Source organism: Nerophis ophidion, linkage group LG27 (assembly GCF_033978795.1).
Source record: "Nerophis ophidion isolate RoL-2023_Sa linkage group LG27, RoL_Noph_v1.0, whole genome shotgun sequence".
Classification (NCBI taxonomy): Eukaryota; Metazoa; Chordata; class Actinopteri; order Syngnathiformes; family Syngnathidae; genus Nerophis; species Nerophis ophidion.
In genome coordinates, this window is record NC_084637.1 from 7,727,144 (window position 1) to 7,799,232 (window position 72,089).

Sequence of the window (72,089 nt, forward strand, 5' to 3'; positions counted from 1 at the left end):
ACAATAATGTTGCACGGATGCAGCCAGTCAAAGTATTAATGATGCCATGCACACTTCTCGTGTTATTCAGTGTTTGGTTCCATCTAGAGGTCATATTTTAGTATTTCAACCGGTACCTTTTAAACTGTTGCATGCATCGCTCATCACTTTGTCTCCACTTCCAGATACCTCTAGAAACATTCCGACGCCCGGGCCCGACGCGGATCCCCAAACCAAAGGGCTTCACTTCTCTGAAAGGGACGGGCACCAACTGGGCACCGCAGAACAGGAATGGGCCCCCGCACGGCCCGATCAGCGCAGTCAAAGACCAGGCCGGGCACAGCAACAACAATCCAAACCTCTCCAACCGCAGACTCTGAAGTGGCGGAGAAAGAACACAGATGTATCACGGCATGCATTATCTGATTTAGGTCATTTAGCCTCGGTAGAAATCAGAGTAATAGAAATGAAGCTACTTGCTGATAGGAAATTCTGAGAATTTGCGTTTATTTTTATCAGTTGCAAATATCTTGTTTCCAGACGAAACTTGAATTTTTTTTTATCAAGGTAAGTGGCAAGAATGTACATAAACGTGTCAAACGGATGAATGTAGCTGCCTCACACTGCTAACCTCTTCTTCTGGTTCAATAAAGACTTTTTATACCTTGAACACAGTGGCGGGTCGTGTGTTTCTCACCTCGGCCTTTAGTGATATCCTACTTAGTCCGACTTCACCTCTCAAACTACCGTCGTTTATGTCGACCATATGGCTTACTTGCCAACCTTGAGACTTCGGGAGGTGAATTCTAGCTATATATATATATATATATATATATATATATATATATATATATACATGTGTATATATATATATATATGTATGTATACATATATACATATATATATATATATATATATATACATATATATATGTATATATATATGTATACATATATATATATATACACACATATATATACATATATATATATATATATATATATGTATACATATATATATATACACACATATATATATATATATATATATATATATATATATATATATACACATATATATATATATATATATATATATATATATATATATATATATATATATATATATATATATATATATATAATTATATATATATATCCGCCTGTTGAGGATCACTGGTGTAAATAAATGAACACTGAAATTCAAGTATTTCTTATACACATATATATATGTATATATGTATATATATGTATATATATATATATATATATATATATATATATATATATATATATATATATATATATATATATATATATATATATATATAAATGTTTGGGGGGGGGATTATTTTAATCAATCCAACAAAACAATACATAATAATGCAATCAAATTCCAAAACCAAACCTGACCCATATATATATAAATTATAATTATTATAAAAAAATATAATAATTGTATTGATCTTTAAACTATCGCTAGCGCAAGTCAACGTTCTTTGTTGTTTTTAGTCAAATATCTCCACGTTTTGTTTACACTTCTCCGAGAGAGAGAGAAAAAGAGAGAGACGGAGTGAGAGCGAGAGAACGCCACTCTGATTGGCTGATTCCGGGGTATGAGTTGTCATCTCCATCACAATGAAGTGCTGATAGGCTGTTACCACCTGGGTCATACAGAGCTCATGCCACAGGCACAGTGCATGGAACCTTTCGCACCTGCCCAAAAGAACTGATCCTAGGTCAGATGTGCACCTGCCCTCAAGAACTGATCTCAGGTCAGTTGAGCAGCTGCCCACAATAACTGATCCCAGGTCAGCTGTTTTCCTGTCAACAAGAACTGATCCCAGGTCAGATGTGGACATGCCCATAATAACTGATCTCAGGTCAGTTGTGCACCTGCTCACAAGAACTGATCCCAGGTCAGATGTGGGCAGGTGCACATACCTGCCCACATCTGACCTGGGATCAGAACTGATCTCTGGTCATATGTGCACCTTCCACAAGAACTGATCTCAGGTCAGATGTGGACATGGCCATAAGAACTGATCCCAGGTCATTTGTGGGCCGGTTTGTTCACCTGCCCACAATAACTGATCCCAGGTCAGATGTGCACCTGCCCACAAGGACTGATCTTAGGTCAGATGTGGATATGGCCACAAGAACTGATCCCAGGTCAGCTGTTCTCCTGCCCACAAGAACTGATTCTAGGTCAGATGTGCACCTGCCCATAATAACTGATCCCAGGTCATAAGTGGACATGGGCCACAAGTAACTGATCCCAGGTCAGATGTGCACCTGCCCACAAGAACTGATCCCGATATGGGCACCTGCTCAAAAGAACTGATGTTAAGTCAGATTTGGACATGGCCACAAGAACTGATCCCAGGTCAGATATTCTCCTGCTCACAAGTACTGATCTCATATCAGATGTGCACCCGCCCATAAGAACTGACCCCAGGTCATATGTGGACATGAGCCACAATAACTGATCTCAGGTCAGATGTGCACCTGCCCACAAGAACTGATCTTAGGTCAGATGTGGACATCGCCACAAGAACTGATCCCAGGCCAGCTGTTCTCCTGCCCACAAGAACTGATCCCAGGTCAGATGTGGACATCGCCACAAGAACTGATCCCAGGTCAGCTGTGCATCTGCTCAAAATAACTGCTCCCAGGTCAGATGTGCACTTGCCCATAAGAACTGATCCCAGGTCAGATGTGCACCTGCTCACATGAACTGATCCCGGGACATATGTGCACCTGCTCAAAAGAACTGATCTTAGGTCTGATGTGGACATAGCCACAAGATCTGATCCCAGGTCAGATGTGCACCTGCCCATAATAACTGATCCCAGGTCATATGTGGACATGGGCCACAAGTACTGATCTCAGGTCAGATGTGCACCTGCCCACAAGAAGTGATCTTAGGTCAGATGTGGACATGGCCACAAGAACTGATCCCATGTCAGCTGTTCTCCTGCCCACAAGAACTGATTCCAGGTCAGATGTGCACCTGCCCATAATAACTGATCCCAGGTCATATGTGGACATGGGCCACAAGTATTGATCTCAGGTCAGATGTGCACCTGCCCATAAGAACTGATCCCAGGTCAGATGTGCACCTGCTCACAAGAACTGATCCCAGGTCAGATGTGCACCTGCCCACAAGAACTGATCCCAGGTCAGATGTGCACCTGCCCACAAGAACTGATCCCGATATGGGGCGGCATAGCTCGGTTGGTAGAGTGGCCGTGCCAGCAACTTGAGGGTTGCAGGTTCGATTCCCGCTTGTGCCATCCTAGTCACTGCCGTTGTATCCTTGAGCAAGACACTTTACCCACCTGCTGCCGGTGCGACCCACACTGGTTTAAACGTAACTTAGATATTGGGTTTCACTATGTAAAGCGCTTTGAGTCACTTCAGAAAAAGCGCTATATAAATATAATTCACTAATATGTGCACTTGCTCAAAAGAACTGATGTTAGGTCAGATGTGGACATGGCCACAAGAACTGATCTCAGGTCAGATTTGGACATGGCCACAAGAACTGATCCCAGGTCAGATGTTCTCCTGCTCACAAGTACTGATCTCATATTAGATGTGCACCCGCCCATAAGAACTGATCCCAGGTCATATGTGGACATGAGCCACAATAACTGATCTCAGGTCAGTTGTGCAGCTGCCCACAAGAACTGATCTCAGGTAAGATGTGGACATGGCCACGAGAACTGATCCCAGGTCAGATGTGCACCTGCCCATAAAAACTGATCTCAGGTCAGATGTGCAGCGGCCCACAAGAACTGATCTCAGGTCAGATGTGGACATGGCCACAAGTACTGATTTCAGGTCAGATTTGGACATGGCCACAAGAACTGATCCCAGATCAGATGTGCACCTGCCCATAATAACTGATCTCAGGTTAGGTGTGCACCTGCCCATAAGAACTGATCTCAGGTTAGATGTGCACCTGCCCATAAGAACTGATCCCAGGTCATATGTGGACTTGGGCCACGATAACTGATCCCAGGTCAGCTGTGGACATGGCCACAAGAACTGATCCCAGGTCAGCTGTTCTCCTGCTCATAAGTACTGATCTCAGGTCAGATGTGCACTTGCCCACAAGAACTGATCCCAAGTCAGATGTGGACATGGCCACAGTAACTGATCCCAGGTCAGATGTGAACATGGCCACATAACTGATCTCAGGTCATATGTGGACATGGGCCACAATAACTGATCCCAGGTCAGATGTGCACATGCCCACAAGAACTGTGTTCCAACAGGACAATGACCCCAAACACGTCAAAAGTGGTAAAGGAATGTCTAAATCAGGCTAGAAATTAAGGTTTCAGAATGGCCTTCACAAAGTCCTGACTTAAACGTGTGGACAATGCTGAAGAAACAAGTCCATGTCAGAAAACCAACACATTTAGCAGAATTGCACTAATCGTGTCAAGATGAGTGGTCAAAAACTCAACCAGAAGCTTGTGGATGGCTACCAATAGTGCCTTATTTCAGTGAAACTTCCCAAAGGACATGTAACCAAATATTAACATTGCTGTATGTATACTTTTGACCCAGCAGATTTGCTCACATTTTCAGTTGACCCATAATAAATTCATAAAACAACCACATTCCATGAAAGTTTTTTGTGACCAACAAGTATGTGCTACAATCACTCTATTGTGACGCTTTACTGGCATCATAGGTGTGGTTCAGTTTGAGTAGGACACAGCGTGAAGGTAAGAATGATGATTTATTTAACTATAAAAACGAGCTAAGAACCAAAACACTTGCACGAAGGCACTACAAACAAAACCAACAGAAAGCGCTATCATGAGCTAGGGACAAACAACAGAATAGCGTGGAAGCCAAAGTACACAAAAGTAATTACCACAATGCGGGAAGAGCGACGTCACCTGTTGCATGGAAGCAAATGAGAATCCGAGACCGAATGGCAAACAAAGGCAGGCTTAAATAAGGAGATAATCACAGAGCAGGTACGTGAGAAAAACAAACGGCAGGGGACACAAATACGTAACTATGGCAACGGAAACAAAACAGGAAAGTGCCACCAGGAACTAAGGAAGTCGAATACTAAACAGATGTAATACAAAACAGAACAAATCCGAATGGCGGATCATGACATCTATGACTAAAAAAATAAGATTTGTAGAAATTATTGGGAACTCAAACACAGCCGTGGCATTATGTCCTTTACAAGTGTACGTAAACTTTTGACCACGACTGTATATTGAAAACCATGTCAACGACCTTCGTCAGTTTCAGTCTGGAAGCGCGACAGTTCTCCCTGCTGCCGATCACGACATCGTCAGGGCTGTCTGCATGGTGCTTCTCAGCACACACAGGAAGTGCTCCATCTCCTCCCCGTGCTGAGTGGTGCACACCCACGACCGACAGGGACCCCTCCAGGACGAAGGCGTGGCTCACGTCTACACGGGGGAGTAATAAGCGGCTCAAAAAAAAAAAATAGAACAGAGGCATGATTGATTTTTTGTTGGAATACTTACAGCGTGAGTTTGAGATTTTCCTCACGGCGAGGCTGGCGAGCTCCACGGATGCCAGGAAGGTGTGTGTGCTCCTGTGCACCACGTGAACGGTGTGTGTTGCGTTTTCCTCCGTGTCAACACCAATGCATCGGTGAACAGGAAGAGGCCAATATCTGCCACATGCTCAAAGATCCTACAGCGTGTGGCCACACATTTCTTTTTAGGACGAAATACGACCTTTTGCAGCAATGCTCATATTCTACATGGCGATTGCATTGAATATGTACAGCAGGGGTGTCCAAAGTTTTTCCACTGATCGCAGTACACTGAAAAATCAGAGCAAGCTGGGGCCATTTATTTTAAAAACCAAAACAATATATGAATAAAAAATATACATTTAGGCCTCCACTCAGGCTTGATCCCGGGGATCCCAAAGGGTTTTGGTAAGAATAAAATGTTATTCAGTATTATTATTTTAACTATTCAAAGCGAAAGCCATTTATCAACAACATCCAGAAAAGCCGATCTGTAATTTGACCCCCTAAACATGCTTCAAAACTCACCAAATTTTACACACACATCAGGACTGGCGAAAATTGCCATCTAATAAAAAAACAAAACTCAAAAGTCAAAATTGCGCTCTAGCGCCCCCTAGGAAAAAACCCAGACAAAACTGCTAGTAACTTCTGTTAGGAATGTCGTAGAGACATGAAACGAAAACCTCTATGTAGGTCTGACTTAGACCAGGGCTTGGGCCGCATGGGCAGCAGCCAAAGGCGGACCCGACCAACGCTGCTTGCAGCTTTAATTTTTATTATTATTCAAGTTTTAAATCTCTAGATCAGAGGTCACTAACGCGGATGGGTCGCCCGCTGGCCTGTTCAAAAAATAGCTCAAATAGCAGCGCTTACCAGTGTGCTGCCTCTATTTTTTTCAATTTTATTTATTTACTAGCAAGCTGGTCTCGCTTTGCTCGACATTTTTAATTCTAAGAGAGACAAAACTCAAATAGAATTTGAAAATCCAAGAAAATATTTTAAAGATTTGGTCTTCACTTGTTTAAATAAATTCATTAATGTTTTTACTTTGCTTCTTATAACTTTCAAAAGACAATTTTAGAGAAAAACACAACTTTAAAAGTGATTTTAGGATTTTTAAACACAGATACCATCCATCCATCCATCCATTTTCTACCGCTTATTCCCTTTCGGGGTCGCGGGGGGCGCCGGCGCCTATCTCAGCTACAATCGGGCGGAAGGCAGGGTACACCCTGGACAAGTCGCCACCTCATCGCAGGGCCAACACAGATAGACAGACAACATTCATTCTCACATTCACACACTAGGGCCAATTTAGTGTTGCCAATCAACCTATCCCCAGGTGCATGTTTTTTACCTTTTAAATTCCTTCCTCTTCTTTCCTGACAATTTAAATCAATGTTGAAGTATTTTTATTTTTTTATTGTAAAGAATAATAAACACATTTTAATTTAATTCTTCATTTTAGCTTCTGTTTTTTCGACAAAGGATATTTGTGAAATATTTCTTCAAACTTATTATGATTAAAATTCAAAAAAAATATTCTGGCAAATCTAGAAAATCTGTAGAATCAAATTTAAATCTTATTTCTAAGTATTTTGAATTTATTTAAAAATGTTTGTCCCGGAAAATCTAGAAGAAATAATGATTTGTCTTTGTTAGAAATATAGCTTGGTCCAATTTGTTATATATTCTAACAAAGTGCAGAGTGGATTTTAACCTATTTAAAACATGTCATCAAAATTCTAAAATTATTCTTAATTCTTAAATGACTAATGATGTTCCATAAACTCTTTTTTAAAATTTGTTCGAGAATATTCGAATTAGCTAGTTTTTCTCTTCAGTTTTTCTGTTGAATTTTGAATTTTAAAGAGTCGATAAACTATGTTTCAAAATTCAATGTTCATTTTTTTCGTGTTTTCTCTTCTTTTAAACCGTTCAATTAAGTGTTTTTTTTCATCATTTATTCGCTACAAAAAATCTTCTGTAAAAGGAAAAAAAAATGTACGACGGAATGACGGACAGAAATACCCATTTTTTTTATATACATAGATTTCTTTGTTAAAGGTAAATTGAGCAAATTGACTATTTCTGGTAATTTATTTAAGTGTGTATCAAACTGGTGGCCCTTCGCATTTATCAGTACCCAAAAAGTAGCTCTTGGTTTAAAAAATGTTGGTGACGCCTGCTCTAGATCAACATTATGTCTATCTGTCAATATGACATTGTTAAAGATTTAAGTTGTATGCTCTTTTTGTCAAAGAAAACCATGTTTTTTTATGGAAAAAAAAAAAAAAAGCGATATTTTCACCCAATATTTTTTTAAGTAGAATGTTTGAGATTATATCATAATTGGAGCCGTAAAAAGGTCAACAACTCATAACACCATTGATTTTAATTCTCTATTATTTTTTGTGCAATGACACTTAAAAACAAAACACACTGATCCAAAAGGGAACTCAATAAAGTGTTAAAAAATATATATATATTTTTTTACTGTTTACTTTTAACACAATGGTCTCGAAATCAACATCAGATCTATTCGTCAATTATAAGCTTTTTTATAGTTTAAGTTTTTTTTGTTTGTTCGTGTAAGGCACTTCTTTGAAAATAAAAAAAAAACAGCTCAGTTTGTTATATGGCAAACACAAAATATGCAACATTTGCCCCCAAAATTATCTCCAAGTGGAATATGTAATAGGACAAAATTGGAGCCTTGAATTGGTCAATAATTCATAATTGATTTTGATTCACTATTTATTTTTTTTTAAGAAAGAAACAGCCTGCATGGCAGATTTGTGTTATTAGAGTAAACATTGCAACATTTTCTTGTTACATTTCACCTGTTTGCTCTTTTACACCACTTTTTATGTTCTGAATTTTTTCCCATAGTATTTTTAAAATGTGCCGTGAGGCCGTTAAAAAATGACCTGCGGGCCGCGCTTTTGACACCCCTGATGTACAGTATGGTTATCTTATATTGAATTTTTTCAGATTCTGCAAAAATGTATTAACCTCATCTGAGTGGCAGTGATTGAAAATAATACAAACAATTAAAAAAGTTCTAAAAAATCTGAAGTCACCACCTGAGAGACTCTGGTATGTCTTCACTGGGACTCTGGACCATAGCAGCATCCTGACTGGTTATCAGCTGTCGATTCCCCTCTCTGAGACTCTAATGCACACAATCATTAAAAAAAAAATGCCCACCGTATTTTTCGGATTATAAATCGCTCCGGAGTATACGTCGCACCGTCCGAAAATGCATAATAAAGAAGGAAAAAATATATATATACGTCGCACTGGACTATGAGTCGCATTTTTGGGGGAAATGTATTTGATAAAATCCAACAGCAAGAATATACATTTGAAAGGCAATTTAAAATAAATAAAGAATAGTGAACAACAGGCTGAATAAGTGTACGTTATATGAGGCATAAATAACACACTGAGAAGGTGCCTGCTATGTTAACCTAACATATTATGGTAAGAGTCATTCAAATAACTATAACATATAGAACATGATATATGTTTACCAAACAATCTGTCACTCCTAATTGCTAAATCCTATTAAATCTTCTTCCTAGAAGCATTTAAGTCTCACCTTAAAACTCATCTGTATACTCTAGCCTTTAAATAGACCTCTTTCTTAGACCAGTTGATCTGCCGCTTCTTTTCTTTCTCCTATGTCCCCCCCCTCGGTCCGGTCCGATGACCATGGATGAAGTACTGGCTGTCCAGAGTCGAGACCCAGGATGGACCGCTCGTCGGGACCCAGGATGGGCCGCTCGCCTGTATCGATTGGGGACATCTCTACGCTGCTGATCCGCCTCCGCTTGAGATGGTCTCCTGTGGACGGGACTCTCGCTGCTGTCTTGGATCCGCTTTGAACTGAACTCTCGCGGCTGTGTTGGAGCCACTATGGATTGAACTTTAGCAGCATCATGTTAGACCCGCTCGACATCCATTGCTTTCGGTCCCCTAGAGGGGGGGGGGGTTGCCCACATCTGAGGTCCTCTCCAAGGTTTCTCATAGTCAGCATTGTCACTGGCGTCCCACTGGATGTGAATTCTCCCTGCCCACTGGGTGTGAGTTTTCCTTGCCCTTTTGTGGGTTCTTCCGAGGATGTTGTAGTCGTAATGATTTGTGCAGTCCTTTGAGACATTTGTGATTTGGGGCTATATAAATAAACATTGATTGATTGATTGATTGATTGATGTCGCTTCTAAACAACTCTGCCAACTCCAAAGCTATGCACCGCTTCCTCTTGTCGTTTTCTGCTGCATATTTCACTACGTCCGGATTGTAATCCGCAGTACATGATTTACTTTTCGGTGCCATTTTTGTTCAGCGCTTCTCAGTTTTTCAAAGTTACCGCCAACAATGAAATGATCCATTTTAATAGCTACGGCACTAGCATATAGCATATAGCATCTAACATTCCATGACCCACAATGCACTTCCGCCATGACCCACCCCCGCCAAATTCTTATTGGTTGACGTGTATGTGACGATTGCTTACATTTTCTTCGTCTCTTCCGCGAATTAGATAAATAATATTAACTGATATTTTACGGGAATGTGGAATGCGGAGCTAGCACTGAGCGCCGGGACGGAGAGGCTTTGCGGTGTCTTGGCTGGGTGAGCAGGTGTCGGACACCTCAGTCTTCATGGACATATCTTCGCTCATCCATGCGGACTGGACACTGGCCGAGAGTTGGTTGGCGGCCGAGAGTGGAGTCGGCTGTCTTGGTTGCTTTGTTGGGTCTGCTCCTGTCTCTGGCCATGCTCCCTCCACCCCAGCGGACGATGGTGTGGAACACCGCAGAGGCCACCATAGTGTATATGTTTCTTTTAGTTTTTATTCATAGCTGTATGTAAGTCGAACACATTTCCAGTGAGGGTTGGACTCCGCCAAGGCTGTCCTTTGTCACCGATTCTGTTCATAACTTTTATGGACAGAATTTCTAGGCGCAGTCAAGGCGTTGAGGGGTTCCGGTTTGGTGACCACAGGATTAGGTCTCTGCTTTTTGCAGATGATGTGGTCCTGATGGCTTCATCTGACCGGGATCTTCAGCTCTCGCTGGATCGGTTCGCAGCCGAGTGTGAAGCGACCGGAATGAGCTGGAATGCCATCTCCGGGTTGGGGAGGAGACCCTGACCCAAGTGGAGGAGTTCAAGTACCTAGGAGTCTTGTTCACGAGTGAGGGAAGAGTGGATCGTGAGATCGACAGGCGAATCGGTGCGGCGTCTTCAGTAATGCGGACGTTGTACCGATCCGTTGTGGTGAAGAAGGAGCTGAGCCGGAAGGCAAAGCTCTCAATTTACCGGTCGATCTACGTTCCCATCCTCACCTATGGTCATGAGCTTTGGGTCATGACCGAAAGGATAAGATCACGGGTACAAGCGGCCGAAATGAGTTTCCTCCGCCGTGTGGCGGGGCTCTCCCTTAGAGATAGGGTGAGAAGCTCTGCCATCCGGGAGGAACTCAAAGTAAAGCCGCTGCTCCTTCACATCGAGAGGAGCCAGATGAGGTGGTTCGGGCATCTGGTCAGGATGCCACCCGAACGCCTCCCTAGGGAGGTGTTTAGGGCACGTCCAACCGGTAGGAGGCCACGGGGAAGACCCAGGACACGTTGGGAAGACTATGTCTCCCGGCTGGCCTGGGAATGCCTCGGGATCCCCCGGGAAGAGCTAGACGAAGTGGCTGGGGAGAGGGAAGTCTGGGTTTCCCTGCTTAGGCTGTTGCCCCCGCGACCCGACCTCGGATAAGCGGAAGATGATGGATGGATGGATGTTTTCTTTGATGTTTCCCTCTTACACACACGTGAGAGGGATGTGTACCATGGCTATGAGTTGTTGTTTTTTCCCTTGGCCTCAGTCTAGACCCCCTCTCCAGGACCCAGGCTTGGACCGATTTTTTAATTTTATTTCATTTTATTTAAATCTTCAATTTTTTTCTCCCATTCCCCCCTCTTTGTTTACCTGTATCTCATCTTTTTTGTAAGGGGCGCTGGAAGCCGGCAGACCCGTCAGCGATCCTGTTCTGTCTCCCTGTAATGTTTGTCTGATCTTGAATGGGATTGTGCTGAACATTTTAATTTTCCTGAAAGAACTCTCCTGAATGAATAAATAAAGTACTATCTGATCTAATCTATCTATTAATTTCACACATAAATTGCTCCGGAGTATAAGTCGCACCCCAGGCCAATCTATGGAAAAAAAACTGCGACTTATAGTCCGAAAAATACGGTACTTGCTTTATCAAATATCAACAATAGAAGGAGATGCAGTATTACCGGACAGCCTTGTATCATTTGTTGGGTTTCCTCCAAAAGGCAATCTTTTTCACGGTTGCGCTTTAGCTGAAAAAAGACAAAACATCCTGAGTTCAGGTTCCTCTAAGTCGGGGGTCAGCAACCGGCGGCTCTTTAGTGCCGCCCTAGTGGCTCCCTGGAGCTTTGTCAAGGATGTGTAAAAATGGCAAAAGGTGGAAAGAAAAACTCTTTTGTTTTACTATGGTTTCTGCCACAGGACAAACATGACACAAACCTTCTTAATAGTTAGAAATCCCACAGTTCATATTAAACACACTTCACTGATGAGAGTATTTGGCAAGCGCCGTTTTGTCCTACTAATTTCAGCGATCCTTGAACTCACCGCAGTTTGTTTAGTGTTCGATGCCACAGAAAGACGTGTTTTAAGCCACTCCTACTTTTTGTCATTTTGTCCACCAAACGTTTTATGCTGTGCGCGGACGCACAGAAGCGAGCTTGGTTGATTTTATTGATTGGAGTGCTTATCAGGCATATTTGGTCAATCCATGACTGCAAGCTAATCGATGCTAACATGCTATTTAGGCTAGCTGTATGTACATATTGCATCATTATGACTAATTTGTAGGTATATTTGAGCTCAATTAATTTCCTTTACTTGTGTCCTCTGTGTATTTAATTTATATTTGCATGTCTCCATCCATTCATTTTCTACCGCTTGTCCGTTTTGGTGTAGCGGGGGGTGCTGGAGCCTATCTCAGCTGCATTCGTTTCATAACACATTAACTGTATGAACTATAGGCTGCATTTCTGATAGTTGTTTGTGTGCCATGTTGTTCCAGACCACAGCAAACGTTACCCAGCTTGCAAAGATTGTAATAAATCCATTAGAAGAAGACAGCCTTTTGTTTCCTTAAACTTGGACACACACATCTATACCTTAGGCCAGGGGTGTCAAACTCAAATACAGAGTGGGCCAAAATTTTAAACGGAACAAAGCCGCGGGCCAAGGTTGAACACATTTACCTTTTAATAGGGACCCAAACAAGTTTTGCATTAAATATTGAACAAGCAAGGCTTATATAACTTTAGTGACATGCAAAATCCAGTTTCAAATTATAGTAATAATTAAAAAAATATCAATGGCATATCAAATAAAATTTAAATAAAAATATTATGCCTTTTTTTCGATTTGCAATCTTCTGAGGTAAATATCAATTTTTTTCCACAGGCTAATAATACATTGGAAAATAAAATAACAATAACGAATGAACCCAACATTCAAGTTTTGAAGTAGCAAGAGAAAATGCATGAAGAAAACGTTAATTTTTGGTCAGTTTGCTGGAAGTTTCCCGGAAGAGTTAGTGCTGCAAGGGGTTCTGGGTATTTGTTCTGTTGTGCTACGGTGCGGATGTTCACCCGAAATGTGTTTGTCATTCTTGTTTGGTGTGGGTTCACAGTGTGGCGCACATTTGTAACAGTGTTAAAGTTGTTTATACGGCCACCCTCAGTGTGACCTGTATGGCTGTTGACCAAGTATGCCTTGCATTCACTTCTGCGTGTGTAAAAGCCACACATATTATGTGACACGCTGTTAGTATGGAGGAAAAGCGGACGTGACGACAGGTTGTAGAGAACACTAAAGGCAGTGCCTTAAATGCACGCCCCCAATATAGTTGTCCAGGTGGAAATCGGTAGAAATTCGGGAGAATGGTTGCCCCGGGAGATTTTCGGGAGGGGCACTGAACTCCGGGAGTCTACCGGGAAAATTAGGAGGGTTGGCAAGTTTGAGTATTAGCGGTGAATGCGGTGTTATAGCGGCACCGACGCTGTATAACACCGGCGGGCCAGCTCTAATCTTAAATTGATATTGCCTCAAGGGCCAAATTAAATTACACGGCGGGCCAGATTTGGCCCGTGGGCCAGAGTTTGACAGCCATGCCTTAGGCCATTCTGAGCCAGTCATTTCCAGAAGTTATCTCATCCTGTGAGAAGCCTCCATTTTACTAATGATGTCTAATGTTGCAAATATGTGTAGAATCAAAATTAAAAAACATTTCTGTCAACAAAAATTTGCATTAGCCTTTGATAGTAGGCTAATATAGATAATATAAACACTTACATAATGTGTTGTTTTCATTATATCATTTATATTGGCTTTTATTTTTCTGCAGCTCCAGACAAATTACATTTTTTTTGTTTTTGGTCCAATATGGCTCTTTCAACATTTTGGGTTGCCGACCCCTGTTCAAATCCCAACTCTGTGTGCTTGTGTGTTGTTCTACCTCTTGGATGAACTGTGTGCATCGCTGCAACGTGTTGAGGGCGGACGAGAAGTGGGTGTTATCCCTCGTTTGTAGGTATATTTGAGCTCCTTTACTTATGTCCTTTGTGTATTTAATTTATATTTGCATGTCTCATGACACATGATCTGTATGAAATATAGGCTGCATTTCTGATAGTTGTTGGTGTGCCATGTTGTTCCAGACCACAGCAAACGTTGCCCAGCTTGCAAAGATGGTAATAAATCCATGACAAGAAGACAGCCTTCAGTTTCCTTAAACCTGGACACACACATCTATTCCTTGGGCCATTCTGAGTCAGTAATTTCCAGAAGTTATCTTATCCTGTGAGAAGCCTCCATTTTACTAATAATTTTTTAATGTTGCACACATATGTAGAATCAAAATTTAAAAACAACATTTCTGTCAACAAAAAAATTGTGTTAACCTTTGATAGTAGGCTAATATAGATAATATATTACATCCTGTGTTGCCTTCATTATAACACTTATATTGGCTTTTATTTTTCTGCAGCTCCAGAAAAATTTAATTGATTTTTTTTTGGTCCAATATGGCTCTTTCAACATTTTGGGTTGCTGACCCCTGTTCAAATCCCAACTCTGTGTGCTTGTGGGTTGTTCTACCTCTTGGATGAACTGTGTGCATCGCTGCAACGTGTTGAGGGCGGACGAGAGGTGTGTGTGGTCAGGGTGACCGCTGTGTGTGTGCACGGTGAGCGCTTGTAAGAGAGTTGTGTACTCCTGGATCCTCCACATCGGACACAGCAGCAGCTCCTGCACACTACACAAGCAAACACCCACACACATAAACCGAAGTACACACACACACACTCACACACGCACTAAAAGATTACAGTTGGTACAAAATGCGGCTGCTAGACTTTTGACAAGAACAAGAAAGTTTGATCATATTACGCCTGTACTGGCTCACCTGCACTGGCTTCCTGTGCACTTAAGATGTGACTTTAAGGTTTTACTACTTACGTATAAAATACTACACGGTCTAGCTCCAGCCTATCTTGCCGATTGTATTGTACCATATGTCCCGGCAAGAAATCTCCGGCTTATTAGTGATTCCTAGAGCTCAAAAAAAGTCTGCGGGCTATAGAGCGTTTTCTGTTCGGGCTCCAGTACTCTGGAATGCCCTCCCGGTAACAGTTCGAGATGCTACCTCAGTAGAAGCATTTAAGTCTCATCTTAAAACTCATCTGTATACTCTAGCCTTTAAATAGACCTCCTTTTTAGACCAGTTGATCTGCCGCTTCTTTTCTTTCTCCTATGTCCCCCCCTCCCTTGTGGAGGGGGTCCGGTCCGATGACCATGGATGAAGTACTGACTGTCCAGAGTCGAGACCCAGGATGGACCGCTCGTCGGGACCCAGGATGGACCGCTCGCCTGTATCGGTTGGGGACATCTCTACGCTGCTGATCCGCTTGAGATGGTTTCCTGTGGACGGGACTCTCGCTGCTGTCTTGGAGCCACTATGGATTGAACTTTCACAGTATCATGTTAGACCCGCTCGACATCCATTGCTTTCGGTCCCCTAGAGGGGGGGGGTTGCCCACATCTGAGGTCCTCTCCAAGGTTTCTCATAGTCAGCATTGTCACTGGCATCCCACTGGATGTGAATTCTCCCTGCCCACTGGGTGTGAGTTTTCCTTGCCCTTTTGTGGGTTCTTCCGAGGATGTTGTAGTCGTAATGATTTGTGCAGTCCTTTGAGACATTTGTGATTTGGGGCTATATAAATAAACATTGATTGATTGATTGATAGTGTGTCACCTCAACATGTGTGTTGTCAGAGTCCTGTCAGTTCTCTTCAAGAAAGCTCGAAACGCCGGTTTTGTTTCCCTACGCTGCGACACACAAACACACATACAAACATGTTAAGACATTCTAATGAACTTTCTTCTGTCTCTTCTTTTCAAAGTTGTGTCTTTTTTAGAGTTTTTAAAAGGAGGACTTGCTACTTGTTGAGTAGAGCAATACGTGCTTTCATGTCACGTCTCCAAAAGTGTCGCCGATAAGATAGATTTGTTTCGAGGTGTCTTTGAAAAAGTGTCTCTAGAGCAGATTAAGGTATTTGTAAAGGATTTATGTGGTCTTTAAATTAAGATAACATTTCATGGGATTTATCGATTAGGAGTGACAGATTGTTTGGTAAACATATAACATGTTCTATATGTTATAGTTATTTGAATGACTCTTACCATAATATGTTAGGTTAACATAGCAGGCACCTTCTCAGTTGGTTATTTATGCCTCATATAACGTACACTTATTCAGCCTGTTGTTCACTATTCTTTATTTATTTTAAATTGCCTTTCAAAGGTCTATTCTTGTTGTTGGGTTTTATCAAATACATTTCCCCAAAAAATGGGGTGAGGGGCAAGGGGCGTTGTTGGAGGCGTGGTTAAGAGGGAAGGAGTATATTTACAGCTATCCATCCATCCATTTCCTACCGCTTATTCCCTTTGGGGTTGCGGGGGGCGCTGGTGCCTATCTCAGCCAAGATCGGGCGGAAGGCAAGTCGCCACCTCATCGCAGTATGTGTAAGAATCTTTATTTATAATTGAATCACTTGTTTATTTTTCAACAAGTTTTTAGTTATTTTTATATCTCTTTTTCCAAATAGTTCAAGAAAGACCACTACAAATGAGCAATATTTTGCATTGTTATACAATTTAATGAATCAGAAACTGATGACATAGTGCTGTATTTTATTTCTTTATCGTTTTTTTCTTCAACCAAAAATGCTTTGCTCTGATTAGGGGGTACTTCAATTGAAAACATTTTCACAGGGGGTACATCTCTGAAAAAAAAGTTGAGAACCACTGCTCTAAAAGCCGTAGATGTTATTGTCACATATGCATGCACAGTAAATGGCAGTATTGTCCTGTTTAAGAGTGTCACAACATTGCTGTTTACGGCAGACGAACTGCTTTATGGTAGACGAAAACGTGACTGCCGTTGTTGTGTGTTGTTACCGCGGTAGGACGACGTAAATGAGACTGCCTAACAATAAACCCACATAAGAAACCAAGAACTCGCCCTTGATCATTCTACAGTTATAACGTCAGCGGACGTGAAAACAGGCTGTCGACACGTCACTCGGGTTCACATGGAGCTGGAGGGGGCGTGGCCTCCAGCTCCGCATGAATTCCGGGAGATTTTCGGGAGAAGATTTGTCCCGGGGTGTTTTCGGGAGAGGCGCTGAATTTCGGGAGTCTCCCGGATAATCCGGAAGGGTTGGCAAGTATGGCCAGACTGCAAGCTTCTGTACAGAGTAGTAACAATGGGCTGGATTCCGAGTTCTATTATCATGCATTTATGAACAGGTACCACCAAAGGTATTCGTGGCGGGATGCCGCAAATAAATGAATGTAGGCGAGACGATGCATTAATATAGCTGGGTGGTGTAAACGCCATCTCAATCAAATTTGCGGCTAACATTACCTTGTCGATGGTGCTGAGGGCAGTAGTGTAGTTGTTGAAGTAGTTTGTGTACACTCTGAGTTGTGTGCAGAGTTCCAGACACACATCACCAACACACTGCTCTGCACCCCACTTTTGCAGCCTGTTTTTTAAAGCTACCTGGAACCCCCTGCGACACACAGCCAGACATAACATCCACAGGGAACTAACGCAAAACAATCAGGCTGGGATTTTTTTTTCCCGTACGAGTACCTGTTGACGTCCAGAATGTGTGCGACGGGGCTCAGGACAACGTGCACATCAGCGGAACTGAGGATGGCTCTGTTGGAGTTGAGGGCTGCTGTGAGAGGCTCCTGGTATGCCTTTTGCACAGAAGGGACATTTAACCAAAGACAATGTGTTTTACAATATCCACATTTCAAAGCAGGGCGGGTTCAGTTCACCACAGTATGGTTTGGAAGCGTCAAGTAGTTGCAACAATTGTGTAATTATAGCGATAAGTCCCAGCAAAGCAAAAAAGTAGGCGTCTTTTACCACATGGCGCTTAAAATAACCAATCCAATCCACTTTATTTATATAGCACAATTAAACAACAATAATGTTTCCAATGTGCTGCACAGCCATGTTAAAAACAATTGTAAAAAATAAATAAATAAATAAAATAAAATAAAAAATAAATATATATATATATTATGCTCCACCAATGACTGGATAAAAACAAAAAATAAATAAATATAAAACCAATAAAAACAATATAAAAACAAATATGATTAAAAACTATTTTAAAGGGTAAAATCAATTAAAACAGTCAAATAGAAATCAAAGTGTATAAAAAACACAGAGGACAGAGGACCACACAACTCACGTAGTGTTAAAAGCCAAAGAATAAAAGTGGGTCTTAAGACGAGACTTAAAACACTCCACTGTGGAAGCAGTTTGAACATGGAGCGGCAGAGTGTTCCAGAGCTTAGGGCCGACCACAGAGAAGGCCCTGTCTCCCCTGGTCTTAAGTCTGGTCTTGGGCACCACGAGCTGGAACTGGCTCTCGGACCTCAGAGCGCGCGCAGGGATGTAAATTTGGATGAGGTCCGAGATATATTGAGGTGCCAGTCCATGTAAAGATTTAAAAACAAACAGTAATGTTTTAAAATCAATTCTAAAATGAACAGGGAGGCCAGTGCAAACTCTGAAGAATTGGGGTTATATGCTGGAGTTTCCTGGCCCCTGTTAAAAGTCCTGCTGGCGCGTTCTGGACTAACTGCAACCGGGAGAGAGCTTTTTGGCTAATGCCAGCATAAAGTGCATTGCAGTAGTCCAGGCCACTTGAAATAAAAGCATGCACGACTTGTTCAAAAAGGTTAAAAGATAAAAACGGTTTAACCTTTACTAAAAGACGAAGGTGATAAAAACACGATTTTAAAACGCCATTGACTTGTTTGTCTAGTTTAAAATGGCTGTCTATAGTGACGCCAAGGCTGGTGACTTTGGGACGCACATCATTTTGCAATGGTCCCAAGTCAGTGAGGGCCGGACCAAAAACTAAAATTTCCGTTTTTCCCCTCATTCATTATTAAAAAATTCTGGGCTAACCAAGCCTTGACGTCGCAAAGACAGTTAAGAAGGGGTGTCAGGGGTGGGACCCCAGTCAGAGGCTTGTGACGGTCGGACTCAATCTTGCAGTACGCCAAAGGAGCTTGATACATCCTTTTTATTCATAGCTGTATGTAGAAGTGTCTGGTTGTATCTGCTGCTTTAATGTCTTTAATGTGATCTGTGTTCTTTGATGTTTGATGTTTTCCTCTTACACACATGGAAGAGGGATGTGTACTATGGCTATGAGTTGTTGTTTTTTTTTTCCCTTGGCCTCAGTCTGCACCCCCACTCCAGGGCCCAGGCTAAGACCGATTTTTAAAATTGTATTTTAATCTTCTATTCTCTCCCCCCTTGTTTACCTGTTTGTCATCTTTTTTGTAAGGGGCGCTGGAAGCCGGCAGACCCTTCAGCGATCCTGTTCTGTCTCCCTGTAATGTTTGTCTGATCTTGAATGGGATTGTGCTGAAAATTGTAATTTTCCTGAAGGAACTCTCCTGACGGAATAAATAAAGTACTATCTAATCTAATCTAATCTACATGGGTCCCCAAAGTGGGCCTGAGTATTTACCCACATTTACATTCAAAACATGCATTTAGAATATAGTAAGTTCCCCAATTGAAGAGGGTCAGTACTGACCACATGTTTTTACTATACGAGGCATCACCATGGAGACACTCACTTACTGCACATTCATGTTATCATGCTCCTACATGTGGTGCTTTGCTATGTTTTCAAACAGGAGCAGGAGACATCTGCCATTTTTGTATGAGCATTTTAGAAGCAGCCGTGCAGTGTGCACCTACTTTGGCACCAATATATATATACTCTATATCAGGGGTAGGGAACTTATGGCTCTAGAGCCAGATGTGGCTCTTTTAATGAATGAATCTGGCTCTCAGATAAATCTTAGCTGACATTGCTTAACACAGAGCTGTCCAAAGTGCAGCCCGCGGGTCATTTTTTAACAGCCCCACGACACATTTTAAGAATACAATAAAAAAATAAAAAAAAAACATAAAAAGTGGTATAAAAGAGGAAACAGGTGAAATGTAACAAGAAATTGTTGCAATGCTTACTCTTATAACACAAAGCTGCCATGCAGATTGTTTCTTTTTTTTTTAATTAATAATGAATCAAAATCAATGTCATTTTGAATTATTGACCTATTCAAGGCTTCGATTACATCACATTAAATATTCCACTTTGAGATATTTTTTGGGGGAAAATGTTGCATATTTTGTGTTTTACCATCTAAAAAACTGAGCTGTTTTTTTGTTTTTTTTAAAGAAGGGCCTAAAACAAACAAACAAAACATAAACAACAAACTTAAAATTGACGGATATATCTGAAGTTGATCTCAAGATTATTGTGCTAAAAGTAAACTGTAAATAAAATGTATAATTTATTTTTTAACACTTTAATAAGTAGGACACTTTTGGATCCCTAATTATTTTGCTGTGATTTGTTTTTAAGTGGCATTGCTCAAAAAATAATAATGAATCAAAATCCAAAATTAAGGCTCCAATTATTATATAATCTCAAATATTCCACCTATTTGATGTTTCCCTCTTACACACATGGAAGAGGGATGTGTACTATGGCTATGAGTTGTTGTTTTTCCCTTGGCCTCAGTCTGCACCCCCTATCCAGGGCCCAGGCTAAGACCGATTTTTTAAATTTTATTTTAATCTTCTATTCCCCCCCTCCCCCCCTTGTTTACCTGTATGTCATCTTTTTTGTAAGGGGCGCTGGAAGCCGGCAGACCCGTCAGCGATCCTGTTCTGTCTCCCTGTAATGTTTGTCTGATCTTGAATGGGATTGTGCTGAAAATTATAATTTTCCTGAAGGAACTCTCCTGACGGAATAAATAAAGTACTATCTAATCTAATCTAATCTAATCTAAAAAGGTTTTGGGTGAAAATATTGCATATTTGGTGTTTTTTCCTTTTTTTTCTAATGTTGATCTAGAGATTTAAAACTTGCATAATAATAAAAAATTATAATACTGAATAATGACACATTTTTAATATTTTTTGGACCAAAACCCTTTGGGGTCCCCGGGATCATAACTGAGTGGAGGCCTGAATGTATATTTTTTATACATACATTGTATTGGTTTTTAAAATAAAAATTATGAGAATGGCCCCCGCTTGCTCTGATTTTTCAGTGTGCGGCCCTCAGTGGAAAAAGTTTAGACACCCCTGGCTTAACACGATAATTATGAATAATCCCGCTAGTAATCACAGTGCTAAAAAATACCGTTCAAAATATAAAACATTCTCATGCATTTTATCCATCCATCCGTTTTCTACCAGACTTGTTCAAGAAATCGCATTAATGGTAAGAAGTATTTGATTTATTATTGGTTAACTTCAGAATAAGAATGTTATTAAAAAGAATAGGAGATTTATTATACTCTAAACATGTTGGTCTTACTTAAAAATGCACACAGTTAGTTGTATTCAGTGTTAAAAAATATTAAATGGCTCTCATGGAAATACATTTTAAAATATTTGGCTTTCATGGCTCTCTCAGGCAAAAAGGTTCCCGACCCCTGCTCTATATATATTTTTACTTCTGAAGGCACATTGTAGGGAGGCTGCACTACTATGCTCAAAATGCAATAAATACAAACATCAATAACTTGTTATCAAATTAGTAATATATATACTATATGTGAAAAAAATATAAGGTCATTAAAAGGTATTAAATAACACCAAAACGCTATAATCGAATATGTTTTGTCCTTGAAGACACCCAGGAGCAATTTTCCGTCCAATTTTTCATATGTGTGAGCAAACGCCAAACCTCCTTGAGCATTCAGGAGTGACGGCAGACGTGCACACTGTTATGCGCTTATCTTTTTATTCGATTTTGTGCGCGGCCTAGATTTGCCGTGCGCAGAGGTCGCGTATGCAATTGCGCAGGCGCGTACCTGAGAGGGAACGTTGCCCAGGAGCTATGAAATCATAAAAGGATGTTGCTGAAATGATAATGTATCAATAGTTGTTATTTCTTGGGTTCCAAATATGGTGAAACGTACACAAAGGACAAATGAGTCTTTGTCCATGGTCTGCATTTGCAGTGTGAGCACTCCTCTCTCACATCTGTGTGTGGAACTGTTTGCATGTCTTTTTTAAGTGTGCAAAATAAAAATGCAAAATAGTGCTCCCAAAACGTTAATGACTGTTGATAAAAGTGAAGTGAAGTGAATTATATTTATATAGCGCTTTTCTCAAGTGACTCAAAGCGCTTTACATAGTGACACCAAATATCTAAGTTACATTTAAACCAGTGTGGGTGGCACTGGGAGCAGGTGGGTCAAGTGTCTTGCCCAAGGACACAACGGCAGTAACTAGGATGGCACAAGCGGGAATCGAACCTGCAACCCTCAAGTTGCTGGCACGGCCACTCTACCAACCGAGCTATGCAAAAAGCAAATATACAGCTCATTGCGTGAGCTGTATATTTGCTTTTTCTCCTCTCAGTACTGATATGTGGCTGTTTTGATGATCAGCATATATAAAATGGATAGCTCGCCTTATTCTGCAAACTTAAGAGACGCAATACACGTTGCACACTGTGGAGAGGCAAAGCCGACGGTTCGACGGCAGGGCGGGGCAGGCTGCAGCCCTGTACAAGATGGCGGCAAGGAGGCGGAGAATGCGGCTGAGCGGAGAGGCGGGGCGTGCCGGGAGCGACGCAGCAATATAATTCAGGTGCGTGGATGGCGCATCGGCAGACAATTAACATTTCTCCTTATGCTGCATAAATAAAGTACTATCTATCTATCTATCTATCTATCTATCTATCTATCTAAAAGGGGAGAAGGAGGAGAGATCGGGGCAGAAGGAGTTGCTCTCGCTCTTCACGTTCTGCTGCAGGCTCTCCAACTCCTTCTGCCCCGATATCTCCTCCTTCTCCCCTTTTATGCAGCGTAAGGAGAAATGTTCATTGTCTGCCGGTGCGCGATCCACGCACCTGAATTATATTGCGACGTCGCTCCCGGCACGCCCTGTTTCTCCGCTCAGCCGCATTGTCCGCCTCGTTGCCGCCATCTTGGGCAGGGCTGCAGCGTGCCCCGCTCCGCCATCGGAACACTGGCTCCGCCTCTCCACACACACGTTTAGAAGATCCACTTTACTTTTAACAGCTTAGCTTAGCTTTTAATTTTCCTGAAGGAATTTTTTAATTTTCCTGAAGGAACTCTCCTGAAGGAATCAATAAAGTACTATCTATCTATCTATTTACACGAGTTTGCACAAGTTTTAGTACACGCAAACCTTTAGTAAATCAGGCTATAAATGTATATGAGGGAGACTAAAGTGATACTTAATGAAGAGATTCTCAAGAGAAACACACCTTTACTAGAGCTTCCAGTCTGCTGATATACAGAAGCTCGCTGTGATGTAACTCTCGAGCGATAACACCTCTCCAGTCCATTTGCACCTGAAAGCAAGGTGATCCGGAGATGAAGACATGTCTGTTCTATTTTGGAGAAAAAAATACGGGATACTCACCTTGGGAGGTCCCAAATTCAGAGAGACATCATCTGTTCGGTTTGCCTCCGTGGCCCCGCTCGCACCCTTCCACCTTGTCAAAAAAGTGCCGAGAAACTCCAAAGGTTTCGTCTAAGGATGCAAAAACATGCACATGGGTTTTTACATTAGTCGTGGGTTTTTAAAGGCTTACTGAAACCCACTACTACCGACCACGCAGTCTGATAGTTTATATATCATTGATGAAATCTTAACATTGCAACACATGCCAATACGGCCGCTTTAGTTTACTAATTTGCAATTTTAAATTTCGCGGAAGTATCATGCTAAAACGTCGTGGTATGACGACGCGTGACGTCACGCATTGTAGAGGACATTTTGTTCCAGCATCATTCCCAGCTACAAGTCGACTGTTTTCATCGCATAATTTCACAGTATTATGGACATCTGTGTTGCTGAATCTTTTGCAATTTGTTCAATGAATAATGGAGACGTCAAAGAAGAAAGCTGTAGGTGGGAAGCGGTGTATTGCGGCCGCCTTTAGCAACACAAACACAGCCGGTGTTTCATTGTTTACATTCCCGAAAGATGACAGTCAAGCTTTACTATGGAACAGAGCGGTCAAGCGAACACGGTTGGATTGGACCACACACACAAAATCCAGTGTATTATGCAGCGATCATTTCGAAAGATCGTGTTTCGAAGAGGGTCCCTTGCGAAGGGCAGAGATGGGCATCGCCACCACCCGTCGACTGGTGCTGAAGAAAGGTGCGGGGCCGACTTTCAGGTTGTACAGGTACGACCATATAATCTCACTAAAACATTAGTAACACAATAAGCAGATAAGGGATTTTCCAGAATTATCCTAATAAATGTGTCTAATAACATCTGAATCGCTCCCACTGCCCTCGTCTTTTTTTTTTCTAGTCCTTCACTCTCACTTTCCTCATCAAAGAATCTTTCATCCTCAATCAAATTAATAGGGAAATCGTTGTTTTCTCGGTCTGAATCGCTCTCGCTGCTGGTGGCCATGATTGTAAACAATGTTCAGATGTGAGGAGCTCCACAACCCGTGACGTCACACGCACATCGTCTGCTATAGGCAAGGCTTTTTTATTAGCGACCAAAAGTTGCGAACTTTATCGTCGATGTTCTCTACTAAATCCTTTCAGCAAAAATATGGCAATACCGCGAAATGATTAAGTATGACACATAGAATGGACCTGCTATCCCCGTTTAAATAAGAAAATCTCATTTCAGTAGGCCTTTAAGGAAGAAGTAGTCCTACTCACATCTTTCTGTTTGCTGAGAGCAGTGAGTCCCTCAGTGAGCGCCTGGCTAAGGTCTTCAGACAAACACAGATCCTCAAGACAAACTCTCTCCCACAGGGAATGACCTGTAAAATCAATTGAGTTTAGAAGAAGCAGAGGATTCCAATAAGCCTGTGAACAGAAAAACATGCACCTAGAGCTCGACCCCGTGCTTGAAGGCTGGCCTGTTGCAGACAAGGCTCCAAAGACATTCTCAGCTCGCCCAATGCCGCCTCCAGCCACTGAGTTTGTCTACACCAGCTCTGTAAGACTTGTGCACTGACATAATGGAGCGCTGGACCTCCTAGTCGTTGGTTGGAGATCCCGCCAGCAGCAACGCTACCGTCAGACCACTCACTCAAGACTGAGGATCATTAAAAACATGTGTTGTGTTCAATTTTAATTGAATATTCTGTTATACTGCACACAGTATACAGTGTTAGACTTACTATTCTGAAAACTTCCAGTGGCGAGACCCATCGGCGCCCAAACCTTCAGACCCGTCAGAGTGGACAGAGTCTGCATGAGCGCCACTCCTGAGACTGGGTGACACAAGTGAGTTAGTTAGATGCAGAGTAGTGACCAGGGGCGTCGCCAGACATATTTCACTGGGGCACGTGCCCCACTGTTGATCTGCAGTGCCCCAGTAAAAATATCACCAATAAAAAAAAAACGCTTCAGAGTTTTAAGTCTACATAACATAGACAACAACGCACATACTACTTAGTATGGTAATTGATTGCTACTGTATTCACTCCACGTAACAGTGAGCACATGGCTAATTAATATGGTAATTTATTCACGTGTGGATCGAGACTTCGGTTGAGAGAGAGAGAGAGAGAGAGAGAGAGAGAAAGAGAAAGAGAGAGAGACAGAGAGAGAGAGGGGATTCGAATCACTGCGTGAGGTAGGTAACGTTAGCCAACAACAATTTGTTAATTACAATATTTTGATTTTGATTTGACTCAAACTGTAACTCCTAGATGGATTTAAGAAAGTTATTCGCCCGCAGCAGAGAAGAAGCAGCAAGGAATGAGAGATGTAAGTGAAGTCCTAGCTAGCTAGGCAACATCATTGTCTTAAGTTGATGCTAAGTTAGCTAACGTTATTCCTTGTATCAAGACAAACATATTCATTTGCTGTACGAGCTGTCGGGGGAATTTCCAATGAACATGAAACATAATGTTGGTTATTGTCTGCTGCTTCTTCATCAATGATGATTTGGAGTAAGCATGTGTGAGTTGAGTGCTTCTCAAATGGTTTTATCTTCAGGAAGAAAAACATTTTTCCATTTCATTAAGTCGTGAGTCAATTTTTAAATCATTCAAGTTTATTTCACAGAAAAATAGCACAGTAGACTTGTCTTGTTAATCGGTGTGACTTTGACTAAAATAATCTTGTTTTGTCACCAGAAAAATGGCTACAGCTAAAGCGTCTGGTTTTATTTCCAGAAAAAATAGTAACATTTCTGTATTAGTTTTCAGAAAGATGGCTGAAAATATCGGGTTTTGTTGCCCCATTTAGATTTTTTTAAAATATATTTCCATGTCTGTCCTGAGTCCTCCTCCAACTTGTTAGTAGGTTTGCCTTTTGCTAAAATACTCACTAATAGTCACTAGAAAAAAGGCTAAAAATATCTGGTTTTGTTGCCACAATTTGATTTTTTTCTCCCTAAACTTTTTTTTTTCATGCACACATTTGACTGCGACTCACTGAAAATGACACACAATCCACTTTTATGTCACGACCCAGCAGTTGGGAACCACTGGTCAACTGTATAACAGTTACTGTAATATTTCCATGTCTGTCCAGAGTGATTGACCACTTTGCAAAAATGAAAAGGAGACGTTACAGTTTACTACTCAGAAAATGATTCCCTGAACAGACACACAACAGTTGTTCATTTATTCTACTACTGTGGCTTTATTGTTTTGTGTATATTTTATAGTTTTGTGTATCTGAAATAGAATTCGCCACATTGCCATAAAGAAATTAAATAATATAAAAGAACCCAGAGATGTAGGGGTGCTTTATTTTTTGTTTTACTTTTGTAGATGTTAAATTTGCAGATGATTACTGCAATATATATTTCAAAAAGATTCATTGCTCTTCCTTTTTGCTTTTACCAGTAGCAGTTTAGAAGTCTGGAGTAAAAAAGTGCACAAGTAGGTCAAATGCATAAGTTAATTTCAGGTGGTTAATCAAAGATCCATACAACATAATCTGATATGATTTCATAGTTTAAAGCACTATTTATGTATTTTTTATGATAAATAAGTGCCAAAAATGTTTTTGCTTGCGCGCTTTGCACGCTCACATGAATTATTTGTGCCCCAGGTGTGCCCCAGTACAGTATTAGGTCTAGTGACGCCCCTAGTAGTGACAAAAAGCATAGTGACATTATCACCCACTTGATGCTGCAAGTGGCGAGAAGATGTCAATCCCACCGCCTTGGTCTGCAGAGGCAACAAAGACGCACAGTTTTTGCCAGAATTCTTGGTGCGCGGGAGTGAGCAGGGTTCTGTCTGATAGGCAGCTGCCTACAGGAAGCAAAGTGTGGACGTTTATGGAAAATGTCATCAATATATAATCAAAGTACAAACATTCTCACGGTTAAACAAGTGGATTTCCTCTGTTCCTCCTGGAGCTAACAGGCCAATCCTTTGAACCGTGCGCCCAGAAAAAGCCCTCTCCACCTGGGACAACAGCGCAGAAAAGGTCCCCATGTGGTCATAGAGAACCACATCCACTTCAGCTTTGGCACCACTCAGCACCAGCTATATTGCATGTGAAGAAAAACTAAAGTAACCATTTCAATATTTTTTATTCCACTTTGAGTCATGCTGAATCACCTCATAGGCAGGGATTCTATTGGAGACCAGCAGCATGCGAGTTGCAGAATGTGGTCGATGAGGTTGAAGCGATGCAGGTTTGGAGGTTAAGGTGGAGTGTGGGTCACTGGCTCTGCACCGATACACCAACTCAGATTAATAATACTTACAACATTGAGAAAGTATTCTATGTCACATCACAAAATAATTAAGAAACACAGGTGGTGGCAGTGAAAGAAACTCAAGACCTGGTCCAGACATTGCATCTACTCATAAGACCAATTCACGACCAATAATGTTCCACTAATGTAAGCTAGTCCCAAACAGCAAAATATAACAATTTATATAGCTATGAAGGTTCTCATTCATCCAGGTCTTTGTCATCTCAGGGCTAAACGTTTGGCCCAGGGGCCACAAAGCTTTTATAATTTTGCAGATATGCATTTCAAAGCATATCATATCTGTTGGAACTAAGAACAGGCTTCTCAAACATGGGCTATTTTAATCATAATACATCAATTTTTTAACAATTTCATATTAGAACATCAAAGAAATTTCAGAATGTTGCGTTAGATCCACGTCTGACCTGCTGAATGACATGGCTCGCTCTAAACTCAGTGCTCTGCTTGTGCTCAGTCTGACGCCCGGACGTTCGCAGGTCCTTGGAGACCAGGAAATTCTGGTTTGGATGCTACCACCTCCAGATTCCCCCAATTTTGTGCTGCTGCTCCAGGCTTTCCTGAAAGTCAGTGACATCCCTGCAGAAAACAACAATAAAAATATTGGCTGTTGTGTTCCATTAGTGATTTGGATTTGTTTTGGGACGGCGTGGCGCAGTGGGAGAGTGGCCGTGCGCAACCCGAGGGTCCCTGGTTCAAATCCCACCTTGTACCAACCTCGTCACGTCTGCTGTGTCCTGAGCAAGACACTTCACCCTTGCTCCTGATGGGTGCTGGTTGGCGCCTTGCATGGCAGCTCCCTCCATCAGTGTGTGAATGTGTGTGTGAATAGGTAAATGTGGAAGTAGTGTCAAAGCGCTTTGAGTACCTTGAAGGTAGAAAAGCGCTATACAAGTACAACCCATTTATCATTTATTTATTTATTTAAATTTACTCACTCTTCTCCTCTTCAATCTTCGCTCTGATACTCTGCCGGACCATCCTCTTTTGCAGCCTCTCCTCTAATTCCTCCGCTGGCTCGTCGCTGGGTTGGTTGAGGGTTCCGTACTGCTGTGCTGCCTCACGGGGGGTCAGCCGGTCCAGTGTGTTGACGCAGTAGACGTAGTAGTTCTTCCAGACACCAAACTCCTTTTCTCCAGGTGTGTAGGGAAGAAACCAGCCCTGTCGGATGCAGCGTCCCGCCCACAGACAGTCCTAGGAACAGGCAATTGATGAAACTACCAAAGATCCGCAGCATTAATTTTTTGACCTTTTTACCTGTTCAGACAATAATCTCCAGTGCCAGCTGACCTGGGCAGCGTAGCAGAGGTCCAGAGGGGACAGGAATGACATGATGTAAAGTGACAGGAAGCGAGGCAAAACCGCCGCCATATCCACTCGAGTCACCGGAAGAGTTTTGACCAGCAGATCTCTACAGGACCTGCTCGGGCCATTCAGATATGTGGTAAAAAAAACACACATGGTCTGTGTTCTGGTGTATGAATTTAAAAAGAAGGTTTTACCTGAGCTGGGGCTTGGTGCAGCGTGCGAGCACGGAATGCAGCATGTGTTTCCGTTGTCGGTCTGTCCACAGATCAAACCAGTGGAGTATCAGGTTGATCCTCTCCTCAAATAACTGGCAGCACAGATGATTCATGAACACATTTGGTACAAACACACAATATAATCTATTCCAACACAACAGCTGTATCAAATATTCTTTTTTTGAAACATAATACATTTAGTTTGAAGGGGCAAGCGGTAGAAAATGGATGGATAGGTCTCTACTGCACGTCATCATTTGTCTCCAGTTACCTTATTAAGAACTTAAGCTAAGAGGGTGGAACATGTTGGCATTGACACACAAAAAAAAAGGTTGTTTGTCCAGGATGGACCGCTCGCCTGTATCGGTTGGGGACATCTCTACGCTGCTGATCCGCTTGAGATGGTTTCCTGTGGACGGGACTCTCGCTGCTGTCTTGGATCCGCTTGAACTGAACTCTCGCGGCTGTGTTGAAGCCACTATGGATTGAACTTTACAGTATCATGTTAGACCCGCTCGACATCCATTGCTTTCGGTCCCCTAGAGGGGGGGGGGTTGCCCACATTTGAGGTCCTCTCCAAGGTTTCTCATAGTCAGCATTGTCACTGGCGTCCCACTGGATGTGAATTCTCCCTGCCCACTGGGTGTGAGTTTTCCTTGCCCTTTTGTGGGTTCTTCCGAGGATGTTGTAGTCGTAATGATTTGTGCAGTCCTTTGAGACATTTGTGATTTGGGGCTATATAAATAAACATTGATTGATTGATTGATAATTTGTGTTTTTGATATGTACCACAAAAAGGAGGACACATCGAATATCTTAAAGGGGAACATTATCATAATTTCAAAAGGGTTGAAACCAATAAAAATCAGTTTCCAGTGGCTTGTTGTATTTTTTGAAGTTTTTTTTAAAATTTTACCGGTCCCGGAATATCCCTAAATAAAGCTTTAAAGTGCCTTATTTTCGCTATCTTCGAAACCACTATCCATTTCCCTGTGACGTCATACAGGGCTGCCAATACAAACAACATGGCGGTTACCACAGCAAGATATAGCGACATTAGCTCGGATTCAGACTCGGATTTCAGCGGCTTAAGCGAATCAACAGATCACGCATGTATTGAAACAGATGGTCGGAGTATGGAGGCAGATAGCGGAAACGAAATTGAAGAAGAAATTGAAGCTATTGACGCTATTTGGCCATAGCGTGGGTGTACCAAACGAAGTGAACCATAGCATTGCTGCCTTATTAGCATCGCCGGTAAAATGCGCGGACCAAACGATCAGGACTTTCGCATCTTGTGACACTGGAGCAACTTAAATCCGTCGATTGGTAAGTGTTTGTTTCGCATTAAATGTGGGTATCTAGTTTGAAATGTACATACAGCTAGGGCAAATAGCATGTTAGCATCGATTAGCATAGCATGTTAGCATCGATTCGCTGGCAGTCATGCCATGACCAAATATGTCTGATTAGCACATAAGTCAACAACATCAACAAAACTCACCTTTGTGATTTCGTTGACTTAATCGTTGCAAATGCATCTGCAGGTTATCCATGCATCTCTGTGCCATGTCTGTCTTAGCATCGCTGGTAAAATGTGCAGACACTCTGGCAAATTCAATGGGGGTCTGGCGGCAGAATTCTTGCCAGTGGTGCAACTTGAATCCCTCCCTGTTAGTGTTGTTACACCCTCCGACAACACACCGACGAGGCATGATGTCTCCAAGGTTCCAAAAAAATAGTCGAAAAAACGGAAAATAACAGAGCTGAGACCCGGTGTTTGTAATGTGAAAATGAATATGGCGGGTGTGTTACCTCGGTGACGTCACGTTTTTACGTCATCGCTAGAAGACCGATAAACAGAAAGGTGTTTAATTTGCCAAAATTCACCCATTTAGAGTTCGGAAATCGGTTAAAAAAATGCATGGTCTTTTTTCTGCAACATCAAGGTATATATTGACGCTTACATAGGTTTGGTGATAATGTCCCCCTTTAAGGGTGTAATGTAATGCATTTATACCAATGACATTCGATGAAATGGTGAGTGGTTTTGTTGTTGTGATTCTTGGTGGACGTATTTTTCGGACTATAAGGTGCCTTTAAAATCCTTTTTTCCCCCTCAAAACTCGACAGTGCGCCTCATAACGCCTAATGTAAGGAATAAGTTTGGTTGAACTTACCCATCTCAAAACTCTTTTATTTGGTACATGGTGTAATGATAAGTGTGACCAGTAGATGGCAGTCAAACATAAGAGACAAGTGTAGGCTGCAGTGTGATGGGTGTGTTATGATCCGCTGCCCGGATCATATCATGTTAAGGTTTTGAGTCTGTTTTGTATTATGTTCTGCTAATGTTTGCCATAGTTCCTGGTTGCACTTCCTTGTTTGTGTCATGATCCACGTCTTGGATCATAACATATTCTGGTTTTGGTTCTGTTTATCACATTCTGTCTAGTATTTGTCTTCCTCAGTTCTTTGTGGCACTTCCTGGTTTTGTTTCCGTTGTCATAGTTACCCATTTAGTGTCACCTGTCTCTGCTTTGATCACGCGCACCTGCCCTTGATTATTTATCTCCCTATAAATGCCCGCCTCTGTTTGAAATTCAGTCTTGGACTCTTGCTTGCTACACGCAACAGCTGACGCCGCTCTTCCAACATTGTGGTAAATCTATTTTTGTATACTTGTTAGCTTATATGCTATTTTGTTTGTTTATGTCCCTAGCTTCCACGCTAGCGCCCTTTGTTCTTTCTAGCTCCCAAGCTAGTTCTGTTGGTTTTTGGTCAGTGCCTTTGTGCAAGTGTTTTTGTTCTTAGTTTGTTTTATTATATAAATACATTCTTATCCCTACCCTCACGCTGTATTCCATCTTCCGCTGCACCCACGAGAGAACAACTCGTCACCACAATGCCACCGAGACGTCACAGTTTGTTCCGTTACCATAGTAACGTATTATTTTCACCTGCCTCGGTTTCCAGACGCACACCTGTTTTTTGTTAATCACTGCCTTGATTTAAGCCTGCCTTCTTTGTTCACTCGTTCTTGCTTCCTAGTTTGTGTTTCACAACAGTGACGACTCCGATTCCTGATCTGTACTTGCTAGCTTCCGCGCTAAGCCTTTGCTCCTCTAGCTCAGATGCTAGTAGTTTTGTTTTGCCTTTTGTGCAAGTTTTTCTGTTCATAGTCTGTTTTTATTTTAAATAAATCAGTATTTCTTACCTTCACGCTGTGTCCGAGCCCGACTGCATCCACGAGAGAACGAACCCGCATCACGATGCCACGCAATCGTCATGTCAAGTAAACACCACCAACATTTTTTAAATGTTCCATTGAAAATATGGAACATTACAAACAGCGCTCCAAAATCCATCAAAATGTTTTAGAACGACTTTGGTAAGCTATGAAGCTGCACCGCTTGAAGGATTGTCGGTGCATTAAACGTATGAGTATTATTATGGTGTGTGTATAAGGTAAGACTCATTATATGGCATTGTTTTTCCCGCAATTTTGTGCAAAAGCAACTTTTCTTACCTACTGCTACCTGCTGATCTGTATTTGGGATCTGCATAAATCCTGAAAAATTGCGTCCGTAGTCAATAAACTTTTTTTTCTCTATCTTCTTGTTATGTGACATTTATCCTCCGCTGTTGCCATTTCTAATATAAAGTAGTGTAAAGTTCTTACTTATATCTGTCAATAAACTCACCATGAAAGCGCTAAAACATACCGGTGTAGTGAGTTTACATTATTCACCCAAGGAACTTTAGTTATTAGAGTTCCGGTCGGGTGTTTTTTTTCGGGACACATATCCAGTGTTGTTGTTTCCGGATGAAGAGATGTTGCTCCGTTATTGATGTAAGTAAAGTCTGAATGTCATTAAAACAGTTAGCTCCATCTTTTCACACTTCTTCCACTTCCATCCTTGCACGCTACACCGCTACAACAAAGATGACGGGGAGTAGACGCTGCCGAAGGTGAGCCACGTAAATAAGACCGGTCAAAAAATGGCGCATCCGGAATCGACTGTCAGAAAGCGATTGAAGATGATCTATAAAACATCATACATGCAACACTTTGAGCAAAGAACCACCAACATATGTTATGTAGACCACAAGGAAGTTTTATATATTTAGAAAAAATAAATAATAATATGACTCCTTTAATGCACCCTATCTGAAAAAAGAAAAAAAGAAACCATTCATCGGCGGTACACCTTATAATCCGGTGCGCCCTATGGTCCGAGAAATACGGTACATGATATGCAGTGACGGGCAGTAACACGTTAAATGTAACTAAGTTGCATAGCTTAACTAGCTTTTCCAGTAGCTTGGCGGTAGTTTGGCTGTTTTTTTAAGGAGTAGCTCTTTTTGTAGCTTAGCTACTTTCAGATCAGTGGTTGTCAAATGGGGGTACGCGTGCCTCTGGGGGTACTTGAAGGTATGCCAAGGGGCACGTGAGATTTTTTTTAAATATTCTAAAAAACAGCAACAATTCAAAAATCCTTTATAAATATATTAATTGAATAATACTTCAAGAAAATATGAATGTAAGTTCATAAACTGTGAAAATAAATGCAACAATGCAATATTCAGTGTTAACAGCTAGATTTTTTGTGGACATGTTCCATAAATATTCATGTTAAAGATTTATTTTTTTGTGAAGAAATGTTTAGGATTAAGTTCATGAATCCACATGTATTTACTTCTATGTGTGTAAATCTGCATTTATAATTGAATCACTTGTTTATTTTTCAACAAGTTTTTAGTCATTTTTATATCTTTTTTTTTCCAAATAGTTCAAGAAAGACCACTACAAATGAGCAATATTTTGCACTGTTATACAATTTAATAAATCAGAAACTGATGACATAGTGCTGTATTTTACTTCTTTATCTCTTTTTTTTCAACCAAAAATGCTGTGCTCTGATTAGGGGGTACTTGAAATAAAAACATGTTCACAGGGGGTACATCACTGAAAAAAGGTTGAGAACCACTGATATGGATAATATAGACACTTACATCATGAGTTGCCTTCATTATAACAATTATTTAAGGCAGTGGTTCTCAAATGGGGGTACGTGTACCCCTGGGGGTACTTGAAGGTATGCCAAGGGGTACGTGAGATTTTTTAAAAATATTATAAAAATAGCAACAATTCAAAAATCCTTTATAAATATATTTATTGAATGGTGTTGAATATAGTTCATAAACTGTGAAAAGAAATGCAACAATGCAATATTCAGTGTTGACAGATAGAGTTTTTGTGGACATGTCCCATAAATATTGATGTTAAAGATCTCTTTTTTTGTGAAGAAATTTTTAGAATTAAGTTGATGAATCCAGATGGATCTCTATTACAATCCCCAAAGAGGGCACTTTAAGTTGATGATTACTTCTACGTGTAGAAATCTGTATTTATAATTGAATCACTTGTTTATTTTTCAACAAGCTTTTAGTCATTTTTATATCTTTTTTTTTTCCAAATAGTTCAAGAAAGACCACTACAAATTAGCAATATTTTGCACTGTTATAAAATTTAATAAATCAGAAACTGATGACATAGTGCTATATTTTACTTCTTTATCTCTTTTTTGCAACCAAAAAGGCTTTGCTCTGATTAGGGGGTACTTGAATTAAAAACATGTTCACAGCGGGTACATCACTGGAAAAAGGTTGCGAACCACTGATATAGAAAATATAGACCATGGTTGTCCAACTCTGGCCCGCGGGCCAAATTTGGCCCACCGTGTAATTTCACTTGGCCCTTGAGGCAATATCAAATTAACATTAGAGCTGGCCCGCTGCTGTAACTCCACATTCACCGCTAATACTCTTATTTGCCAACCCTCTCGATTTTCCCAGGAGACTCCCGAAGTTCAGTGTCCCTCCCGAATTTCATCCCGGGCACCAATATTGAGGGTGGGCCTTAAAAGCCCTGCCTTTGGCGTTCTCAACAACCTGTCGCCACGTCCGCTTTTCTTCCATACAAACAGTCACATAATATATGCGGCTTACACACACACACAAGTGAATGCAAAGCATACTTGGTCAACAGCCATACAGGTCACACTGAGGGTGGCCGTATAAACAACTTTAACACTGTTACAAATATGCGCCACACTGTGAACCCACACCAAACAAGAATGACACATTTTGGGAGAACACCTGCACTGTTACACAACATAAACACAACATAACAAATACCCACAACCCCTTGCAGCACTAACTCTTCCGGGACGCTACAATATACACCCCACGCTATCACCAAACCCCGCCCACCTCAACCCCGCCGCCGAAAAGAGGCATTCCATTTTTATTTAAAGTTTATTTGATATGCCATTGATATTTTTTAATTATTATTAGGGTCCGCAGGCCCATTGCAATAGGACTCCACAGGAGTCCTTTTGCAATGGGCCAAGGACCCTATTGAAACTGTAAGGTTTTATTATTATTCCGCTCCTTCGCACCCTAATTTGACCCCCTTAACATGCTTCAAAACTCACCAAATTTGACACACACATCGGTACGGAGCGGCAGACAGACTTATTAAGCAACCAAATCCCAAAATACAAAATTGCGCGCTAACGCCCCCTAGGAAAAAAAAAAAAAGACTGCTTGTAACTTCCGTTAGGAATGTCGTAGAGACATGAAACAAAACCCTCTATATAGGGCTGACTTAGACCTAGATTTCATAATTGTACCTTCCAGGGCAAAGATCAACAAACATTTTTGCAAAAACCCATTCAAAGCAAAATTTGCGCAAAAAATGCTATTTTTGCCTCTTTGAGCTGTAATTTGACCCCCTTAAAATGCTTCAAAACTCACCAAACTTGGCACACACATCAGGACTGGCAAAAATTGCGATCTAATGAAAAAAAAACCCAAAATCAAAAAATGCTAGTGCATTTTTTGAATAAAACACAACAAAAACTGCTCCTAGGAAGAAAACACAAACAAAATTGCTTGTAACTTCCAGTAGAAATGCCGGAAAGACATGAAACAAAAACTTCTATGTAGGTCTCACTTAGACATACATTTAGATGATTGACATCCTTAGGCAAAAATCAACAGGAAGTTAAAAATTACCCCTTCAAAATAAAAGTTTTGTAAAAACCCGTCACCTTTTTCAAACGTAAACTCCTCCGAGTGCGTTTGTCGTTTCGGCTTCAAACTCGCACGGGAGAGAGATTGAACCCTTTTGATTACAACTATCCAACAAAGTTTTGATTACTGCTCCGGTTTTGATTTTACGCGCCTTCAAAGAACCCCTGCGCGAAGTTTCCTAAAAAATTGTCATTTTTGCCTCTTTGAGCTGTAATTTGACCCCCTTAAAATGCTTCAAAGTGCAAGTTAAAGCTCTACTATGCAAAGCAAAAGCCATTTATCAACAACATCCAGAAACGCTGATCTGTAATTTGACCCCCTTAACATGCTTCAAAACAAATTTTAAACACACATCAGGACTGGCGAAAATTGCCATCTAATAAAAAACCAAACCCCAAAAGTCAAAATTGCGCTCCAGCGCCCCCTAGGAAAAAACCCAGACAAAACTGCTTGTAACTTCTGTTAGGAATGTCGTAGAGACATGGAACAAAGACCTCTATGTAGGTCCGACTTAGACTAGGGCTTGGCAGCGGCCAAAGGCGGACCCGACCAACGCTGCTTGCAGCTTTAATTAGTATTTGAAACTCGATTTTGCATGTCACTATAAATTGATATACTGTAAGCCTTGCTTGTTCAAGATTCAATGCAAAACTTGTTTGGGTCCCTATTAAAAGGTTAATTTGTTCAACCTCGGCCCGCGGCTTTGTTCGGTTTTAAATTTTGGCCCACTCTGTATTTGAGTTTGACACCCCTGATATAGACACTTACATCATGAGTTGCCTTCATTATAACAATTATCTAAGGCTTTTAATTTTTTTGCAGCTCCAGACACATTTTTTTTTTTTTGGGCTGTTTCGACACTCTGCACTAGAGGGAGCCCTCGCACCACAGATAATCACTATTTTGGAGTGTAGAATGATTGAAGCAAAATATTTTTTTTTTGTAATGGGCTAAAATATGAAAGTGTCCTTTGTTCATGTAAGTATTTAAGTTATTTAGCGATTGGCATGGTTTGTTTCTCCAGGACATGAGCAGTCATACCGTGCGTTTTTTTTCCTCCAAAATGCAATATACTACACCGCAGCAAAAACTAACATATTACATTTCAGTTCCTCCTACTTATTATTGTTCAGTATGATGACATTTTACAGCATTTAGAGACTGTCTGACCTGCATGTTGCTGGTTTGGTTGTTCAGTGGAGTCCAGCAGCTGAAGCGCGCGTCCGAGGGCCGGCGGCGCGCGTCATGGTCGGTCACAGTCACGCCAGGCTTCCACGGCGTCAGCGAGTGTCGATTCCCGTTTAAGTTGTCTTCCATAGCGGATGCCCTTGTGAAGAAGCGGAGTGGGATTTAGACGAAACCAACAGGTCGATCTCCAATCTACGCACTTACAAATGGTGAGGATGCCCAGGTAACCATGGTTACACATCAACACATTCCTTCACACATTCCCTCCAATAGGCTGGATGTGTACTTTAATGGATATATATATATTTTTTTTTTAAGTCCGCCGACTAATTGGGCCATTTTTTTTATATAAACCTGTATTTTCATTTAAAATTTAAAAGTTTTGATTTGAGTTGAGTAGTGTAGTTTCGGGCTATACCACAAGATGGCACTTGGAGAAAGTCTAAATCAGGGGTCAGCAACATTTTTGAAACCAAGAGCTACTTCTTGGGTACTGATTATTGCGAAGGGCTACCAGTTTGATACACACTTACATAAATTGCCAGAAATAGCCAATTTGCTCAATTTACCTTTAATAAATAAATCTATATATATAAAAAAAATGTGTATTTCTGTCTGTCATTCCGTCGTACATTTTGTTTCCTTTTTCGGAAGGTTTTTTGTAGAGAATAAAACAAACTTAATTGTGGAGGGGGTCCGGTCCGATGACCATGGATGAAGTACTGGCTGTCCAGAGTCGAGACCCAGGATGGACCGCTCGTCGGGACCCAGGATGGACCGTTCGCCTGTATCGGTTGGGGACATCTCTACGCTGCTGACCCGCCTCCGCTTGAGATGGTCTCCTGTGGACGGGACTCTCGCTGCTGTCTTGGATCCGCTTGAACTGAACTCTCGCGGCTGTGTTGGAGCCACTATGGATTGAACTTTCACAGTATCATGTTAGACCCGCTCGACATCCATTGCTTTTGGTCCCCTAGAGTGGGGGGTTGCCCACTTCTGAGGTCCTCTCCAAGGTTTCTCATAGTCAGCATTGTCACTGGCGTCCCACTGGATGTGAATTCTCCCTGCCCACTGGGTGTGAGTTTTCCTTGCCCTTTTGTGGGTTCTTCCGAGGATGTTGTAGTCGTAATGATTTGTGCAGTCCTTTGAGACATTTGTGATTTGGGGCTATATAAATAAACATTGATTGATTGATTGAAAAGAGGAGAAAACACGAAATAAATGAAAATGTAATTTTGAAACATAGTTTATCTTCAATTTCGACTCTTTAAAATTCAATATTCAACTGAAAAATATGAAGAGAAAAACTAGCTAATTCGAATCTTTTTAAAAAAAAATAAAAAATAATTTATGGAACATTATTAGTCATTTTTCCTGATTAAGATTAATTTTAGAATTTTGATGACGTGTTTTAAATAGGTTAAAATCCAATCTGCACTTTGTTAGAATATATAACAAATTGGACCAAGCTATATTTCTAACAAAGACAAATCATTGTTTCTTCTAGATTTTCCAGAACAAAAATTTTAAAAGAAATTCAAAAGACTTTGAAATAAGATTTAACTTTGATTCTACAGATTTGCCGGAATATTTTAATTTTTTATTTTAATCATAAGTTTGAAGAAATATTTCACAAATATTCTTCGTCGAAAAAACAGAAGCTAAAATGAAGAATTAAATTAAAATGTAGTTATTATTCTTTACAATAATAATTTTACAAACAATACTTAAACATTGATTGAAATTGTCAGGAAAGAAGAGGAAGGAATTTAAAAATTAAAAAGGTATATGTGTTTAAAAATCTTAAAATCATTTTTGAGGTTGTATTTTTTTTTCTAAAATTGTCTTTCTGAAAGTTATAAGTAGCAAAGTAAAAAAAATGAACAAATTTATTTAAACAAGTAAAGACCAAGTGTTTAAAATATTTTCTTGTATTTTCAAATTCTATTTGAGTTTTGTCTCTCTTTGAATTAAAAATGTCGAGCAAAGCGAGACCAGCTTGCTAGTATCCATTTTCCATCCATTTTCTACCGCTTATTCCCTTTTGGGGTTGCGGGGGGCGCTGGCGCCTATCTCAGCTACAATCGGGCGGAAGGCGGGGTACACCCTGGACAAGTCACCACCTCATCACAGGGCCAACACAAATAGACAGACAACATTCACACTCACATTCACACACTAGGGCCAATTTAGTGTTGCCAATCAACCTATCCCCAGGTGCATGTCTTTGGAGGTGGGAGGAAGCCGGAGTACCCGGAGGGAACCCACGCATTCACGGGGAGAACATGCAAACTCCACACAGAAAGATCCCGAGCCTGGATTTGAACCCAGGACTGCAGGACCTTCGTATTGTGAGGCGCACGCACTAACCCCTCTGCCACCGTGAAGCCAGCTTGCTAGTAAATAAACACAATTTAAAAAATAGAGACAGCTCACTGGTAGGTGCTGCTATTTGAGCTATTTTTAGAACAGGCCAGCAGGCGACTCATCTGGTCCTGCGTTGGAGACCCCTGGTCTAATGAATAACACAATATTCTGTATAGCAGGGACCCCCAACCTTTTTTGCACCAGGGACCGGTTTAATGTAGGCATTATTTCCACATGGATATAGCAAATAAGTGCATAAAAAATTCATACATGAAAAAACTCACCATAACATTCAATTAGTGGGGGCCCTGGCCTTTTCCCTTTGCAAAAAAAGCTCTCCATAGACTTGTTTTTTGCTCACTTTTGCTAGTAGTGGGCTTTTTTTTGGCTTTAGTATCTGATAGTTTATAGGTGATACATCACAATTAAAGGCCTACTGAAACCCACTACTACCGACCACGCAGTCTGATAGTTTATATTTCAATTATGAAATCTTAACATTGCAGGCAAGATCTCATCCCGTGGGGTCAAAATGATCATGAGAACGGTGAGCAAAAATCCCACAACCACACGGGGGGACCTAGTGAATGACCTGCAGAAAGCTGGGACCAAAGTAACAAAGGTTACCATCAGTAACACACTACGCCGACAGGGAATCAAATCCTGCAGTGCCAGACGTGTCCCCCTGCTTAAGCCAGTGCATGTCCAGGCCTGTTGGAAGTTTTCCAGAGAGCACATGGATGATACAGCAGAGGATTGTGAGAATGTCATGTGGTCAGATGAAACCAAAATATAACGTTTTGGTATAAACTCAACTCGTCGTGTTTGGAGGAAGAATACGGAGTTGCATCCCAAGAACACCACACCTACTGTAAAGCATGGGGGTGGAAACATCATGCTTTGGGGCCGTTTTTCTGCTAAAGGGACAGGACGACTGATCCGTGTTAAGGAAAGAATGAATGGGGCCATGTATCGTGAGATTTTGAGCCAAAACCTCCTTCCATCAGTGAGAGCTTTGACGATGAAACGTGGCTGCATGACAATGATCCCAAACACACCTTGTGCCCGGGCAACAAAGGAGTGGCTCTGTAAGAAGCATTTGAAAGTCCTGTAGTGGCCTAGCCAGTCTCCAGACCTCAACCCCATAGAAAATCTGTGGAGGGAGTTGAAAGTACGTGTTGCTCGGCGACAGCCCCAAAACATCACTGCTCTTGAAGATCTGCATAGAGGAATGGGCCATAAATACCAGCTACTATGTGTGCAAACCTGGTAAAGACCTATAGTAATCGTTTGACCTCTGTTATTGCCATTAAAGGTTATATTACAAAGTATTGAGTAGAATTTTTGTTATTGACCAAATACTTATTTTCCACCATAATTTACAAATAAATTCTTTAAAATTCCGACAATGTGAATTCCTGTTTTTTTTTCACATTCTGTCTCTCACAGTTGAAGTGTACCAATGATGAAAATCACAGACCTCAGTCATCGTTTTAAGTGGGAAAACTTGCACAATCGGTGGCTGACTAAATACTTTTTTTGCCCACACTGTATAGTACTTCCATAATGGAAGTGATGATTTTTCAACAGTTAATTGTGAACAAGCTGAAATATGTTTCTGAGGTAACAGTTTGGGATCAATTAATTCACATTTTATTGGTAAATCAATAAAAATAAAATCAGCATACATGTTATATCTGTAAAAAAATAACCACACCCAAACAGTGGCTGAGACTGACGATCATCGCAGCCCAAAGTGCAAAAACTGATTAAGTTCAAAATAATGCAGCTAAAATGACCACGTGGGAAATCAAGGCATGGTTGTGAGGTCAACCAGGAACTAAATGCATGTTTTGTGGACATGACGGTCATACATTCATGCTGAAAAGTGGTAACTCACATCTTTTTTTTTTTTGGCGGTGCAAGTTTAAAAAGCACTTTGACAAATGGGTTAAGTTACACACTGATTGGCTTAGAAGTCGGAACGACTAACACTATAAAGTGCAACAGAGTGCTTTGCATCTGTTGTGGAGTATTTCTAATCACTTTGGTTGCTTAGAGCTTCCTCTACAAGACGTGATGCAGTTGATCAGAGATGATGGTAATGATTAGTTCCCTAAACTACTTGCATCCAGATGTTTAGTAAGATAAGATGTGTATCATCCGTGTTATGTGCATTGGAATTTCCATTCGCCTGCTGGTCGGCAAGGAGCAGCAACGGCCGAGAGGCAGTCACACGTTGGCAGTCTTCGGCGTCTCCTGGCTGTCTGTCAAATTCAGTTTCTGGCTGGGAAAGCGAATTTAAGTAAAAAACAACCACACATCTTTTCTTTTAACTCGACAAATGTAATTATATCACAGATGAGCTCATGTAGGTGCAAAAAAAAAAGGATACATGGAAGAACTGAGCTCCTCCAGCTGAAAAACAAAAAAAAGAACTAAGCATGAAACCTTGTTTTCTTGCAGCTGTCAAACCTGTGACGGACTGGGAGCAATCTAATGCTATGGCAATGTATCGATGTATAAAAGAAAAATACTGTATATTGAATTAAAACCAAACACTGAACACTGACTAGCCATCATTTTGAGGTATATATATATGATATAGTATATACAGTGGGTACGCAGAGTATTCAGACCACTTTAAGTTTTTCACTCTGTTTCGTTGCAGCCATTTGCTAAAATTTAAAAAAAAATCATTTTAATTCTCATTTATGTACACTCAACACCTCATCTTGGCAGAAAAAAAGATCAATTTTGATGAACCTGAGGCTGTTTTTGTTGCCAAAGGTGCATCATTAAAGTATTGAGCAAAAAGTCGAAAATGGCCAAATTTGAGCTAAGCCCGCCCACTGGGCCAACAATTTTAGTTACCTCTCCCTTAATTTTTTTCAATTTGTCGCACTTTTGTTATTTCATTTTTTTTATCTTGCAATTTTACTTTTTATGCAAACCCTTTCACTGTATTTGTTTTGCACTATCTTGTTTAGCTCATGCATTGTTTATGTTCTTAGTTTTTTTTGTTTTTTTGCTCCGTTCTTTTTAACCTGTAAAGCATTTTGGTCCAATTCAAAGATTGTTGTAAACGTGCTATATAAATAAAGTTGTCTTGCCTTGCCCAATACTTATGTAAATGTGAAATTGTAGTTTTTTATGGTTAATAAATATGCAGAAATGTCTACATTTCTGTCAACATGGGGTGATTAGTGTGCATTATTGAGACATGAGATATCCTTTTAGGATTTCAGAAAATGGCTACAATGATACACAGAGTGGAAAATGTAAAGGGGCCTGAAAACTTTCCGTACCCACTGTATAACCAAAGTTGTTTTGTTTTTTTTAACAGAGCCGAAAACTAGGCTTAAACAGGTAAGTGGACAGGAAAAGCAATATATTTAACACTAATGTGAAAGGTTCTGGCTAGTTAATTTGAACTTTAATCCAAAATGTCAGAACAACCAGCCTTTCCATTAAGACGCCAGTGGATTTGATGCATTACTATCGAAATGACAACACCTTAATCCGAATTGCTGCTGTAAAAAAGCTTTATTTTTGCTTTCTTGTCTCGTCAATTTTGTCTTGGTAAAAAAAAAAAAGTGTGTATTATTATCAGAGGTGGGTAGTAACGCGCTACATTTACTCCGTTACATTTACTTGAGTAACTTTTGGGATAAATTGTACTTTTACGAGTAGTTTTTATGCAACATACTTTTACTTTTACTTGAGTATATTTATAGAGAAGAAACGCTACTTTTACTCCGTTCCATTTATCTAAATTCAGCTCGCTACTGGCTACTTTTTTTTATCGATCTATTAATGTTTGTTTTGGTTAATGACAGAACTTCAAAGTAGAATCTACTGCGTTTCACCAATCACATGCAGTCACTGGTGACGTTGGACCATTCAAACAGAGCCAGGCGGTCACATGACCCAATTTATACAAGTTGAAAAACGTATTGGGGTGTTACCATTTAGTGGTCAATTGTGCAGAATATGTACTGTACTGTGCAATCTAATAATAAAAGTTTCAATCAATCAATCAAAAGTGTAAAGGAAAAAAGGCACTTTTTATTTCAACAGTACTTCCCGTCAAAAGCCTAAAGACTGATCGCACAGTTCCTGTCTTCACAATAAAAGCGCCGCTCCATCGCGCCTGCGCCTGCGCTAACAAAATAAGAGTCTCCGAAAGCCAGCGCAAACAAGCTGGCAAGCTACGGAGTTTGCCGCCAATGTATTTCTTGTAAAGTGTATAAAAACGAATATGGAAGCTGGACAAATAAGATGCCAAAAACCAACTACTTTCATGTGGTATTAGACAGAAAAGAGGAACTTTTTTCTCCTCCATTTGAAAACGTGGACGTCTGAGTCCAATCATTGCAAGTCATCAGAATCAGGTAATACACCAACTTATATTCTTGTCTTCATGAAAGATAGGAATCTATAAGTTAAACATGCATATATATATTCATTAAAACACCTTCAACATGTGAACAAAAACGGCAAAATAAATAAATATAAATGATATACTGTATATATAAATGTATGTATATATATATATATATATATATATATATATATATATATATACCTATATATATATATATACATATATATATATATATGATTTGTGTGTGTATGTATGATGTGTGTGTGTATAAATGATATGTGTGTGTATGTATATGAGGTAGATCACCACGACTTGGTCATTTACTAAGTAATTGATAAACGTTGAACAACTTATTGGGGTGTTACCATTTAGTGGTCAATTGTAGGGAATATGTACTGTACTGTGCAATCTACTAATACAAGTTTTAATCAATCAATCAAATCAATGAATGCCTACTGAGGCTATGGTGCTGTTAAGTTATTGTGGCTCAATGTGCCATTTTTTTCATTTTATTTTAATGTACTATTATTTAATATATATTATTGTTTTAGTTGCTTAAGAGATATTCCTGGCTCTGAATTTGCTCATTGCTATTTTTATGTTTTTGTGCATTATTTGTTGCCGTAATCAGGTTACTCATCAGTTACTCAGTACTTGAGTAGTTTTTTCATAACATACTTTTTACTTTTACTCAAGTAAATATTTGGGTGACTACTCCTTACTTTTACTTGAGTAATAAATCCCGAAAGTAACAGTACTCTTACTTGAGTACAATTTCTGGCTACTCTACCCACCTCTGATTATTATTGAATAAAGGAAAAACCACATTATTTCCAAAATGGCTAAACATACCATTTTAATGGGCTGCACCAGGTGGTTGGGTACCATACTGGTATGGTACCAATTTCCAAGGTTTTTTTGTGTATGAATGTGTTAAAAATGTTAATATGTTTATAATAAAATCTATATGGAAGTATTATTGTAGCAAAATTGCATGAAATTGAACAACCACTCGGAAGTAAACAACTTCATGTTATGTTGCTGAATAAGGTTTAAAAAGATGAGTTCAGTTTTACCTGTCTATACACAAAAAGTACGTTTTGCAAATGTGTGCAAATTAGATGAGTAGCACTATTTAAATGGAAAGAAAATTAAGTACTTACATTCAGAAGCAGCTTGTCCATATTGGTGTCTCGGGCTGTTTTCCTCTGGTCTTCTGGCATCTCATCTGCCTCACCATACAGGTCAAAGTGCAAGCGGGCTAGCTTCTCCTGCATCTCTCGCACGTGCTCCATCTGCCCAATAGAGCACTCGTTTCCTGGGACAGACAGGGTGAAAGCAAACTTTTAAAGGGGAACTAGACTTTTTAGGGGTGAATTTTACCAATTATTCACACACGTCTTTTCTTTTAGCATTCTAAGGATAAAAAAAAAAAAAAACGCTTGCCAGACATGGCTGATGGGCGTCCCATAGAGATATAAACCCTCTATCAACATTTTATACACACTCTGTAAGTATACATAGGATGTAGTAACAGACACGTCTATAACTATGTAATTGTAATATGTACAGTATATGGCAAATAATACATTTTTAGATGCATCGTAATTCAGACGTGGGTGATTGTAAAATCGCTGAGTAAATGTCAATAATCTATTATTTATTCACTGTAAACAAGGTAGTGCAGACAGTTCTAAAATTTAGCTGAACGCAGCGAGCCACCTCACAGGTATCTCCATCCAGCTTCTTTATTTTAGGGCACTTACTGTATGTTCTAGTTTTGAATACATTTCCCTTAATTTAATATATGTAATGGAAATTAATTCAACTGTTACTTATTACAAATGCACTATTTGTAAACTTTGCAAGGGATTAATTCTTATTTAATGAAACAAAATACATGTAAAACAGCATGATTATATATAAATATAAGATGCATCAATAATACATTTTTAATCAAACCGTAGCTCCTGAATCGTAATCGAATCGCAAGGAGCCCAAGGATTCCCAACTCTAATGTTTACTGTGTTTTTGGTAATTTTTAGGCATTACCGGAACTTTTTTCCCGAGTGCATTTTTTTCAGTGCCCATAGCAACACACTTCCTACTTCCGTCAACAAACGTCTGTGTGTTTTAATCACGACAGACTTCGTAATGGACGGCAAAGATGGCATTACTGGACAAATAAGAATTCACAACCTTGTCTTTTTGAAGCTGAACATGCGGAGGATGAACTACTGATTTTAGAAGCTGAGCAGGCACAAAGACAGGGTGAATCGTTGGGTGCAGATGGAAGTTGAGATAGTCAAGACCGGTGTTCTAGAAAAGAGCACACGACAAAAGACGAACTGTTTGCGGTAACAAATCGCGCAGGGGTAGAAGTAGGATTATCTCAGAGAGAGCATGTCCCAGATTTCAAGTTCTTTTGAGGCATGTTAAAAAAGAAAAATCGCTTTGTGACTTCAATAGTAAATACGGCAGTGCCATGTTGGCACTTTTTTCCATAACTGGAGTTGAAGTTGTTCTCTTATTTTGGAAAACCTTGTTTTTGATTGATTGATTGAAACTTGTATTAGTAGATTGCACAGTATAGTACATAATCCGTACAATTGACCACTAAATGGTAACACCCGAATAAGTTTTTCAACTTGTTTAAGTCGGGGTCCATTTTAATCAATTCATGGTAAAGTTACATGGTTTAATGCATCAAGCTGGGCATCACAACAAATTTAGGCATAATAATGTGTTCATTCCACGACTGTATATATCGGTATCGGTTGATATCGGAATCATACTTGCCAACCTTGAGACGTCCTAATTCAGGAGATGGGGGGAATAGAGGGGGTGTATACTGTAGCATCCCGAAAGACTTAGGGCTGCAAGGGTTCTGGGTATTTGTTCTGTTGTGTTTATGTTGTGTTATGATGCAGATGTTCTCCCGAAATGTGTTTGTAATTCTTGTTTGGTGTAGGATCACAGTGTGGCGCATAGTGTTAAAGGGGAACGTTATCACAATTTCAGAAGGGTTAAAACCAATAGAAATCAGTTCCCAGTGGCTTATTTTATTTTTCGAAGTTTTTAAAAAATTTTACCCGTCCTGAAATATCCCTAAAAAAAGCTTTAAAGTGCCTGATTTTCGCTATCTGCGAAGCCACTGTCCATTTCCCTGTGACGTCACATAGCGATGCCAATACAAACAGATGGTAGATAGCACAGCAAGATAGAGCGAAATTAGCTCCGATTCAGACTCTGATTTTAGCGGCTTAAGCGATTCAACAGATTACGCATGTATTGAAACGGATGGTTGGAGTATTGAGGCAGATAGCGAAAACGAAATTGAAGAACAAACTGAAGCTATTGAGCAAATAGCTATTGACGCTATTCGGCCATGTTTGCCTTAGCATCGCCGGTAAAATGTGTAGACCAACGATCGAAAGTTTCGCATCTTGTGACACTGGATCAACTTAAATCCATTGATTGGTAAGTGTTTGTTTGGCATTAACTGTGGGTGGGTGGAAGGAAACGCTGGATGCAAATACAGCTACAAATGTACATACAGCTAGCATAAATAGCATGTTAGCATCGATTAGCCGCAGTCATGCCGCGACCAAATATGTCTGATTAGCACATTAGTCAATAACATCAACAAAACTCACCTTTGTGATTTTGTTGACTTTATCGTTGGGAATGCATCTGCTTTGAGTGTCGCAGGATATCCAGACATTCTTGCCATCTCTGTGCCATCTCTGTCGTAGCATCGCCGGTAAAAACCAAATGAAGGACTTTTGCATCTGTTGACACCGGAGCAATCTAAATACGTCGATTGGTATGTGTTTGTTTGGCATTAAATGTGGATGGAAGGAAAGGCTGGATGCAAATATAGCTACAAATGAGGCATAACAATGCAATATGTGTGTACAGCTAGCCTAAATAGCATGTTAGCATTGATTAGCATGCCGTGCTAATCGATACACATTCTACGTAAATCAACTAGAATCCGTCCCTGATCGTGTTGTTACACCCTCCGACAACACACCGACGAGGCATGATGTCTCCAAGGTACCGGAAACAGTCGTAAAAACGGAAAATAACAGCTGATTCGACTTGCTGCGTGTAATGTGGTGGAGAAAATGGCGTTGACTACCTAGGTGTCGTCACGTTCTGACGTCATCGCTCCGAGAGCGATAAATAGAAAGGCGTTTAATCCGCCAAAATTCACCCATTTAGAGTTCGGAAAATCGGTTAAAAAAATATATGGTCTTTTTCTGCAACATAAAGGTATATATTGACGCTTACATAGGTCTGGTGATAATGTTCCCCTTTAAAGTTGTTTATACGACCACCCTCAGTGTGACCTGTATGGCTGTTGACCAAGTATGCCTTGCATTCACTCGTGTGTGTGTGTGTGTGAAAGCCGCATATATTATGTGGCTGCGCCAACACGCTGTTTGTATGGAGGAAAAGCAGACATGACGACAGGTTGAAGAGGACGCAAGAGGCAGTGCTTTTAAGGCACACCCACAATATTGTTGTATGGGTTGAAATCGGGAGAAATTCGGGAGAATGGTTGCCCTGGTAGATTTTCGGGAGGTGCACTGAAATTTGGGAGTCTCCTGGAAAAATCAGGAGGGTTGCCAAATATGATCGGAATCGGTAAATAAGAGTTGGACAATATTGGAATATCGGATATCGGCAAAAAAGCCATTATCAGAAATCTCTAGTTTCGATCAAACAATCAATCAACGAAAAAAGTGCAGCTACCATGTCATTATGTTAAAAAGCTAAACCTACCAAAAGCTTGGAGTTTCCCTGAGTGGAAGTCATTAAGGAGGCTGAGGAGTCCATTCTCCATCTCCTGCACGTCAGAGACATCAGTCAGGAAGGAGTGCTGGATGGTGGGTGCGGCCTGGTTCTGAGTCGAGCTTGGGCGGACACCCTGACCCGGCTGATGCTTTGATTTGTCTCGAACTACCCTGTGAAAGAAAAGCTTAAAATAAGTCCCAAACAAACGTTGATGTGGTTATCAGGTGTAAGGCTGGGCCGATATATCGATATGCTTGATATATTGCGGGTTTGTCTCTGTTCAATGTAGAAAATCACTATATCGTGACATTCGAGTATACATTCTCATGCAGTTGCTTTTAGCTGCTGTCATTACACTACAGGCTCTTCCCACACCTTGTCTCTCCTTCTCACAGACAGCAAGCGCACCTTCCTACATACGTCACATACGTATACGCCCTCGCGGAGCAGAGAAGCAGCAGCATGGGTAACGTTAGCTGTGATGCTAGCGGAGCCGTGCGAGTGGTAATACGAGAGAAAGAAGGTGCGAATCTGGTAACAAATGAAGGAAGAATTGATTCCCAGGAAAAACAGCAGGAGGTCCATTGGCTTCAAGTGGGAATATGTCGAATAGACAACTTTAATTTGTCAAGTGTGGGGCACAAGCGTTGCTACAAAAAGTAGCATTACTGCTTATATGTAGCAACATTTGAAAAGGCACCCGCGTGTGGTTACCATTCGGTGCCACACGCCCACACCATGAAAATGCAAAGGCAAACATTTCCAGATCAACATTGTATGAAAAAAATTGGGAAATAATGTCCACAGTAACCTACCACATAGCGAAGGACGAACACTATTTGATTTCCTATTATGCAGCTAATTTTTATTTGACAGTTATTGAAATATCGGATTGGTTCGCAGCCAAGCGTAAAGCGACTGGGATGAGAATCAGCCCCTCCAAGTCCGAGTCCATGGTTCTCGCCCGGAAAAGGATGGAGTGCCATCTCCGGGTTGGGGAGAAGACCCTGCCCCAAGTGGAGGAGTTCAAGGACCTCGGAGTATTGTTCACGAGTGAGGGATGAGTGGATCGTGAGATCGACAGGCGGATCGGTGCGGCATCTTCAGTAATGCGGACGCTGTATCGATCCGTTGTGGTGAAGAAGGAGCTGAGCCGGAAGGCAAAGCTCTCAATTTACCATATCTACGTTCCCGTCCTCACCAAAGGTCATTTGGGTTATGACCAAAAGGACAAGCTCAAGAGTTCAAGTGGCCGAAATTAGTTTCCTCCGCCGGGTCGCGGGGCTCTCCCTTAGAGATAGGGTGAGAAGCTCTGTCACCCTGGAGGAGCTCAAAGTAAAGCCGCTGTTCCTCCACATTGAGAGGAGCCAGCTGAGGTGGTTCGGGCATCTGGTCAGGATGCCACCCGAACGCCTCCCTAGTGAGGTGTTTAGGGCACGTCCAACCGGTAGGAGGCCACGGGCAAGACCCAGGACATGTTGGGATGACTATGTCTCCCGGCTGGCCTTGGAACGCCTCAGGATTGCCCGGGAAGCGCTAGACGAAGTGGCTGGGGAGAGGGAAGTCTGGGCTTCCCTGCTAAGGCTGACGACCCCGCGACCCGACCTCGGATAAGCGGAAGAAGATGGATGGATGGATATTATGCAGCTAATTTATATTTCAATCAATGTTTTACTTATATAGCCCTAAATCACTAGTGTCTCAAAGGGCTGCACAAACCACAACACAAACCACTACGACATCCTCGGTAGGCCCACATAAGGGCAAGGAAAACTCACACCCAGTGGGACGTCGGTGACAATGATGACTATGAGAACCTTGGAGAGGACGAAAGCAATGGATGTCGAACGGGTCTAACATGATACTGTGAAAGTTCAATCCATAGTGGATCCAACACAGCAGCAAGAGTCCAGTACAAAGCGGATCCAACACAGCAGCGAGAGTCCCATCCACAGCGGAGGCGGATCAGCAGCGTAAAGATGTCCCAAGCCGATACACAGGCAAGCGATCCATCCTGAGTCCCGACTCTGGACGAGCGGTCCATCCTGGGTCTTTGACATTTGTCATTTGACATCTTTGACTGGGCTTTTGTATTTGACAGTTATTGAAATATCTTGTGTGATATCATGCACAAAAGTGTGCTTTATTTGTTTTAAACTATTGTAGTGGTGTTCTGTTCAAAAAGTTCACTTTAATTTAGTTTTGTTTTGATATGTCCTTTTAGTGACATCATGCACAAAAGTGCACTAATAGCCTGTTTTAAAATGACACTGACAATGTTGCACTTTCTGTTTTGAAATGATACGAATGTTTATGCCACTGCTTAATAACTGTTTAAAAAATACAGTTTTGATAAATTGACTAAATTGTGGTTTCCCTCTCTGCATAAAAGTTTAAAATGAGCATATATTAAAGGCCTACTGAAACCCACTACTACCGACCACGCAGTCTGATAGTTTATATATCAATGATGAAATCTTAACATTGCAACACATGCCAATACGGCCAGTTAGTTTACTAAATTGCAATTTTAAATTTCGCGCCAAAATATCCTGCTGAAACGTCTCGGTATGATGACGCGTGCGCGTGACGTCACGCATTGTAGAGGAAATTTTTTTCCAGCATCGTTCCCAGCTATAAGTAGTCTGGTTTCATCGCCAAATTCCACAGTATTCTGGACATCTGTGTTGCTGAATTTTTGCTATTTGTTCAATGAACAATGGAGGCATCAAAGAAGAAAGCTGTAGGTGGGAAGCGGTGTATTGCGGCCGCCTTTAGCAACATAAACACAGCCGGTGTTTCATTGTTTACGTTCCGGAAAGATGACGGTGAAGGTTTACAATGGAACAGAGCGGTCAAGCGAACACGGTTGGATTGGACCACACACACAAAGTACAGTGTATTATGCAGCGCTCATTTCGAAAGATCGTGTTTCTTATGGGGTCCCTTGCGAAGGGCAGGGATTGGCTTCACCATCACCCGTTGACTGGGGCTAGAGAAAGGTGCGGGGCCGACCTTCAGGTTGTACAGGTACAACCACTTAGTCTCACTAAAACACTACTAACACAATAAGCAGATAAGGGATTTCCCAGAATTATCCTAGTAAATGTGTCTAATAACATCAGAATCGCTCCGACTGTATAGTCTTTTTTTCCCATTTTTTTCTAGTCATTCACTCTCACTTTCCTCATCCACGAATCTTTTACCCCTGCTCTAATTAATGGGGAAATTGTCGCTTTCTCGGTCCGAATCGCTCTCGCTGCTGGTGGCCATGATTGTAAACAATGTGAGGATGTGAGGAGCTCTACAACCCGTGATGTTACGCGCACATTGTCTGCTACTTCCGGTACAGGTGTTGTAAGCACAATACCAATGGGAGAAAATTTGTATAATACGCAATCTTTTTGCAAATTGCTTCCAGCTATATATTTGAATAATGTGTGGTGCACATTTTACAAATCAATGGGCGCAATTTGCAAAATGCGCGACCGCATTTTGCAAATTTGTATAATGCACAATCTTTTTGGCAATTTTGGAAATTGCTTCCAGCTATATATTGATTGTGTTGGAAGTTCTGGCTACATCCAAACCCTAACCCTACCTGCTGTTCTTCTTGTGTTCGATGTAGCTTTCTGTGCAGAATTCCGCAAATTATTCTTCAGCCGTCCTCAAACCATCCATTTGAACGGTCGCGCCATTTTCAAACAAAATCTCGTCTTGCGATATGCAAATTGCTTGCGCACAATGGAAATGACGTGTAATTTGCAAAGTTCCCGAGATTGGTGAAATGCTTACAACACAGGCAAGGCTTTTTTATTAGCGACCAAAAGTTGCAAACTTTATCGTCGATGTTCTCTACTAAATCCTTTCAGCAAAAATATGGCAATATCGTGAAATGATCAACTATGACACATAGAATGGACCTGCTATCCCCGTTTAAATAAGAAGATCTCATTCCAGTAGGCCTTTAATGCAGTATAAAGAAGAATGTTTTAATGTAGACACATAGAATTTCATACTGCTGTGATTATATGCTTCAAGTGTTCATTCAAGGCTAAAGTAAAAATATCGAGATATATATCGTGTGTCGCGATATGACCTGAATATATCGAGATATTAAAAAAGGCCATACCGCCCAGCCCTAATTCAGGAGTCAAAAACTGCATCTACCTTCTGTTTTTGCTCCTCTGGTTGGAACGAGGCCCTGCGCCGTGGCCGCCTTGTTTCACCCCGGCGGAAGTGCTGTTTTTCCGGCCACACTCGGTCGTTGGCGTCGGAGATGTCGCCGTCGCAGCGGCTGCGGCTGCGGGGGTCCTGGGGCTCTTCCTCTTTAGCTTTCGCTCCTCCATAACAACTGGCCACGGTACCCACCGGTCAGCGGGGTCCAGAAGACATGAGGGAGAAGCGGGCAAAAGTGCAAAAAGTCTGAACCCGAAACCTGGAACGCACGATGAAATACAACTTGTGTTAGCTTCAGAGTGGCGTAACTGACTAAACACACGTACGCATACATAACCATTAATACTGTTTTAAGTACAATTACAAGTAGAAACATAAGTAGAAAAAATATATAAACTCGAAAAAGCAAAACTATACCAACCTGTAGTGTAGTTAGCTTAGCTGCCCGGTGTTGTTCACTTCCTGTTTGGGGTATGACGTATGAGACGCACGACTCAAGGACGCGTTCCAATTCTCTTGCATTAACCATTTGAAAGGAGATCAGTAGTTTGAACTCCTTACGTACACTCACCATACAATGTTACAATTTTGATGAAAAGCCACACAACTAAACATACATCAATGTGTTTGGTTTAGGGTGATATATATGGTATTCATATTCAGTCTTATAAACTAAAAGTGCACATGATAGGACGCTGGACTAGAAACTTGACCCAGGACCCCTCAACACTGTCGGTTAATTGTATTTTTTTGTTAATGTATAAACAATTATGTTAAAAGTTTCCATGTTGTTGTATAATAAGTCAGTTACAGGAGATAGCCAAAGCAATATTAGAGATGTTAATTTTGGGGATGATAAATGTTCTAACATACAGTATGTATATCTATATCTATCTTTCTATCTATCTATCTATCTATCTATCTATCTATCTATCTATCTATCTATCTATCTATCTATCTATCTATCTATCTATCTATCTATCTATCTATTTCTTAGGACATGTTTTATTTTATATATACATACATATGTATGTATATATATATATATATATATATATATATATATATATATATATATATATATATATATATACATATATATAAATAAATATATATATATATATATATATATATATATATATATATATATATATACATATATATAAATATATATATATATATATATATATACATACGTGTCTATATATACGTAAATATATATTTCTTAGAACATGTTTTATTTTATATATATATAAATATACACACACGCACACATATACAAAAATATATTTAGATATGAATATATATATATGTATATATCCATCCATCCATTTTCTACCGCTTATTCCCTTTCGGGGTCGCGGGGGGTGCTGGCGCCTATCTCAACTACAATCGGGCGGAAGGCGGGGTACACCCTGGACAAGTCGCCACCTCATCGCAGGGCCAACACAGATAGACAGACAACATTCACACATATATATATATATTTATATGAATGTATATGTGTATATATATATATATATATATATATATATATATATATATATATATATATATATATATATATATATATATATATATATATATGTATATATATATATATATATATATGTATGTGGAGAGGCGGGGCTGGCGGTCCGACGGCAGGGCAGGGCACACCGTAGCCCGGCCCAAGATGGAGGCGTGGACGGCGAGCGGCAAGGCGGGGCATGCCGGGAGCGATGCCGCAATCGAGATCAGGTACGGGGGTTGCGCACCTGTACACTATTGATTAATCTCCTATCGCTGTATAAAAGGGCATCAGCAGCACGAGAGAGGGGAGAGGAACGAGAGGAGCGAGAGACACGAGAACCAGGAGATACAGCGCATAAAACATGGAAGAGAGCGAGAGAGACAACGAGAGGCAGACGACGCGGGCGAGTGAAAAGTCACCAGAAAAAGATTGTCTTTATTGAAAAATAAAGAAGTCTACACCTGCTCGAACAAATGTCCTTCCTTGGTGGTCCTGGGAACCCGCACGACTGTCACAATATATATGTATATATATATATATATATATATATATATATATATATAAATCCCACAATGGTTAAACATGTTAACCTTTACATTGGTATTATAATATCACTACTGGTGGTAATGTTTCCTTGACCACTGAAATCCAAAATAGTTACGTATTTAGTCAAATATTCCACAGTCACATACAGTACAATTACATGCAACCATTCACCAAAGTACTGCCATAGTTTGTGTTTTTTCCGTGGTGTTTTAGAACTTCAATCAGCCACTTCTGTTCCCCACAGTTTTTTTTTAATACAATACAATTCAATATTTATTCCAATATTTTCGACCATGTCCAGCAACACACAAAGCAACATAAAACGAATTGATTTAAATACTATCCTCATACAAACAAAACTTGCTAAAGAAACTTAAAGTAAATATAAGCGATAATACAAATTAGATAAAAATAAAATATAAATATGAATAAATAAACACAAAAGTGCAAAAATACAGAGATATACAGAGATATCTTGGATGAAAACTAACGTTTAACATCCAAACTGATGATGCTTGAAAGATGCTGAAAAGACTTGAGGCTGTAATTAATGCCAAAGGTGCATCAACAAAATATCGAGCAAATTGTCTGAATACTTATGTACATGTGATTTTTTTTAATTTTTATATATTTGCAAAATATTCTACATTTCTGTTTACTCTGCCAAGATGGGGTGTTGAGTGTAAGCAAAATAAAATTGACTTTTTTTTTTTTTTTTTTTTTTAGCAAATGGCTGCAATGAAACAAAGACTGAAACATTTAAAGGTGTCTGGAAACGTTCAGTATTCACTGTAATTGTAAAAGTACATTGCATGTCAATCCACGAACCATTATTATATTTTACTTCAACCCTAAATGGAACCCCCATGGTGGCAAATCAAATTGAAATATGAAATTATATAAGGACCATTTTTTTTGTGTGTGTGCAAGGTAATTTAAGAGTAGTTACTAAAAACGCCCACAAGGTGTAGCTAAGTCAACATCTAATGAAATCCCCTCTAAAAAGCTTTTAAATATACAACGATGTATGCTGTACCAATTTGGATTTTCAAAGTTTGGCTAAGGAAGCCTGAGAAAACATAAAATACCTGGGGTCTCCAGAGGAGAAATATAATCTTAGAGAAAAAGGTCATTTAAAACGTTTGTAGGCACGTAAAATACTTAAAACCTTCAGATTATCAGTATGTGGAATTAAATTATGGAATGGATTAAGCAAAGAAATCAAACAATGTACTAATATGATCCACTTCAAGAAACTCTTCAAACTTAAAGTGTTTACAAAGTACAAAGAAAAAGAACCATGATAAACTTTCTGAATTTTTTTCATCAATCCATTCATTTTCTAAATAATCTTATTAATCTCACCATATGAAATATAACTTACTTCTCAAATTATTTATGTATGTATTTATTTGTATTATTACTGATGTGAATATTATTGTTATTGTGAATAAATTCAGAACAGGAAGTGAACAAAAGTTTTAGCAACTGCTATGTTGTCATGTCTGTGTGATAATGTTTTGTTTTAGTCATGTTTCGGTTTTGTTTTTGGACTCTTTGTGTACTTTTGTTTGTCTTTGTCACCATATCAACTCATTAGTTTTCACCTTGTCCTCATGTCACGCACCTGTCTCACGTTTTGCACTCGCACACCTCTTTTCACTATTCACCACAGTATTATTTAACCCTGTCTGTTTCTGTTCTTCGTCCTGGCAACATCACAGTCCATCACTACCTGTCTCTGTCTACCACCTGCTATGCACCTTGTAATGATCCATGCCAATGATCAATGTCCCGTTCACAGTTCCATGTCAAGTAAGATTTTGTTTATAGTTCATAGTTTCGCCCTTTGCGCAAGTTTTGTTTCCTTAGTTAGTTTTTGTACCGCTATTGTTTGTTACTGTTTTTAGTTATAGTGTTAAAATAAAAGATGTCTTTACCTTCATGCCATCTCCGGTCCAAGTTCACTTGCATCTCGGGAAAACAACCACCTCTTAGTCCAAGTATTGACATATGTGAAGGAAAAGGGGTAGGATTAAATAAGCTCTGCTTCTTCCTTCTCCTTTTCGAACAGGTTGAATAGAGAAACTTGAAATTGTGATGTATCATGTTGTATGCATGATTGTGTGATGTATCATGTTGTATGCATGCATGTGTGATGTATCATTTTGTGTGCATGCATGTGTGATGTATCATGTTGTATGCATGCATGTGTGATGTATCATGTTGTATGCATGCATGTGTGATGTATCATGTTGTATGCATGCTTGTGTGATGTATCATGTTGTATGCATGCGTGTGTGATGTGTCATGTTGTATGCATGCGTGTGTGATGTATCATGTTGTATGCATGCATGTGTGATGTATCATGTTGTATGCATGCTTGTGTGATGTATCATGTTGTATGCATGCATGTGTGATGTATCATGTTGTATGCATTTATGTGGGATGTGTCATGTTGTATGCACGCTTGTGTGATGTATCATGTTGTATGCACGCTTGTGTGATGTATCATGTTGTATGCATGCTTGTGTGATGTATCATGTTGTATGCATGAATGTGTGATGTATCATGTTGTATGGATGCTTGTGTGATGTATCATGTTGTATGCATGCCTGTGTGATGTGTCATGTTGTATGCATGCGTGTGTGATGTATCATGTTGTATGCATGCATGTGTGATGTATCATGTTGTATGCATGCATGTGTGATGTATCATGTTGTATGCATGCATGTGTGATGTATCATGTTGTATGCATGCGTGTGTGATGTATCATGCTGTATGCATGCATGTGTGATATATCATGTTGTATGCATGTATGTGTGATGTATCATGTTGTATGCATGCAGGTGTGATGTATCATGTTGTATGCATGCATGTGTGATGTATCATGTTGTATGCATGCATGTGTGATGTATCATGTTGTATGCATGCATGTGTGATGCATCATGTTGTATGCATGCGTGTGTGATGCATCATGTTGTATGGATGCATGTGTGATGTATCATGTTGTATGCATGCATGTGTGATGTATCATGTTGTATGGATGCATGTGTGATGTATCATGTTGTATGCATGCATGTGTGATGTATCATGTTGTATGCATGCATGTGTGATGCATCATGTTGTATGCATGGTTGTGTGATGTATTATGTTGTATGCATGCATGTGTGATGTATCATGTTGTATGCATGCATGTGTGATATATCATGTTGTATGCATGCATGTGTGATGTATCATGTTGTATGCATGCATGTGTGATATATCATGTTGTATGCATGCATGTGTGATGTATCATGTTGTATGCATGCATGTGTGATGCATCATGTTGTATGCATGTTTGTGTGATGTATCATGTTGTATGCATGCATGTGTGATGTATCATGTTGTATGCATGCATGTTGGAAATAAACACATACTCAACTCAACTCCTCCTTGGGATTATTTTGTGTTGTCCACTCAAGTTGTATAAACTAAAAAACAACGAAACAAAAACAAAAAAAATGTTTGCCTTTAGCAAAATAAATGTTAAAAAAATATTTGTTGCTGCTCCCCTATAAAACTTTCTTACACTTTGTACACAACTACTACTTACACACGTGTGGGTTTTTTTCGTTCACAATGTGGTGATTCACTACGCTACCCTGCGACCCCAAAAGGGACACACGGTAGAAAATTGATGGGTGGATGTTTGTTTTGCCACATGGTAATCCGTATAATGGGCAATTTGCAAAATTGGGAAGGCACAATCCACATTTAAGACATGTTGGCAAAATGTGTCTTATGTGACTTACTCGAGTAACATAAGAGTGCTGTGAGATAATTTTCTCGGTCCACTTCACGTCCCTCTACGCGTCCTCTTCCCACATTTGTGAGCTTGTGTGTGTTTTCTGCGTGACAGAGGCGGAGTGAGGTGAACCAGGATAAAATGCTGCAGATGAACACATTTAGACTGTGTCCACACAGCCATTAAGTTGGTGAATGCACACACACACACACACACACACACACACACACACACACACACACACATACATGTCTTGCCTACTTTTTGTGGACCCACGTTTGGTCAGTAGGTTGTGAGGGCCCCCCTTTCCACTATAGCTAGAAGGATGAAAAAATATATATATCTAGCACTAGATGGGAGTAGAGAGTTGCAACTTCTCTTCAGAATGCAAAACACACAAAGTAAAATCAAATATTTTACTTCTGTAGTTGTGAGGACCGACCGCTGTTGCTAGGTAGATTTGACCGTACACACACATAGAAATTAATTCTGTGAGTTGGCCATTTTTAAGGACAGCAAAGTACTCAATGAAGGTAACACATCTAGATTGAAAATAAATCACATTTTTCTCATTTCTCATGCATTGTTTTTTCTTATAATACCTCAAACTACAAACACACACACACACACACACACAAACACACACACGCACACACACACACACACACACACACAATGCCTACCTCTTTAGGACCACCCTTTCTAGATATACACAGATTTGTATTTACAACATTAATAATATATACATTCTATGCAAATATAAAAAAGCTGGTTGTGAAAATTTGTTGGAATTTCACAAGAAAAAGGTCACAATTTCACAAGAAAAACTTTGAATTTTGGCAGTATTATGATCAAAGTCGTCATTTTACTCAACGCAAGTCAAAATGTTTGTGCAATATGATGATAAAAGCTGGATTTGTACTCAACAACATTTGCACTTTTACAAGAAAAGCTTAATGTTTTGGCAATTTCAGGAAAAGAGTCGTCATTTTGCTCGACAATAGTCACAATTTAATAAGAAAACTTACAAATTTTGGCAATATTATAAAAATAATCGGAATTTCACTCAAAAAAGTTCACTACTTTACAAGAACAACAAAAAAATTGGCAATATTCTGATAAAAGTCAGAATTTTATGACAAATGTCACCAATTTTCGTTTTTACATTAAAAAGTAATAATGGTACCAGAAAATATTGCAATATTACAGAAACAGTAAGAATATAAGATATTGTTCCCAATTTTATCAGAAGTCGATACACTGCGAGAAAAATACCGCTTTTAGTTAATTTATTTATATTTGAATTTTTTATTTGTAATTTCTTTTTAATACTTATTATTTACTTCAAGTTATACCAGTATAAATACATATATACATGAGAACAGGAAGTATGTATTTATTTATTTTAATACATTATGTGCCAAAGGGGCCACATTTCAATTTCTGACCCACACTTGTTATTACATATGTTGGCCACATGGGGAGCACTTCAAATGTTTTACACACACTTGTTATTACACATATTGGCCACATGGGGAACACTTCAAATGTTTTACACACACTTGTTATTACATATGTTGGCCACATGGGGAGCACTTCAAATGTTTTACACACACTTGTTATTACACATGTTGGCCACATGGGGAGCACTTCAAATGTTTTACACACACTTGTTATTTCATATGTTGACCAGAGGGGGATCACTTTTAAAACCAACACATAGTCAATTAAAAAACTCCCTCCTTTTTGGGAATACCCTAATTTTGATATATTTCACTACCAGGGGTGCAATTGAGACATTCTCTATTAGATGCAATGGTATTCCGTATTGGGACCATAATTTATGTCCTAACTTGTTCACCGGTCCTCATATGGACGGTACTTTTCCTTGTTGATGTCTCAAGAAAGGTAGAAATACAAGTACACAAACACACACACACGCACACACACACACACACACACACACACACACACATAATTGCAGTGTAGGATGCTGTTTGGAGTGCCTGCTCATTCTTTCCTCATGTGTTTGAATTATGCATCGGATTTGAGATGAATGACAACTCGTTTAATTACACACCTCATCTTGTTGCTAATTGTAAGTTACCTGTGTTCAAATGCAGCATTTACTTTAGACACTGGGACTGATTGCAAACTGCCGTGAAAGTGAGAGATGAACGATAAAAAAAGACGCTGTTATGATCCATAGCCCGGAACATAGTTTATTTAGGTTTTGATTCACTTGTTTAAGTTATTTTTCAGCTCCGCTGTTTTGTGTTTCTTAGTTGTCATGGGTACTGATTAGTGTCACCTGCCTCTGATTAATGTGCTCACCTGTTCCCAAGCAATAATCAGAGAGCTATTCAGTCCAGCCTGTCGCCACACAGAATGAAAAAAGCTCACTTTTCCTTGCCTTAACCAATAATATATAAATATGTATGAATTACCAAATAATTTTCAAGTAGCCTCTGGAACAAAAGATGCCCTTTCTGAACACACACCTTCAACACCTCCTGGTAAAACTCATCACATAATCACAAATTGTTGCGTCCGACCAGGGAATTAAAGTCACTGATCAATCCCAAATTCTTTGAGATGACATATATGCAGAGTAAGAAGGACCATCAAGACAGAATAGGAATATTATCAAGTTTTATTGAAGCTTCAGGAGACCAGCCCACACCAATACATTCATTTTGGCTTCTCGAATTGGTCTAACACACAAACGGAAGCGCCAACTTCTTGCACATGCAGAAAAGGAAAAGAACACAGCCTCATTGTTCTACTACAGATTAAAAAAAAAGGGAGTATTTCATCTTCTACAGTGCAAACCTTCAAGGTAAAACACATAGTTTACTTGCGGACATAAGATATAAAACAGAGTACAAATGGAAAAACACCAGCTGCTTTAAACATATGAATACAGAAATAACTCTTAAAGGGGAACATTATCACCAAACCTATGCAAGCGTCAATATATACCTTGATGTTGCAGAAAAAAGCCGATGTATTTTTTTCACCGATTTCAGAACTCTAAATGGGTGAATTTTGGCGAATTAAACGCCTTTCTGTTTATAGCTCTGGAGGGGATGACGTCAGAATGTGACATCGCCGAGGTAATACACCCGCCATTTTCATTTTCAACCCATTGTAAACATTGGGTCTCAGCTCTGTTATTTTCCGTTTTTTCGACAATTTTTTGGAACCTTGGAGACATCATGCCTCGTCGGTGTGTTGTCGGAGGGTGTAACAACACTAACAGGGAGGGATTCAAGTTGCACCACTGGCAAGAAATCTGCCGCCAGACCCCCATTGAATGTACCAGAGTGTCTGCACATTTTACCGGCGATGCTAAGACAGACATGGCACAGAGATGTATGGATAACCTGCAGATGCATTTGCAACGATTAAGTCAACAAAATCACAAAGGTGAGTTTTGTTGATGTTGTTGACTTATGTGCTAATCAGACATATTTGGTCTCGGCATGACTGCCAGCTAATCGATTCTAACATGCTACGCTAATCAATGCTAATATGCTATTTACGCTAGCTGTATGTACATTTGAAACTAGATACCCACATTTAATGCGAAACAAACACTTACCAATCAACGGATTTAAGTTGCTCCAGTGTCATAAGATGCGAAAGTCCTGATCGTTTGGTCCGCACATTTTACCGGCGATGCTAATAAGGCATCCATGCTATGGGCCACTTCATTAGGTACACCCATGCTATGGCCGAATAGCGTCAATAGCTATTCGCTCAATATCTTCAATTTCTTCTTCAATTTTGTTTTCGCTATCTGCCTCCATACTCCGACCATCTGTTTCAATACATGCGTAATCTGTTGAATCGCTTAAGCCGCTGAAATCCGAGTCTGAATCCGAGCTAATGTCGCTATATCTTGCTGTGGTAACCGCCATGTTGTTTGTATTGGCAGCCCTGTATGACGTCACAGGGAAATGGACAGTCACGTCGCAAATAGCGAAAATCAGGAACTTTAAAGCTTTTTTTAGGGATATTCCGGGAGGTGTGAAATTTTGAAAAAAACTTCGAAAAATAAAACAAGCCACTGGGAACTGATTTTTATTGTTTTTAACCCTTTTGAAATTGTGATAATATTCCCCTTTAAACATGTATGCTTTTTCCACAATCCCCCTTCAGATCTTCCCCAAAAGATCTCTCCTACTATTGAGCAACACTTCTAAAGTACGGCCTACATTCAATCAATCAATCAATCAATGTTTATTTATATAGCCCCAAATCACAAATGTCTCAAAGGACTGCACAAATCATTACGACTACAACATCCTCGGAAGAACCCACAAAAGGGCAAGGAAAACTCACACCCAGTGGGCAGGGAGAATTCACATCCAGTGGGACGCCAGTGACAATGCTGACTATGAGAAACCTTGGAGAGGACCTCAGATGTGGGCAACCCCCCCCTCTAGGGGACCGAAAGCAATGGATGTCGAGCGGGTCCAACATGATACTGTGAAAGTTCAATCCATAGTGGCTCCAACACAGCCGTGAGAGTTCAGTTCAAAGCGGATCCAAGACAGCAGCGAGAGTCCCGTCCACAGGAGACCATCTCAAGCGGAGGCGGGTCAGCAGCGTAGAGATGTCCCCAATCGATACAGGCGAGCGGTCCATCCTGGGTCTCGACTCTGGACAGCCAGTACTTCATCCATGGTCATCGGACTGGACCCCCTCCACAAGGGAGGGGGGGACATAGGAGAAAGAAAAGAAGCGGCAGATCAACTAGTCTAAAAAGGAGGTCTATTTAAAGGCTAGAGTATACAGATGAGTTTTAAGGTGAGACTTAAATGCTTCTACTGAGGTAGCATCTCGAACTGTTACCGGGAGGGCATTCCAGAGTACTGGAGCCCGAAGGGAAAACGCTCTATAGCCCGCAGACTTTTTTTGGGCTCTAGGAATCACTAATAAGCCGGAGTCTTTTGAACGCAGATTTCTTGCCGGGACATATGGTACAATACAATCGGCAAGATAGGCTGGAGCTAGACCGTGTAGTATTTTATACGTAAGTAGTAAAACCTTAAAGTCACATCTTAAGTGCACAGGAAGCCAGTGCAGGTGAGCCAGTGCAGGCGTAATGTGATCAAACTTTCTTGTTCTTGTCAAAGTACACACATCACTCTTGTGTATTAATTAATACGCTGCAATTTAAACCACGTCCCTTCCTCCATGCCGTCTCCTTCTCCACTGTAACGTTACAGTTTGGATATTTTTTTAAGGGCTTTATAGGTGGAATAGAGCTGCTCCCACAGGCTCCATAGTAAGCAGACTTTTGATCAGATTTATTTGATATTTAGAACGCAAAAAAAAATACATCCATCGTCATGTGTTCCATAATGATTGTGAGTGATGAAAATTCCGAAAAAATAGAGCCGTTCCCTTTTAAGTTCATCCGTTGCTAATTACAAATGCCACCTTGGGAATACGCACAAGGTTGCTGGCGTTTAAAGTAGCTGTTCCGAATGACCTGAGTACCTGGTGGGATGTGGAATTTTGGGGTCACAGGAGGAGGAGCATGTGGTGGTCGCGTTGGGTGAAACTTGAGGAAGGAGAAAACAAGGCTCCCTATGGGCCACTCGCACACCCCGAGTAAGTGCACAAAAGAACGACTCATATTGTAGGAGCACCATGAATTGTTTCTGTGATGAACTGTTTTGGACCTGAATTGTTCTTTGGACAAGTACATCCAGTGCACCTAATGTCACATGTCCCTTTTTCCCTAGACAACGGCAACAATCGCATTTGCTCTTCTGCATTGCTGTTTAACTTCCACCTCCCTCATACTCAGTCCCTTGTTTCTTTCCATTTTTGCCGCGTCCTGACCTCCTCTTCCCACTCTGTAGAGGGTCCAGCTGACATTTGGCTGTCAGATGCCTTGAGGGGGTCCAGGAGATGCAGAAGTTCCTGGCAGGCCAGCACAGGGTAGCCAAGGGGTCCTAATGGGGCCTCTTGGACAGGGAATAAAAAGAGGAGACACATACAAAAAAAAAACGCACCAGGAGTCAGAAAAAAACAACACACATTGTGTGGGACACAACAGGATGAAACTGTCTAACCCAGGGTCGGCCATTCAAACATTGAAAGAGCCATATTGGACCAAATATACAAAACCGCAAAACGTGTTATAATGAAGGCAACACAAACCGTTAATAAATCACAGGCTACTCAGAAGGTGATATAACTCTTGGAAATTACTGGCTAATAATGGCCAAAGGTATAGATATGTGTGTCAAATTAAAGGAAACAACACGCTGTCTTCTTTTAATAGATCTATTACAACCTTCGGCAAGCTAGGTAACATTTGCTGTGGTCTGGAACAACATGGCACACAAAGAAGTATCTCAAATGCAGCCAATATTACATAGAGATATTGTGTAATGAGACATACAAATACAAATTAAATACACAGGACATAAATAAAGGAAATTCAATTATCTCAAATATACCTACAAATAAGGCATAATGATGCAATATGTGCATACAGCTAGCCTAAATAGCCTGATTAGCACCCCAACAACTCAATAACATCAACAAAGCTCACCTTTGTGCATTCACGCACAGCATAAAACTTTTGGTGGACAAAACGAGACGAAGGAGTGGAAGATGATCATTTGGATGGGTGGCCAAATGCAAAACCCGTTTCCATATGAGTTGGTAAATTGTGTTGGATGTAAATACAAACAGAATACAATGATTTGCAAATTGATGCCTCAGACGACATTGTATCAAACACCGACATCAATCTCTAAAGGATATCACCACATGTGCTCAGGAACACTTCAGAAAACCACTGTCACTAAATACAGTGTGTCGCTACATCTGTAAGTGGAAGTTAAAGCTCTACTATGCAAAGGGAAAGCCATTTATCAACAACATCCAGAAACGCCGCCGGCTTCTCTGGGGCCGAGATCATCTAAAATGGACTGATGAAAAGTGTTCTGTGAGTCCACATTTTAAATTTTTTGGGGAAATATTCGACATTGTGTCATCCGGACCAAAGGAGAAGCAAACCATCCAGACAGTTATCGTCGCAAAGTTCAAAAGCCAGCATCTGTGATGGTATGGGGGTGCATTAGTGCCCAAAGCATGGGTAACTTACACAGCTGTGGAAAAGTGTTCTGTGGTCTGACGAGTCCACTTTTCAAATTGTTTTAGGAAATATTCGACATCGTGTCATCCGAACCAAAGGGGAAGCGAACCATCCAGACTGTTATCGACGCAAATTTCAAAAGCCAGAATCTGTGATGGTATGGGTGTGCATTAGTGCCCAGGCATGGGTAACTTCCACATCAGTGAAGGCACCATTAATTCTTAAAAGGTACATACACGTTTTGGAACAACATATGCTGCCACTTAAGCACCGTCTATTTCATGGACGCCCCTGCTTATTTCAGCAAGACAATGCCAAACCACATTCAGCATGTGTTACAACAGCGTGGCTTCCTAAAAAAATAGTGCAGGTACTTTCCTGGCCCACCTGCAGTCCAGACCTGTCTCCCATCGAAAATGTGTGGCCCATTATGAAGCGAAAAATACGACAACGGAGACCCCGGACTGTTGAACGACTGAAGCTCTACATAAAACAAGAATGGGAAATGATTCCCCTTTCATAGCTTCAACAATTAGTTTCCTCAGTTCCCAAACGTTTATTGAGTGTTGTTAAAAGAAAAGGTGATGTAACACAGTGGTGAACATGCCCTTTCCCAACTACTTTGGCACGTGTTGCAGCCATGAAATTCTAAGTTAATATTATTTGCAAAGAATAAAAAATAAAGTTTATGAGTTTGAACAACAAATATCTTGTCTTTGTAGTGCATTCAATTGAATATGGGTTGAAAAGGATTCGCCAATCATTGTATTCTGTTTTTATTTACCTCTAACACAATTTCCCAACTCATATGGAAACGGGGTTTGTATTATCCCACACTGATCTCCGCCTTGGCCCCACGGGTGTCTTCAGAGATAATGCTGTCGGGGGCCTAATTGCAAGGAGGTCGAGCTTGTCGGTGTGGCGCTGCCCGCTGCTCGGACTTGGCCGTAATTACCTGGAATAACCATAATTGCGCACCCAGACAAGAGGATAGTACATGGAGAGATGAATGAAGCGGTGTAGCCTGATCATACTTCTCCAACACTTTCAAACCCTCCATTTTTTTACTTATCACTTTCAATTCATCATCAAACCATGCCTTTTCATTTTGCACCTTGCATGCATTTGAGGGATAATCATTTTGCGTGTAATAACTGAGACGCCCCCCTCTCTGCGGCGCTCAAGTACGTGTAATGGCACTGTGACAGGGTGATAGCGTGCACGTGCAAGCGTGAGTGTGTGCGAGCGTATGTGGTTATTTGTGTGTGTGAATGGATCCTGTTCAAATGGTTGGTGGGGAGAATTGTTATGGACGCAGTGGGGCTCAAATGACTGTTATTTGTTTCCTTTAAAACCAACTAATTGCAGCGTAGAGGAGCAATCGGTGTGTTTGTATGTGTGAGTGCACACACTCAATTAGTTTGCTTCCTTTTTTTTTTTAATTGCTTGTTTGTTTGCGCCCCAGTTTCTTTAGGGTGTCGCTGGTTGAGGAGCACTCTGCACTAAAAGGCAAACAGCAACGACTTCACTACATTTGTGCGGATGAAAAATGAAAGTATGGTTTCCTTGAATGTCACAATTAATAGACCTCTTCCATTTAACTGTTGCTTCTGCACACTGCCTTCTCGGGTGGTGTATTGGTGCCTGTGAAGAGGCGGAGCTGACGGCCCGACAGGAAGGCAGGGCATGCTGGAGCCTGGCCCAAGATGGCGGCGAGGAGGTAGGAGAATTCGAGCGAGCGGCGAGATCAGGTGCATTGATGGCGCACCTGGACACAATTGACGTATATAAAAGAGGAGAAGGAGGAGAGAACGGGGCGGAAGGAGTTGGAGAGCCTGCAGCAGTGCATGAAGAACGGACGCGACAGAGAGCAAGACGCAGACGACGACGACGGGGGCGGCTAAAAGCGACCGAAGAGCAAGCTGTGGAGGAGGAGCTGAGAAGCGACCCGACGAGAGACGGAGGTTTATTTGAAAAAATAGACAAAAGTCAAACCTGCTCAATCATGTCCTTCCTTGGTGGTCCATGGAACCCGCACAACATGCGAGAGTCTGTCACAGTGCATTTCATAGCAGAGAACATGGGTTCGAATTCTGTCCGGAATTGTGTCAAGCTAAGAAATAGCAAGCAAATGTGTGATGCTAGTAATAAAAAAAAAACATGTTTGGACCGGGTGTGTGTGCCTCTTTGTGTAATTGCAGGATGTTTCGACTTTTTGACATTGGGTAAAAAGACTTAAGCCGTTCTTATATATATATATATATATATATATATATATATATATATATATATATATATATATATATATATATGTATATATTTATATATATATATATATATATATATATATATATATTTATATATATATATTTATATATATATATATATATATATATATATATATATATATATATATATATATATATATATATATATATATACACATACATCATGCATATCACACTAATCTTCAAATCCTGTTCCACTCAGGATTGAATGCCCCCCTCTACCTCAAAAAACTACTAACCCCCAAATCCTCCATACGACACCTCCGCTCTACAAAGGCTAACCTCCTCTAAACTCCGAGGACAAATCTACAGACTATGGGAAAACCGGGCTTTCTGCTCCGCTGCTCCCAATCTGTGGAACGCTTTCCCTGACCACCTGAGGGCACCACAGACTGTGGATGCTTCTAAAAAAGGCTTAAAATCCTCCTTTAAAAAAGCCTTTTTAAAGATGTATGCATACTAGTTCTAGCTTTTAGGCTGTTCTATTTTTTTATTTTTATGTATTTTTATTATCTTTTTATTTGTATTTTTTTTAAATACACTGTTGCACTTTGAGGTTGTTTGCTCAATGTAAAGTGATTTTTACCAATAAAAACTAAACACGACGTGTTGAGTTTATACCAAAATGGATACATGGATGATACAGCAGAGGATTGGGATATGTTTGGAGGAAGAAGAATACTGAGTTGCATCCCAAGAACACCTCACCAACTGTGAAGCATGGGGGTGGAAACATCATGCTTTGGGGCTGTTTTTCTGCTAAGGAGACAGAACAATTGATCCGTGTTAAGGAAAGAATGAATGGGGCCATGTATCGTGAGATTTTGAGCCAAAACCTCCTTCCATCTGTTGAGAGCTTTGAATGGTTGACCAAATAATTATTTTCCACCATAATTTACAAATAAGTTCTTTAAAATTCCTACAATGTGAATTCCTGGATTTTTTTTTCACATTCTGTCTCTCACAGTTGAAGTGTACCTATGATGAAGATTACAGACCTCTGTCATCATTTTAAGTGGGAGAACTTGCACAATCGGTGGCTGACTAAATACTTTTTTGCCCCACTGTATATATATATATGTATATATACATGTATATATTTTAACTTGGAACATCCGAGGTGACATGATTGTTGACGCTGTCTGTAATTTGGGGACTGTCTCAGACAAACAGACAGGTGCCAGGCAGGTGAGTTAGTGTCTGTGTGTGTGTGTGTGTTTTTGCGTGTGTGTGAGTGTGTGGTTCACACAAACCTTTGTGCCAGCTCCTTTACGGCCTCCTGTGCCAGGTACGGCTTGTCTTTGTGTGCGCATGAAAGCGTGCCACATCTGAAGGAGGAAGAAAAATGCACATTCTCACGGGGTAGAAGAGGAGGGACAAGAGCGGGAGAAGGAGAGGTGGCCTTAGCTTCCCTCTCATCCTTCAATCCAACACTTCCCCTCCTTTCGTTTGCTTCCACTCGGCCGTCAGTTCTTTCCGTTTTGTGGCATTCCATGTGCGGGGGCTCCTTTGCCATCCTCCTTTCTTTGCGCTCCATCCTTTTTCTCCCCATCGAACGGAGCCCTCTCTTTTCCATCCATGCCTTCTTCCTTCTCGTCCCAGTTTCCAACTGCTTGGACGCAGCCTTGCTGTCTGTCGGACGGTGCTCAGGGAGGCCAGCGAGCTAAATGGGAACATCACAGAAAAAAAATACAGCTCCGATTTCAATAGAGACTTGTCTGCATGTCTACGCATCCCGAAGCTTATCAGCCCACCCAGCCCAGGAAGCATTACCGGAACTGGTCTGACATCACAGACATGCAAACACCGAGTGTCCAGCGATAAGCTTTGCTCTTCCAATCTACGCCGGTTACTCAGCACCGAGTGGTCTAGCGCAGGAGTGTCCAAACTTTTTCCACTGAGGGCCGCACACTGAAAAATCAAAGCAAGCGGGGGCCATTTTCATAAACTTAATTTTAAAAACCAATACAATATATGTATAAAAAATATACATCTAGCCCTCCACTCAGTTAGGATCCCGGGGATCCCAAAGGGTTTTGGCAAAAAAAAAAACATTAAAAATGTGTCATTATTCAGTACTATTATTTTTATTATTATTCAAGTTGTAAAGGGGAACATTATCACAATTTCAGAAGGGTTAAAACCAATAAAAATCAGTTCCCAGTGGCTTATTTTATTTTTCGAATTTTTTTTCAAAATTTTACCCCATCCATCCATCCATTTTCTACCGCTTATTCCCTTTTGGGGTCGCGGGGGGCGCTGGCGCCTATCTCAGCTACAATCGGGCGAAAGGCGGGGTACACCCTGGACAAGTCGCCACCTCATCGCAGGGCCAACACAGATAGACAGACAACATTCACACTCACATTCACACACCAGGGCCAATTTAGTGTTGCCAATCAACCTATCCCCAGGTGCATGTCTTTGGAAGTGGGAGGAAGCCGGAGTACCCGGAGGGAACCCACGCATTCACGGGGAGAACATGCAAACTCCACACAGAAAGATCCCGAGCCTGGATTCGAACCCAGGACCTTCGTATTGTGAGGCAGACGCACTAACCCCTCTGCCACCGTGAAGCCCATCGCTATATCCACCCGTCCATTAACCTGTGACGTCACTGGGTGAAGCCAATACAAACAAACATCAATCAATCAATGTTTACTTATATAGCCCTAAATCACGAGTGTCTCAAAGGGCTGCACAAACCACTACGACATCCTCGGTAGGCCCACATAAGGGCAAGGAAAACTCACACCCAGTGGGACGTGGGTGACAATGATGACTATCATGGCGGATAGAACAGAAAGATACTGTACTCTTGTCAAATGCATGTTGTAGATATTTAAAGGCTTCACGGTGGCAGAGGGGTTAGTGCGTCTGCCTCACAATACGAAGGTCCTGCAGTCCTGGGTTCAAATCCAGGCTCGGGATCTTTCTGTGTGGAGTTTGCATGTTCTCCCCGTGAATGCGTGGGTTCCCTCCGGGTACTCCGGCTTCCTCCCACTTCCAAAGACATGCACCTGGGGATAGGTTGATTGGCAACACTAAATTGGCCCTAGTGTATGAATGTGAGTGTGAATGTTGTCTGTCTATCTGTGTTGGCCCTGCGATGAGGTGGCGACTTGTCCAGGGTGTACCCCGCCTTCCGCCCGATTGTAGCTGAGATAGGCGCCAGCGCCCCCCGCGACCCCAAAAAAAGGGAATAAGCGGTAGAAAATGGATGGATGGATGGATATTTAAAGGCCTCAGCAGGAGTGGGTGCTGTGCACTATAAGACAGTATCATCAGCGTAAAAACAGAAAGTTGAGTTCGGAATATTCTGTCCAAGATTA

General features: G+C 40.6%; 3 protein-coding genes across 4 annotated transcripts in view; 1 reads left to right on the forward strand and 2 right to left on the reverse strand.

The window, feature by feature from the left end:
* filip1l (filamin A interacting protein 1-like) overlaps positions 1 to 649 on the forward strand; it is a 137,890-nt gene extending 137,241 nt beyond the window's left edge. The window contains exon 6 of the mRNA XM_061889902.1: positions 165 to 649. Within this exon, the coding sequence (XP_061745886.1) occupies positions 165 to 359 (195 nt within the window). The 3' untranslated portion in view covers positions 360 to 649. The remainder of the gene's footprint in view (positions 1 to 164) is intronic.
* Positions 650 to 4,715: 4,066 nt separating this feature from the next.
* Positions 4,716 to 38,729, reverse strand: LOC133544220 (epithelial cell-transforming sequence 2 oncogene-like). Its single transcript, XM_061889360.1, is given in 23 exon segments — positions 4,716 to 5,404; positions 5,406 to 5,431; positions 5,510 to 5,590; positions 5,593 to 5,681; positions 8,613 to 8,701; positions 11,826 to 11,891; positions 14,728 to 14,884; positions 15,884 to 15,957; positions 17,558 to 17,705; positions 17,789 to 17,898; positions 23,493 to 23,579; positions 23,651 to 23,761; positions 24,922 to 25,025; positions 25,094 to 25,303; positions 25,389 to 25,481; positions 27,351 to 27,479; positions 27,551 to 27,716; positions 27,792 to 27,903; positions 28,357 to 28,528; positions 28,888 to 29,143; positions 29,207 to 29,369; positions 29,452 to 29,564; positions 37,744 to 38,729. Coding segments are annotated over 23 exon segments (2,808 nt in total). The 5' UTR covers positions 37,891 to 38,729; the 3' UTR covers positions 4,716 to 5,299.
* A 3,029-nt stretch (positions 38,730 to 41,758) lies between these two features.
* ccdc28a (coiled-coil domain containing 28A) lies at positions 41,759 to 54,041 on the reverse strand. Of its 2 annotated transcripts, XM_061889208.1 has the most exons (6): positions 53,919 to 54,040; positions 53,489 to 53,756; positions 49,307 to 49,488; positions 45,679 to 45,833; positions 42,524 to 42,546; positions 41,759 to 42,415 (listed from the first exon to the last, which is right to left on the reverse strand). In XM_061889208.1, the coding sequence occupies exons 2-6, from the start codon at positions 53,665 to 53,667 to the stop codon at positions 42,361 to 42,363; spliced, it is 594 nt and encodes a 197-aa protein (XP_061745192.1). In that variant the 5' UTR covers positions 53,668 to 53,756; positions 53,919 to 54,040; the 3' UTR covers positions 41,759 to 42,360. The 2 variants fall into 2 exon arrangements, with proteins under 2 accessions (XP_061745192.1, XP_061745193.1); XM_061889209.1 differs by lacking the exons at positions 41,759 to 42,415; positions 42,524 to 42,546 and adding an exon at positions 48,172 to 48,306 and having other exon boundaries at positions 45,693 to 45,833; positions 53,919 to 54,041.
* Positions 54,042 to 72,089: the final 18,048 nt, after the last annotated feature.

What these genes read in the sequence shown, in the direction of transcription:
- ccdc28a (XM_061889208.1), bottom strand. Translation starts at nt 53,667, where the DNA reads ATGGAGGAGCGAAAGCTAAAGAGGAAGAGCCCCAGGACCCCCGCAGCC. An exon ending in CAGAGGAGCAAAAACAGAAG is followed by an intron (nt 49,489 to 53,488) that starts GTAGATGCAGTT and finishes TTTCTTTCACAG; the next exon opens with GGTAGTTCGAGACAAATCAA. An exon ending in GAGGAGCTCAGTTCTTCCAT is followed by an intron (nt 42,416 to 42,523) that starts GTATCCTTTTTT and finishes TCGCTTTCCCAG; the next exon opens with CCAGAAACTGAATTTGACAG.